Raw genomic sequence first — 72,089 nt, 5'->3', positions numbered from 1 at the left:
AGGACCATTCTTTTACTTTTATGTTGAGTCAGTTCACCTATTTCTCTCCACCTCAAGAAGCAAACACTTGTGTGAACTTTGCATTGATTCCTACATACTTGCATATTGCACTTATTATATTACTTTACATTGACAATATCCATGAGATATACATGTTATAAGTTGAAAGCAACCGCTGAAACTTAATCTTCCTTTGTGTTGCTTCAATGCCTTTACTTTGAATTATTGCTTTATGAGTTAACTCTTATGCAAGACTTATTCTTGTCTTGAAGTACTATTCATGAAAAGTCTTTGCTATATGATTCAGTTGTTTACTCATGTCATATACATTGTTTTGATCGCTGCATTCACTACATATGCTTACAATAGTATGATCAAGGTTATGATGACATGTCACTCCAGAAATTATCTTTGTTTATCGTTTACATGCTCGGGACGAGCAGAAACTAAGCTTGGGGATGCTGATACGTCTCCGACGTATCGATAATTTCTTATGTTCCATGCCACATTATTGATGATATCTACATGTTTTATCCACACTTTATGTCATATTCGTGCATTTTCTGGAACTAACCTATTAACAAGATGCCGAAGTGCCGATTCTTGTTTCTGCTGTTTTTGGTTTCAGAAATCCTAGTAAGGAAATATTCTCGGAATTGGACGAAATCAACGCCCAGGGTCCTATTTTGCCACGAAGCTTCCAGAAGACCGAAGAGTCAACGAAGTGGGGCCACGAGGTGGCCAGGAGGGTAGGCGGCACGGCCCCACCCTTGGCCACGCCGACCTGTCTCCTGGGCCCCTCGCAACGCCCCCTGACCTACCCTTCCGCCTACAAATATCCTTCGTCGCGAAACCCCCAGTACCGAGAGCCACGATACGGAAAACCTTCCAGAGACGCTGCCGCCGCCAATCCCATCTCGGGGGATTCAGGAGATCGCCTCTAGCACCCTGCCGGAGAGGGGAATCATCTCCCGGAGGACTCTACGCCGCCATGGTCGCCTCCGGAGTGATGTGTGAGTAGTCTACCTCTGGACTATGGGTCCATAGCAGTAGCTAGATGGTTGTCTTCTCCTCATTGTGCTTAATTGTCGGGTCTTGTGAGCTGCCGAACATGATCAAGATCATCTATCTGTAATTCTATATGTTGTGTTTGTTGGGATCCGATGAATAGAGAATACTATGTTATGTTGATTATCAATTTATATCTATGTGTTGTTTATGATCTTGCATGCTCTCCGTTATTAGTAGATGCTCTGGCCAAGTTGATGCTAGTAACTCCAAGAGGGAGTATTTATGCTCGATAGTGGGTTCATGTCTCCGTGAATCTGGGGGAGTGACAGAAACCTCTAAGGTTATGGATGTGCTGTTGCCACTAGGGATAAAACATTGATGCTATGTCCGAGGATGTAGTTATTGATTACATTACGCGCAATACTTAATGCAATTGTCTGTTGTTAGCAACTTAATACTGGAAGGGGTTCGGACGATAACCTGAAGGTGGACTTTTTAGGCATAGATGCATGCTGGATAGCGGTCTATGTACTTTGTCGTAATGCCCAATTAAATCTCACTATACTCATCATAATATGTATGTGCATGGTCATGCCCTCTCTGTTTGTCAATTGCCCAACTGTAATTTGTTCACCCAACATGCTGTTTATCTTATGGGAGAGACACCTCTAGTGAACTGTGGACCCCGGTCCAATTCTCTATACTGAAATACAATCTACTGCAATTGTTCTACTGTTCTCTGCAAACAATCATCATCCACACTATACATCTGATCCTTTGTTACAGCAAGCCGGTGAGATTGACAACCTCGTTGTTTCGTTGGGGCAAAGTACTTGGTTTGTGTTGTACAGGTTCCACGTTGGCGCCGGAATCCCTGGTGTTGCGCCGCACTACATCTCGCCGCCATCAACCTTCAACATGCTTCTTGGCTCCTACTGGTTCGATAAACCTTGGTTTCATACTGAGGGAAAACTTGCCGCTGTACGCATCACACCTTCCTCTTGGGGTTCCCAACGGACGCGTGCTGTACGCGTATCAGACCACGTACATGGTTTCAACGTATCAGGATGCTGGCACTAAATCCTCCTAGATGCCATGTTCTTTCGATGCCATTCAATGATCAATATCGCGACATTTCGGGGTGATCCTCACCTTTTCAATCCGTTGCACCACCACAACTTTGATGGGACCTCAGGTGCGGTGCCGTTACCGAGGGGTGGGGCCCTAGGAGAGGTCCATGGCAACCTCCACCTACACATATGTCGGCACCATGGGCACATCGACCATGGAACATACATCGCTGCAATTACCATGATGTCGAGGTGGGAAATTTCAAGACGGTTCGAAGGTATCGAGAAGGCGTCGAAGAACAACGGTCCATTGCAACGGGGCAGCTTGCTTCTGCATGGATAGGGTTTTGGTCGCATGAGGATATCCACGTTAGGACCATGCATGTGTGTGGCTGCTCCAGGATGTTCACACTGGAAGGGGATAATGATTTTTATTTATTTATGTTGTCATGCCTTGTGCGCATGATGACTTTGCGCCTGGCAATCGGTGCTTTGCAGCAGTATTACAAGTGGGGGTGGAAACACACGGTGATTTTTTGTGAGTACTGAGTACTTCCTTCATTCATTAATACATGGCCACATTGTCTTGCATGTGAAAGGTTGACTAATGATTTAGTCAACTAAATACAAGTTATATGTTATTTAAAAATGTACTATTGGAAAATCCGTTGACATTTGCATCCGATAATATAGTTTTGAATGACATGCAACTCATATTTGGCTGACCCAATTATTAATTAATGTTTGCCTTCAAAAACAAAGTGGCCTTGTACTTAAGAATAGAGGGAGTGGCTTCAATCATCTAATACGAGTAAACTTTGTAAAAAATGGCTCTCCCTCTCCACCTCGCTCTCCCTCTCCACCTCGTTAGCCGGCGACCATGAAGCTCCTCTCCTCCGGCGACCATGGATGTGCTCCTCCTTTGGGACTTCTCCCCCGGACGGGCATTGGCTACTCAGGTGCGTCGACGTTTCAAATCCTCGGTTCACTTCACTCCCTCCCCTCATGCAAAGGAGTTCTTCTTGGTGGTTTCGTTTCTGGAAGCCTCTTTCTCTCTGTCTGAAGATGCAGTAGCGATTGTCTTAGAATGCTGTCTGGGTGGATCTGCTGCTGGTTTTCGGGTGATTCGTCTGGCTGAAAGAAAATTTAGATTCTCAGTGGCATCCAATAAGGTTGGACATTTCATTTACTCCCTCAGAGAAAGAGTGTGGCCAGATTTTCATTGCTTATTTTCTCTCTTTCGAGGAGATGGTTTTGCACCTTGTTTTCTTCCCACAAGGAATGGATCTGATAAGTCTGTGGGTTCAGATTGGTCTCCCAAACCGTATGTTGCAAAAACTTGCATGAAATGGGTTCCACGTAAAGCTTCCCTTACAGTGAAGACTCCGCTTGAGGTTCTCAGTGTTAATGCTTTTGATGGATCTTCCTCTTCTGAATTGGCAAAGTTTGGTTTTACTGCGCCAGTTGGTTCTCCGCTGAAAAAGTGTGCACATTCTCCTGTTGAACCCTTAAGTTCATCTCAAGATGATCCTCAATCGAATGAACAGCAGTTCATGGTTGGTAGCATGAATTGCTCTTTTTGGGAAGGTTCCTTGGATCAAGGACACAATAATTCCGGGATTATTTCCAGGACTTTTATTGGGCATAATTTTAGGAAGCCTAATTACTGGCATGATCGCTTCAAGACAGACCCGAAATTTTCGCCTCTCAATCTTAATTGCATTCTTGATCAGAGACAGGCGGGATATTCGGATTTCGAAATTGAACGAACTACCGGGATTTGGGGCCTTCCCTCCTCGGATATTATTCGTAATTTGCTTGCTGGGCCGCAACCCATGTCACATGGGGCTCTGGACCCTGTGTCTGCACTGTCTATGTTGGGGTCACTTAAAGAAAAACTGTGTCTCAGAGATTAGGTGCCGCTGCTGTTTTAGTCTGGGCCATATGGGCCGTAGCTGCCCTAGTCGGTGCAGGAAATGCCCTGGGCCTGAGCATGTTGCCGATCAATGCCCAAACAGAAAGATTTGGAGAATTAAAGGGCTTTCCTCGCAGGTGGGCTCTGGGATTATTGCAGAATCTCGTCTTCCTTCAGAGAGAGATCCCCTGCCAAGCCTGGACCAAGAGTTGACGGTTAATGTTTTATTTTCGGAAGATTATCAGAAGGTTAATGTGGTTAACGGATTTGCCATTCCCCCTTCCGAGACTGCCTGCCAGCAGGGGAATTATATGTGCAAGGAGGTCGCTGCTCTCTCCTTTTCCCCTGTTTCCCCCCTCTCGTCGAGTGCTCCGCTACCACCTCCCCTCCCACAATCGCCGACCGCCCCCACCATCACCTCCGCCCCGCTGCCCATCTCGCCTCCACCAGCAACGCCGCCCCCACCTTCGCCTCCGCCGTCTCCCTCGGTGGACGAGGGAATGGCGAACTTCCCGGTGCTGCCTTTCCGCTTCGTCCCCGGCCCCGTCACCATCGAGCCCAACCCTGAAGATTGAATGCAGAGGAGTCTGCTGATCGTTGGTGATCCGCCGCTTCAGCATGAGGAGTACGCGATCATCGTCGTCATCCCGAAACTGGAAGACATTGACAAGGAAGATGCTCTGGCAGAGGTTTGTACTATCTTGAATCGTGACCATCATGCCCCAGTGACTGGCAGAGTTTATAGTATTGGAGTGGGGTTGGTTAGATTTGAATCTGCTGCTATTAGAGATCACCTGATAGAGACTGGGCCACATACCATGGATAGAGATGAGATTCATATGTTTTCTGTGATTCGCCATGATGAAGGTTTGAATATGCGCTTGCCTGTGTTCGAGAGAGAAGCCTGGGTGCTCATGCTGAACTTCCCACTAGATTACCAAACCAATTACTATATCAACAAAGCAGTATCTCTCTTTGGCAAGTTAGAATTATGGCATAATCCGCGTGTGGACATGACTAGGGTGTTGGTTAAAGTGTTGATCAAATCTTTGAGTCTGGTTCCTTTTAGTCTGGTGGTCACAAGGGCTGCGAATTTGTTTGGGGTGCTTGGCAGATCCTGGTATGTTCCTGTATATGTGCTGCACGGTCGTTCTGTTAACCCTCAAGTGATTGGAACTGAAGATCCTTTGCCTCCCATGAATGCAACACCCCATCCTTACTCTCTGCCCTATCTGAACCTGGCGCAGCAGCATGCTCTTGACATGCAGGTCTGGCAGCAACAGAACGCAGACGCTGCATGGGAAGCTCCACAAGGTATGCAAGCAGATAATGGAGAATGGGGAGAATGGCCTTATGAGGGGGAAAACTGGCGCACCATCACTGGTTATGCAGGTAGCTCGATGATGGATGGAGTGGTGCCTGATGGAAATATCTCTGATGACCCTAATACTTGGTCACCATCTCTATCTGATATGGAAGAGGCTGCTGATGATGTGGTGCATGGCAGACAGAGTGGTGAGCTGCAGTTTATCAGAGCTGGTGGGGATAATCTGCTGTTGGAAGTTGAGGCCTTGCAAGGGTTACAGTACTCTTCTTATGAGGTGGGAGAAAGTTCCTCAAGGCTCAGCTCTATGATCATAGTTCCTTCTGTTGATTCTGATGCCACTGATTCCTTTGTTGTTACTGCAATGTCTAATCTGCTGCCTTTTGGAGTAGAAAAATTTAAACAGCTGATTGCTTTCCTCAGTAACAACATCTACAGTAAAGTTCAGTTTCTTTCTGATGGTGAGAGTGACCCTGTCTTGCCCCTGGCGACTATGGAGGATCAGGTTCTGCATGTCTTGTCTGATTTTAGTGTTGATCTCAGAGACAGGCTGTTTGGTGCTTCTGTCATCAGCCTAGAGTTTGGTACCTCTGTTTTGGACAAAGCTGCTTCTTTCGCTCTGTCTAACCTGTTTCACCCAGAATCTGGTTCATGGTCAGAGGCCTTCAAGTACTTGTCTCTTGGTGAGGAGGGGAAGCTATGTTGGGCGCCAATTAACCTGGAGCACGATTCAAATGTGAGCTGGGCCGTGGACCAATCTGCTGTCATCTCTGCTGGGCCTTCTGCTGGGCCGAGGCGTCCAGGAAGGCCACGCAAATCCAAGGAAGTGCCCAAGGTCAAGTCTTCGGTCAGGTACTGCACCCGCAACAACAATGAAGGTTACTGTCACCAAGTGCTGGCTGATACTCGTCGTCCTCGCAAAACAGACAAGGCGGTTGCCCCTGAAGTGTTGCAGATTGAAGAGATGCAACATATTGGCGTAGAAGACTGTCAGATTGACCCTGCAGAGCTCACCGCTGAACGCCTCATGCAGGAGAAGAAGGCTTCAAAATAATGGACTGCTGTCTGTCTTTTTTATGCTTTCAGTTTACTTTTATGTTGATGAATTCTGGTTATGGTGTGCTTATGTTCTCGTTGCTTGTGAACCTTTATGAGGCTTCTTTTGTGAGTGATACTAAGTATGAATCGTGGATCTTTAATAATAATCGTTTGTGGTATGTATTGAGTTGGAATATCCGTGGGATTAATGATCCTGTTAAATGGCCGATTGTGCGAAACAAGCTAGAAGAAAGCAATGCATCTATTGTTTGTTTACAGGAAACAAAAAAAAGTGATTTTGATCACAGCTTCATCAGAAATTTTGCTCCTAAACGTTTTGACCACTTTGTTTTTGTGCCATCTGAGGGAGCTTCTGGTGGTCTCCTAATTCTTTGGGTTGGAAGTCTTTTCTCTGGTCATGTTTTGATGGAAGAAAGCTTTGGTCTTGTGGTGAATTTTACTTCTCTCTTATCTGCCGAAGTGTTTAATATTGTTAATGTTTATGGTCCTTGTGAAGGTGTGGCTAGAGAGAATTTTGTTGCATGGTTATTTGCTCTAGACATATCTGATGATGCTCTATGGCTTATTCTCGGAGATTTCAACTTCTATCGTTTTGTGGAGAATCGTAATCGTGATGGAGCAAATATGACTGATATTGCCACTTTTAATGAGATAATTAGCTACCTTGGTCTCATTGAACTGCCGATTAAGGGGAGGTCCTTCACTTGGAGCAATATGCAATCAGACCCTCTTTTAGTCCAATTAGACTGGTTTTTTACCTCTAATGCTTGGACACTTAAATTCCCTAACACTATGGTCAAACCCCTCTCTAGGCCCACTTCAGATCACACACCTTGTGGTGTGTCTATTGGTTCTTCTATCCCCAAAGCTCAGGTTTTCAGATTTGAGACTTACTGGACTAGATTGCCAGGTTTTATTGAGGTGGTGAAAACCATTTGGGATATTAACTGTCCAGGGGATGGAGCAAAGAGCTTATCAGCTAAATTAAAATTATTAAGGAAAGGTCTGAGGAAATGGAGTTCTAGCTTCCAGGTTCTAGATGCTCTAATCAAAAACTGTAATGCAGTAATCCTTCAATTGGATTCTTATGAGGAACAGAGGCAGTTCTAAATCTCAGAGTGGAATTTTCGCAACATTGTCAAAAAGAAACTACAACACCTGCTTCTTTGTAAGCAAGAATATTGGAAGAAGAGATGCACGGCACGTTGGGCCCGTTTGGGAGACGAGAATACTTCCTTTTTTCACTCAATGGCAACCATTAGATACAGAAAAAATACTATAGCCTCCCTGGCTAGAGAGGATCGCTCATTAGCTGTTGATCATCAAGAAAAAGCTGGACTTCTTTGGCATGTTTACAAGGAAAGACTTGGGATTTCTCTGCCCATTTTGGAGGATTTTGATTTCTCACAATTCGTTTCGCCAGTGTCTGGTTTGGAGGATTTATCCAAGCCCTTCTCGACTGATGAAATTGACCAAGTGGTTGCTCATATGCCTTCAGACAAGTCCCCTGGTCCAGATGGGTTTTCTGGACATTTCCTTAAGGTTTGTTGGCCGATTGTTAAATACGATTTTTATCGTCTTTGCGAGGAATTTTGGGCTGATACTGTCAATCTTCAGAGCATAAATGACTCTTTTATTACTCTGATTCCCAAAACTCTCTCCCCTGAGGGACCAAATGATTATAGGCCCATTTCCTTGCTTAATATCTGTCTCAAACTGATCACTAAAATTCTAGCAAACAGGCTACAAGAATTTTTTTTACAATTGGTACATGTTAACCAATATGGCTTTCTGCATTCAAGGAATATCCAAGATTGTGTAGGCTGGGCATATGAATATATTCACCAATGCAAACAGGGGAAGAATGAAACAGTAATCCCAAAATTGGACTTTGCCAAAGCATTCGATACTGTTGAACATTAAGCCATTTTGAAAGTCTTCACAGCTTTTGGGTGTGATCAAAGATAGATTTCATGGTTAAAAATGCTAATGTCAAGTGGAACCTCAAAGATTCTTCTCAATGGGGTTCCAGGCAAGAAATTCAATTGTCGAAGAGGTGTTCGTCAGGGTGACCCTCTTTCCCCACTCTTATTTGTGGGAGTTTCAGAATTGCTACAGGCTATGGTCAATGGCTTATTTCAGGCAGGGGGTCTGATTGCTCCGCTCAATATACCTAATAGTGACTTTCCAATTGTTCAGTATGCGGATGACACATTGCTAATCCTTCAAGCTTGCCCATTTCAGCTCACTGCCTTGAAAGAAATTCTTGAAAAGTTTGCAAAGGCAACTGGTCTACGAGTTAATTACTCTAAATCTTGCCTAATCCCTATTAATGTTGCAGATGATAAACTCCAGTCTCTAGCAAATACCTTTGGGTGCACTGTGGGTCAGTTACCTTTCACTTACTTGGGTTTGCCCCTAGGTGTGACCAAACCAACCATACAGGACCTCTCTCCATTGGTTGGGTTAGTGGAAAGGAGACTCAATGCCAGTGCACGATTTCTTGGATATGGTGGAAGACTTGAATTTGTGAGATCTGTCCTTTCTACACTGCCTACTTTCTATATGTGCTCTCTCAAAATTCAGAAAGCTGTTATTAATATGTGTAACAGAGCTCAAAGACACTGTTTGTGGGCCAAGGAGGAAGACTCAACCTCGATGAATGCTCTAGCAGCTTGGAGCAAAGTGTGTAGACCTAAAAAGCAAGGTGGGCTAGGAGTTAAGAACCTTGAAATCCAGAATAAGGCTCTTTTGATGAAACAACTTCACAAATTCTATTCTCATGCTGATACACCATGGGTTAAACTAGTTTGGTCACTTTATGGAGATCATGTGCCTCATACAAAAATGGGCAAAGGTTCCTTTTGGTGGAGGGACATTTTCAGTCTAGTGGGAGACTATCGCAGCATTACCAGAAGTAAAATTGGAAATGGTACCACAGTTCTTTTCTGGAAAGATTTTTGGCAGGAGGGGAACCATATGTGTGATAGATTCCCACGATTATTCTCTTTTGCTCTTGACGAAGACATCTCTGTGGCGGCTCTACTCTCTGCCGAGGACCTTACGTCCAAATTCTACCTCCCCCTCTCTGTTGAAGCTTTTCAGGAGTTGCAGGTAATCCAGCTAATCACTAATGACAACCCTCTCATCCCGGATAACCATGATCAAAGAATCTTCGTTTGGGGAGAGAAGTATACTTCGGCCAGATATTATCGCTTTCTTTTTGAAAGAGTACCTAAACATGATATTATGACTGTTATTTGGTCATCTAAAACCCTTCCTAAAATCAAGGTGTTTCTCTGGCTGCTTATGCTTGATAGACTTAACACAAGAGATATTATGAGCCGCAAGAATTGGATCATTGACTCCGGAACAGATTGCTCTCTATGTCACACTGCCAACCTGGAGACAAGATCCCACCTATTTTTTGAATGTGATTTTGCCCGATCATGCTGGAATGAAATCAATATTCATTGGCCAAATAATAGACCTATGGAACAAGGATTCTGGGAAGTTAAAAATAATTTTCTAGGACCTTGTTTCGTGGAGGTTTTTGCTTGTGCTACTTGGAACATCTGGAAAGCCCGAAATGATTTCATTTTCCAGGCAATCCCTTTCTCCTTGGGCAGGTGGAAGGTGGGTTTTCAAAGTGACCTGTGGTTACACCACTTCAGAGTCAAACATACAGTTGTTCAGCCTCTCCTTGACTGGATCCTAGTATCTGCTAGTTAGTTCTTTCTTATGGCGTCTCTAGTTGTTTTTCAACCACCTTGATGTAATCTCTTCCTCTTTTGGGCATTTTTGCCCTTGTACATTTTGTAAATTTGTTTATATATATAAAAAAAAAGCTACACCATAGGGGATTCCCCTACGGTACAGGTGTCGAAAAAAAAAGAATAGAGGGAGTACTGATTTTGGGGATGATGATCATAGGTTTGACTTTCATCGATTTTACATGATAATCAGTTGTTGAAGGCATTGTCTGTAGATTGCTCGGACTCTATCCAGGTGAAACCTATGAACAAGTAAGATTGGGGGTTTCTTGAAGACATTGCTCCTAGAGAGCCTCTTTTTGCACTCCGGGTGCTATCAATGGTGAGGCGATGTTCCTGCTACTGCGAGGCGATGTTCGCTTCCGCGGGCCTGTTTTTCTTTTTCTTTTTTATTATTATTTCTTGGCCATCCTTCGCTTGTGTGCATGAGTGCATCCTTCATGTCTCGATCAACAATTGATATTATGTTGTTGCAGAGGAGGGTGTAATTATTATTAGATTGATATTAATATATTTTCTTTATCGAAAAAATGTATACGTTTTGTATCTGCACACTATATAGTACGACAAATCAAGTACAATATGGTATGGTACTGCAGAATGTGCGAGCTTCGCCTGAGTCCCGTTCTCAACTACCTACAATGATACGGTCTAGTGAGTTCTAAAATATGGAATTTTCATCAACAAGTTAGCCAATTAGGACGTGCTTCCATTAACGCTATTGGAAGTCACATTAGATATTTTTTTGATTAATATTGAGGAGCGCAACAATAAATATGTAAAGCCGTATCTATTTTTTCACATGGTGTATAAGTTTCATTGATAGATTAGATTGCATTTCATACATCACATTTCTAACCACCCATTGTTGGTGACTATATATGTTCACAAAAGCATCGTATAGCTAGCTTGAAGGTCATCCATTTCTCATGAGGCTCAACTATACAACTCTAGCTAGGATTAGGAGGAACGATTTGTTGTCCTCCGCCATCTCATTTCGTACCTAGTCCACGGAAAAAATTTCTAGGGATGAGAGGTGCCAGGAATTCATGTAGTTGTTACTCAATTGAAAAGTGATATTAAGAAGGGAAACACCGAAGCTAGTTGAAGAGCCTATGTACAATATTTTTGAATTTTACTACGACACATCAGCCTTCAGCTTCGAGAACATGCAAAAGGGACCCGACGGGAGATTCTTGCACTAAGGACATGCTGCAACCAGAGCGGCCCCCTTGAGATCGTGGTTGGTGCTCGCTCTCGAGTAAGCGCCAACAGTGGAGACGGTGGATCGGCCTCGGGCAGGTATCTTTGGACCTTCGTCTCCGGTGTAGCGCCCCTACCATGCCTCGTCTCCACGATCACAGAGATGACCGCGCTGTTTATGGAAGGATGCAGCAGATCGAGTGTCGCCAGGTTGAAGCGAGGCATGCCATAGACGTGAACCGTTTGTGGCTCTGAATGCCCTTGCCTTGATCTGGTGTGTTACTGTGTGCCTGTCCCGGTGCTAACTGTGATCAGCCGATGAAGTTGTGCACGTGTAACATATAGGTAGGCTCAACAAAGACCACTATGAAGTGTTTTCCTCCCCCGCACGACCTAACCCTCCCCGCGTGGCGGTGCCGCGCCGCACTTGGGAGGCTGCCTGTTATATTGTGATCCAAATTCCAAGAAGAAGCTAACTTCTGACGAGTGGAGCGAGACCCGTCGCCGGTAGGCTTGGACCGAGCGAAGCGAGTCTGAAGTTAGCCCACACCGAGGCCCAGCAGGTGCACCTGGGGGGTGCGAGGGGCGAAGCCCCCGCGGTACGGATCGTTGCCACCGTCTCTATATATTCCCTGTAAGCCGCCGCTAGGGTTTTTGTCGCATCATTGTACACCCACGGCGTTTGTAAAACTTCACTATTTCGGTGGTGTTTACAAACGCCGTGGTTTTTCCCTTGTGTGTTGCAAGGGTTTTCCATGTTAAAATCTCGTGTCCCCTGCAGTGTTTTACTTTTCGTTCTTCGTTTATTGTGCATCTCGATTATAACACTGCCGGCGGCCATCTCCCCGTCCCCTCCTCAAGTCCCCTCTCCCGCCACCGTCGCCCTGTGCGCTGCTGGGCAAAGCCCCGGTGGCGTGGCAGCGGTGGCCTTTACCTCTGCCGGCGACGGGAGGAATCTGTTGCGGCCTCTACCAGTTCCTTCAACTTCATCGACGGCGACGGTGGGGCAGCAACGGTCAGGGGCGGTGCGCCATGGTGGCGGTTCGGCCGGGTTTGACGGCTGGTCTCCGATCTGGGCGATGGGCCTAGGGGGGGCTCGTGTGTCCGCCCTCGATCCTCCTTGCGGCTTCGGCATTTTTCCTGGGATTCTCTCGCGTCTTGAGGTGGTCTGGGGCAGCAACTCCGGGTATGGCGGTGGTGATCATCTTCTTCGTCGGAGGCGGACGACCAGATTGGGGCTGATCGTGGGGATCTTTTGATCTCATGTCCAGTCCCAACAACGAGTTGGGGAGCGTAACTGCCGGTGAAAACCGTGCTCTGACCTTGGTCATGGCGGATGATGGCAACGTCACGCGCCGTTATCTTCTTGAAGGCATCGTCGTCGCAGTCTACGGCTTTTCTTACTCGTGCTGTGTAATATCCCAGGTAATGGGGTTACAAAAATAGAGGAAACAGATGTGTGCATTGCATTCATGCATAGAAAATCTGGGGAATTTTCGCGCTTAAAAGTAAAACAGCCACAGTAACTGAAGTTTCACTTGATCTTGGTGGAACTGAAGTAGCGCATCAAGTCAAGCGCTATAAACCTCAATGTGACTTTGCTAAAACCTTGTTTTGGGTAGAGATGATTTGATCTAAGGGGTTAGATCAAATGGAACTAATAAACAACACAACAACACTTTACTCAATGATCAATTGCTTGATCTTATAAAAGATCATAACATGGAATTCCTTGCCATAACATATGAACCTACAATTAATTGGAAATCAAGTAACAATAATTGGAGAAACTATTCTTCACTTATCTTCTCCATTTCTTAAACTGATCCTTGATCCTACCATGAACCTCATGGTATTCATTATACATCCATATATTCCAACCATCACTTTAAGGAGAAACCCTAGGATATTATTCCAGACCATCCCTAGAGAGAGAACCCAATTATATTAAACATAAATATTGATGATCACATCATTCTCTATGGAGCCTAACCTTAGGTTAGTATTAAAGACCTTTCCAAATGAGAGAGACCAATCATACAAATCATAGCTTTACCTAATAAAGGATAAGTGACAACCATTGAACCAAAGTATTAGGTTGCAAAATTGATAAGGTGAGGAAGAGAATAATCCAACTAAGTTAACCAAGTGGAATCTTAGCCCAGATACCTAAGAAAATATTAGGAGTACACCATAAACCCTAGAATAAACCATTCCTATATGAGAGAACTCAAGCTATGGAGTTACACTCAATATAGTTGAGGCAACACCTGGATTTGGGGGAGAGAACTATCCATATAACCAGATGATTATATCATCATTGATTAAGTAGAACCCTAACATAATATCTCAGGCATTCTCCTGGGATATAAACTTTAGAGGCAACCATAGTAGTCCCATTCAAGAAGGTAAATTAGAAGTACTATACCCTAGTTGATCAAGACAATGCTTGATCATGTAAGTGAGAAACCTATTTAATGAGAGATACCTTAGGAAGCCAAACCTTGATCATTATAAATTGAGTAATGATCATAAACCCTAAGAATATGAGGTAGAGACCCTAAGAACAAGTTGATCATGTCTAATCCATGATAATGCTCTTGAGGTATATGAGGACAAGTTAAACCTTAACAAGATTAGTAGATATTATTCACCACATGAAATCATAGGGAGATCACTAGTAAGCAACATAGGCTTATATCCCAATCTTAACTTGTGAATAACTTGGGATCATAAGTAAAATCTTACCCCATTTACATTCCACCTATTCTTCACTTAAGAACCACAAGAAAACCTTTAGAGTCAAACTCTATACTTTATATGGTGAGAAACCATCCATCTATATGACCAAAGTTAACTATAAAAAGAACTATAACCAATGTAGTTACTTTCATGATAAATTGGGAATAATAATAGAAGTTAATGGTAGAAGATAAAACCAATTCTCAAATCCTTAGTAACTAGAGAAGCACATAAGATATGAAGCAAGTAACCATATTACCATGGTTAGGGGAGATTAAACCCTAGCCAATGCAAAATGGTGTCATCCCATTCTACAACCTAAAATGATATCTCAACCCTAGTTTATGTATCACTATGGTGATCATAATATAAAACCAGGCCATAATTGAGATCCAAACCAATTGTCATTAGGTAAATATCATTGGAACCCTAATGGTTCATTAATTAAATCCAATGTTTCAATTATATAACATAAGAGCCACCTAATGCTAAGTTCTATAATTAAACCATATGTCTAGTGATCAACCATTTATCTTTGTAAACAAGATAAACCATGATGGAAACAATCCCTACTGAGATACTTTCAAATGTAGTGATAGTATTAACCTTAACAAGGGGGTTATACTAGAAATGATAAAACATTAATAAATATGTGCTCACATAAAATCATATGCAAATGATTAATTCCCTAAATAGAAAACAAGACATAACCAAAACTTCTGAAATACTTTGAGAAGAAAGTAGTAACTCTTAGATTTCTAAATTGAATGGAATTCATAACAAAAAGGAAAATGAAGTGAAAATATCAATTCATGTCTAATTGCTATTTTGAATAAGACACCAACATGCAATATAATCTAATACCAAATAATTATTTCAAATGAAATAGTGGTGAAATAGTAATTGCATTACATCTTCATTGAATTAACATAATTGAGACACCTGAAATTAAAATTTGGATTAAAAGCAGAATACAAAATAGGAAATATAAAGAAAAACAGAAAATAAATAAGAGAAAAGGAGAGAAGCTTACCTGGACCTGGCCAGCCGAAGGAGCCCAGCAGCAGCCTGGCCGTGGCAGCCCAGGAGCAGCCCATGGTCCATCTCCAAACCATAGCCCAAACCAGCCCGATGCCCCTTCGTAAAAAAATACCGATGAGGAGCTCATCCTCATCCTCTCGACGCGCATGGACGCCAGCACAGAGGCGTGCTCCTCTTCTTCGCTCGCTGTCGCCTTCTCCTTCCCCGACGTCGTGAGGAGGACCGCACTCGAGCCGTATAAAAGCCCAGCGAAGCACAGCAGCTCGGGATTTCTTCCTCCTCTCCAATTCTCTCCAATGGCCGAAACCCTAGCCGCAGACATCCGTTCACCGCCGGTGATAGAGGAAGCCTCAGGCCTCGCCGTGGATGCCATCGCGTCCGCCATCCTCGACTTGCCCAACCTGCCTAAGGAATTGAGCCATCGCCCTCGAAATCGACGCCGTCGAGCTCGTCTTCCCCAACGCCGGGAATGACAAATTCCGGCGATGCCGACCATTCCTTGCCTCGCCGACAAGCGCGTTGTGCTCCTGGTGAGCCACTGACCTCCCCTGCATGCTCGCTAAGCTCGTTTGCACGCCGTAGCTTCGCCGTATCGAGCAACCCGTATGTACTGCCGCTGTTCCTCGCCGCCGGGCACGCTCCGGTGACCATACAGCAAGTGGCCCGGGCCAAAAACACAGGTGGGTCCCACTTTCCAGTTAAAGGGTCGGCCCATTTAGTATGTGGGGTCCACCATATAGCAAGTGGGCCGGCCCAACAAGATAGTGGGCCGGGCCAAAAACACAGATGGGTCCCACTTTCCAGTTAAAAGGCCAGCCCATTTAGTATGTGGGGTCCACCATATAGCAAGTGGGCCGGCCCAACAAGGTAGTGGGCCGGGCCAAAAACACAGGTGGGTCCCACCTTCCTGTTAAAGGGCCGGCCCATTTACCATGTGGGACCACCATATAGCAAATAGGCTGGCCCAACAAGATAGTGGGCCGGCCCAATAAGCATGTGGATCCCACTATCGTGTAACCGGGCCGGCCTACTAAAGAAGTGGGCTGGCCCAAAATGAAAGTGGGTCCCACACTACTGTAAGTGGGCCGGCCCAATCTGTTGTAGTGCCCTACTTGTTTGACTAGTCAACTTGCATTACATTTCATGAGCCTAAAATCTGATATCAATGATACACACAATTACATACACAAATAAAACAGGTAGGAAAATTACAAGGCAATTAATGTGCCCAAACAAAAAAATTACATAGAATCATTGAGGACTTCTATTAGCATCATCAATAACACGTTGACATTTGGCAATCGCCTTGATTGAATCTTGTGTACTCTTTGTCAACATATCAGCTACAGATCTTAAAGCAGCAATACCATGTCTTTTATAAAGTACAGCCTTGAGATATTCTTGTTTGATGAAAGCAATGGTCTAGGTTGACGGCTATGAGAAGATGCATCGGAAGAAATATCGAGAACTTTTTGTGGGCCTCACTTCTAATGAAGATTGCTTCATCACAAGCGCATTACGATAATAATACAAAAAGAGTTAAACGATGAACTATGCAAGCATGTCTTATGCAATGTAGATATAAGATGTTAACAAGGTGCCTGATGATGGCAATGTATGGAACTTGTACTAAGCACAAACTTACATCATAATGTTGCACGTGGTCGCTACTGAGATCCTTTTTTGGCGACTATCTTCTAATGATGACTGCTTCATTAAAAGCGCATTGGTAACATTGCAAACATAGTTACAACAATTAACTATTCAAACATGTATTACGCAATGTAGAGATCAGATAACGACATGTAGCGAGAAATAAGCACAAGATAAGATAAGATGCATGTACTAAGCACATACTGGCTCGCTGCAGGTCCTTCTCTTGCGTGCACTAGTCGTGGTCAACATGCCTGTCATTTTAGGTTCAACCATCAAGTGAAATGCTAATCCTCCTGCTCCATTGTCCTTAATCTGTGTTTAGATATCACATTTAAGACCAAGTCAGCTGGTTTCAAATAACAAAAAACTTGAGCTGCCAAATGAATAAGCCAATATTTACCAGATATCAGATTAAAACCAACTAGATGTTGCTTTGCATGAGATACGAATTTCAGACATTCAGATTTAGAGTAGGGTAATGCCAAGGTTTTCCACATAAAGTAAACTGGCATTAAGAATGACCAAATGTCAGGTTCAAATCACCTTCGCAGTTTCTCCAAGACAAGCATATCAAATAGGCAGAAACATAGTAAAGCATGAATGGCATTGCTATGGCAGGGTTCCAAGTGTTAATCTCTTGCATAAGGAACAATGCATATAGGTTATAGATAATAACGGAAGTAAACTGCCAAAATTACCAACCAAGAACTCAGATTCCAACCTTCCCTAGCGTCCCCGCTGTTAATGTTGGATGTTCTAATAAGTGGTTCGCATGATCAATCCCTAGGAAAAATAACATTGACAAGTCAGTCTACGATAATACAAAGACCAGACATGCACGCAGCAATAACTATATAAGCTAAAGACGAGGTATAAGAGCAAGCAGATTGGAAATGCACATAGCATGATTATAAAAGCAGTGTGAGAATAGCAGACACGAGAAAACAGCTAGCAGCTAGCGGTGAGCTAATGACGTGGTATAAGAACAAGCAGATTGGAAATGCCCATAGCATGACTATAAAAGCAGTGCGATAATAGCATGCAGTACAAAAACAGTAGGCAGCAAATGAATGGGTATAAGGCTATAAATATGTGGATGCACACAGGTGTCAGTAGAATGAACAGGATGGTAGCGACCGGATAATGCTTTTGTACTGTACAATATTTAAACAAACTTCATGCGAAGCAACACATCAAGAAAGTTAACGGCATATGAGATCTGCAAATAACTACACAAAACATGGCTAAAGAAACACCGCGATCTAACGGGCCAGCGTACTAACCAAGCTGCGGCGGGGTGGACGGGGGCGGCAACTTGCATTCCAGTGGCGGCGAACGCGGAAGACGATGAATCGACCCTGTTTCAGTAGAAGCGGGCGTTAGTGAAGCAGATCTGGTTGGCTGGCAAGGGATTCGGTGAAGTTGATACAGCCGCACTACAACACGACTAGACGTAAAGCAACAGATAGCTTGCAACGATGGCAAGATGTGTATCTACCGTCAATGCCCCACACGTCCCCACGTCTAATACTTTTTTTCCCTCTTGGGATCTACCATGTCCTTTAACTCGCCCCCACATCCCCGGCCTATCCATCTCAACTCCCGATTCCGTTCTCCCAAGTCCACCTTAACCCTAGCCGCAATGCACCACGAACGAGATCGTTTCAGCAAATCAGGCCGTCGAACAGCCATCGATCTCCCTTCCTCTCCGGCTGCCATGCCTCGACCCTCCTGACGTTCTGTTGGTCTCGCTGCTCGACGACCATGCTAGGCGGCGGCCACGCGCTGGAGGCGGCAGCGGGGGAGGGATGGGACAAGGAGAAGCGGCCGGGCAGCGAGGCAGAGCACCGGGGAAAGGCAGACCAAGTGAAATCCAGGTACGAGTTGTGTTTTCCCCTTTTAGATTGATGTCTCCAAGTTCATCTTCTGCAACCGCGCGGCAGATACAGGTGAAATTTGTCCTGCACGCCGCTGTTCAACCATTAGGCTGCTCTTAGCCTCTCTCACCAATCTCGTAGATCGCATGTAAGTTACGCCCTCTCCCTGTCTCTTGTTTCCGGTCAGATCGGATGCTAGTTTTGATCTGAAAAGATGAAATAATGTGTGACATATCGCAACCACGAATGATTTATCTTGTGACCGCTGGTTGTTACTTGGAGCAATTGTCTTTCAGTGTTGGATAGTGTTTTTCGCTGCAGTTCTAGTATTTTAGTTGGATTTAATAACAGAGTATTACAAGGCTCTTCTCCGTACCCCATCACAATAATATCTCGCACTTTGAAACTGAAAACAACCATGCAGTAAGTGTTGTCCATTGGTTAGTTCTGTGGCAACCACTTCTTACCTTTGTACTGGTGATTGCACTCTTTATTCTTCACGAGTTAACATACTCTACTTTGTATGCAGGTACCTTCAGTGGTAACTAGTAAGGTTATATGTTTTTTAATTCGCTGATCAGCCCATCTGCAGAAGTAAAGGGGAGCTTTCCTAATCTCTGTTTTTATTTTGCTGATTTACAATATAACATCAGCACATCACGGTGCGTGCAACTGGTACTTCGCACTTACAAAGGGCAACTTAGTTATTGATACTGCATGTCCACTCGGATGGTCAGTCTGACAATATATATGACTTGTAGTGAGTAATAATATCTATATTCAAACTTTAGAACTCTAATGATTTTGTAGAACTTGTAGTGGAGCTGGAGCGGTAGATCTGATCACGGTAGGAGCTTCATGAAACCTGAAATTACATGATTTGCTCTGGAAAACATACAACTGAAGGAGGACCTTCAAAGATTTTACCCGTGATATCCAATCACTTAAACTGATGCTAATATGTTTCGTAGCTTGATGACTTGAACTTTGTAGGTTACAGTCATTTGTTGATGAAGAAGAGCTGGAAACTATGCATCAGCATATTATTGTTTTACAAGATCAGGTATCCACTTTCATGACATGTCGGGTAGGTTCATCCACACCGGGTTCATCTATAACTACTTTTAGCCACATCGAAGCACGTGTAAGATTTCAGGTCAGGCTTTTGTGCTGTAAATCTGTGATTAATTAATCCTATTGCCAGACTGGCATGTTATAAAAACGTGTGTTGCACGTACACACTACCTAGTGATTACAAGTACATAAATTTTGTTATATCAATAATTTGCTCACGTTCATCCTTTTATTAGCTTCACTTGATGTGAATGATATTAATGTCTTTGACATTAATTTAATTCTGATTACATTTTTTCTTAAAACTAATCTATTTTTATTCTAGTTTTGTTTCCGGATGATGGGCATGAGAAAATCAATCCTTGCCTTTTGTTTTTCTAACAGACATGCACTAAAGTATTCTTGAAGAGTCTATCAAACAGAGACAAGGAAGTTGCTCTTGCTACAATTGTAAGCTGTGGTCCAAAAATAAACTCGGTGCTGAAATTACAAACCAGGTATGGCTGTACATGTCAATGCCACACTTGTCAAAATTGAAGATTTGGTACCGAAATGAAAATCTTCACAGAAGGAAAAAAATTGCATGGCCTTCAACCTTTGTACGTGACTATTTTACCGTCTCGCTACTTGCATCATCTGATGTTTCTTCCACTGTTGTGTTAACAATTTGGCCTTTGTCCTTGTAGATTCAAAAGATAAATGGATGATGATATGGGTGACAACAAGTTGAATGGAAGGAGAACAATGTTGTTGTTGTTGGATAATCTACTCTGGATCTCTGCATCTTTAGTTATCTCGTAGGAGGGGATTGATGTTGTAAACATACTTTCTCGTGGATGACGTTCCTCTTGTAATGCTACTATTTTAATTCAATATATAATATGTTTCTATTATCTATACATAGTGATATTAAGTTTCTTACTTCACGTATGCCTTGAAAGCACAACATGGACCCAATTCAAATAATTTCGGAATTTATTTATTATTATGGATGGTATATGTGAGCCACACCTTTCAGATATTAAATGCAGATATTTAATTGATAAAATTAATATTATGAGCATCATGAATTCAATCCGGTACTACAAGCACCAACGTATGTAAGTGTTGCGCACCCTTAGTTCTATATGTTGCTGCCTAGCAACGCCCACGTTACCAACAGACCTATATGCGTTGCATTGTACCTTTGCAACACCAAAAAACGCAACGCATCATTATCCGTTGGTAGAGGCGCTAGCAACGCCTATATTGGCATTTAGATACAGATATTTACGTTGCAGTAGGAGGGGTCTTCTTGTAGTGCCGCTGCGCCGAAGTAGTCGGTGGCGAGGTCGGCGGTGAAGCAGATCCGTCGGTGGCGAGGTCGGCTGTGAAGCAGATCCGTCGGTGGCGAGGTCGGTGGTGAAGTAGATCCGTCGGTGACGAGGGCGGCGGGGGAGCGGATCAGGTGGGTGGACAGCCAACACGATCAAGGCTACGCCGTGGAGGAGTATGCCGGCAGCGAAGCAGATCTAGTACTGTAGAGAGTCAGAGCTTTGGCGTGTGAGAGTATTTTTGAGCTAATGGGGCGAATGGTTGGTGGGTGGGTGTGGGCCTGTGGGGAGGGTTCGGGATCTAGGCAAGATATTTCATTGTTACCGAATGAGCCCTCCATGGTCGGTGGGTTGTAGCTTCCGGACCAGGGTTAAAAGGGTAAAACTGGTCACGGGATTTTCGAATGGATGCGGCGGGATGATTTGGCGCGCGACCGAAATTTTCAGTTTCAAGCTACGAGCAGAACGACAAAAATAATGTTCTTCCCCAGGGAGCTCTCATTTCTTCCTCTTCTCTTTCTCTCTCGAGTCTCTCCCACTCCCCCGGCTCCTCTCCCCCTTCTCTCCGGCGGCCTCGCCGGCCGGAGACGAGGCCAACTTCTCTCTGTATATTGTACACCCTCCGAACTAAATTAATTGATTCAACTTTCCTTAGACGTGTATGTATCTAGAGTAAAAACATGTGTGGATACATCCATATTTAGATAAGCAAAGTTGAGTCAGCTAATTTGGATCCGAGGGGTTAGTGTTGTTGTAAGCTTAGATCCAGTGTTTCCCATGAGCAGAATGGCGCAATGGAGTCGGGGATCTCGTCATCGGCTTCAGATCTGGCCTATGGTGAATCTGGCGGATCTTGCCGGCCAAACCCCGATCTGGTGCCATCAATGTGATGGCGCTAACGGTGAGGCTTGCTTTGGTCAGTGCTTCAGATCTGGTCAATGGGGAAGTCAAGCTGCTAAAGTTCACAAGCTCGGGGCATACGACGGCGTCATCCGTCTTGCCCGTGCACATCTTGGCCTTTCAGCGGCCCTTCTCAGAGCCAATATGCCGTTGTCTTGAGGCCCTTCTTCTCCTTCGTCACGGCGACTACCGGCGACACCGTCCCAAGTGGTGCGTCCCAGCGACGGAGTTCTTTGGAAAGGATGCGGAGCGAGAGATCGATGTGCGGTCGAGAAGGACTCGATTGATTTTCTTCTATATGTTTTGGGGTCCTTTTTGTAAAGTTGCAGGTTCTATTAGTTATTGTCTAGTACTTTTGGTCCTCTATGTAATTTTTTGGACTAGTTTCCATTGGCACTGATAAACTTGAATTTTGACAAGTTCACAGGGAAAAAAATCCTTTGCACATATGGCCTATCATGTATAAACATTCTTGAGATTTAAACTATATGTAATGTGCCATGCATTAACCCTAAACCATATATATGTAACTAACCCTAGCTGATCAAACAACCCAACTTAATTAAAACAAATAACCCTAAACTATACGCATGCACTTTATGCGCATAGGCGCGGGTGCCTCTAATAATGTGTGTGCGCACTCGATCGATGATCCCTAAACCTTATACAACCCTGAAACCCTAATCCCTAATCCCTAAACCCTAAACACCCTAAACAATAAACCCTATACCCTAAACCCTAACCCTAACCCTAAACCCTAATTAAACCCTATATATAGGCCAACGACACTTAATTGTGCATCAAGCAGGCCAGGGGTGCCTCGCGGTCCTCTAATTAAATTAAATGTGCCATGCATTAACCCTAAACCATATATATGTAACTAACCATAGCTAATCAACCCTACTTAATGAAAACACATAACCCTAAAGTATACTAGCTATAACCCGATCTAATAAAAACATGCTCTATATATAGCAGCTAGCTAGCAAACCTTAGATTAACACCAATTAATATATACATGGCCTATATCGATCATGTTGTATAACATATCCCTGAGATTCATTAATTAATTATATAATTATCGTGATAAATTAATTAACTCTAATTTTGACAAGTTCTCTCGAATGAAAACACATTTGATTAAGTTGCCTCATAATATATATATAATTAGTGTGCATGCATGGCCTACCATGCATTCGTGCATATATTTTAATGTATATTTGAACATATTCTTGGGGATTTCAATCTCTCTCTCTCGATCATCTATATATCGTTGGTGGCAAAAAAAACACACATATATATGCATGCAATTTATGCGTAAAGGCGCGGGTGCCTCTAATAATGTGTGTGCGCACTCGATCGATGATCCCTAAACCTTAAACAAACCTAAAACCTTAAATCTCTAATCCCTAATCCCTAAACCTAAACACCCTAAACACTAAACCCTAAACCCTAGACCCTAAACCCTAACCCTAACCCTAACCCTAAACCCTAGCTAACCCTAAACCCTAATTAAACCCTATGTATAGGCCAACGACACTTTAATTGTGCATCGAGCAGGCCAGGGGTGCCTCGCGGTCCTCTAATTAAATTAAATGTGCCATGCATTAACCCTAAACCATATATATGTAACTAACCCTAGCTAATCAACCCTACTTAATTAAAACACATAACCCTAAACTATACTAACTAGCTATAACCCGATCTAATAAAAACATGCTCTATATATAGCAGCTAGCTAGCAAACCGTAGATTAACACCAATTAAAATATACATGGCCTATATCGATCATGTTGTATAACATATCCCTGAGATTCATTAATTAATTATATAATTATCGTGATAAATTAATTAACTTGAATTTTGACAAGCTCTCTCGAATGAAAACACATTTGATTAAGTTGCCTCATAATATATATATAATTAGTGTGCATGCATAGCCTACAATGCATTCGTGCATATATTTTAATGTATATTTGAACATATTCTTGGGGATTTCAATCTCTCTCTCGATCATCTATATATCGTTGGTGGCCCAACAACACAGATATATACGGATGGCCTTTATGCGTAAAGGCGCTGGGTGCCTCGATCTAATAATGTGTGTGCGCACTCGATCGATGATCCCTAAACCTTAAACAACCCTAAAACCCTAAATCCCTAATCCCTAATCCCTAAACCCTAAACACCCTAAACACTAAACCCTAGACCCTAAACCCTAACCCTAACCCTAACCATCTGCCCTAGCTAACCCTAAACCCTAATTAAACCCTATGTATAGGCCAACGACACTTAATTGTGCATCGAGCAGCCCAGGGGTGCCTCGCGGTCCTCTAATTAAATTAATTAAATGCGCCATGCATTAACCCTAAACAATATATGTAAATAACCCTAGCTAATCAACCCTACTTAATTAAAACACATAACCCTAAACTATACTAGATATAACCCGATCTAATAAAAACATGCTCTATATATAGCAGCTAGCTAGCAAACCGTAGATTGACGCCAATTAAAATATACATGGCCTATATCGATCATGTTGTATAACATATCCCGGAGATTCATTAATTAATTATATAATTATCGTGATAAATTAATTAACTTGAATTTTGACAAGTTCTCTCGAATGAAAACACATTTGATTAAGTTGCCTCATAATATATATATATAATTAGTGTGCATGCATGGCCTACAATGCATTCGTGCATATATTTTAATGTATATTTGAACATATATATTCTTGGGGATTTCAATCTCGATCTCTCTCTCTCGATCATCTATATATCGTTGGTGGCCCAAAAAACACACATATATACGCATGCACTTTATGCGTAAAGGCGCACGCGGGTGCCTCTAATAATGTGTGTGCGCACTCGATCGATGATCCCTAAACCTTAAACAACCCCTAAAACCTTAAATCCCTAATCCCTAATAATCCCTAATCCCTAAACCCTAAACACCCTAAACACTAAACCCTAAACCCTAACCCTAACCCTAACCCTAACCCTAACCCTAAACCCTAGCTAACCCTAAACCCTAAACCCTAGACCCTAAACCCTAGACCCTAAACCCTAACCCTAACCCTAACCCTAACCCTAAACCCTAGCTAACCCTAAAACCCTAATTAAACCCTATGTATAGGCCAACGACACTTAATTGTACGTGCATCGAGCAGGCCAGGGGGTGCCTCGCGGTCCTCTAATTAAATTAAATGTGCCATGCATTAACCCTAAACCATATATATGTAACTAACCCTAGCTAGCTAATCAACCCTACTTAATTAAAACACATAACCCTAAACTATACTAGCTAGCTATAACCCGATCTAATAAAAACATGCTCTATATGTACGTAGCAGCTAGCTAGCAAACCGTAGATTAACACCAATTAAAATATACATGGCCTATATCGATCATGTTGTATAACATATCCCTGAGATTCATTAATTAATTATATAATTATCGTGATAAATTAATTAACTTGAATTTTGACAAGTTCTCTCGAATGAAAACACATTTGATTAAGTTGCCTCATAATATGTATATATATAATTAGTGTGCATGCATGGCCTACAATGCATTCGTGCATATATTTTAATGTATATTTGAACATATTCTTGGGGATTTCAATCTCTCTCTCGATCATCTATATATCGTTGGTGGCCCAAAAACACACATATATACGCATGCACTTTATGCGTAAAGGCGCGGGTGCCTCGATCTAATAATGTGTGTGCGCACTCGATCGATGATCCCTAAACCTTAAACAACCCTAAAACCCTAAATCCCTAATCCCTAATCCCTAAACCCTAAACACCCTAAACACTAAAACCTAGACCCTAGACCCTAAACCCTAACCCTAACCCTAACCCTAACCATCTGCCCTAGCTAACCCTAAACCCTAATTAAACCCTATGTATAGGCCAACGACACTTAATTAATTAAATTAATTAAATGCGCCATGCATTAACCCTAAACCATATATATGTAACTAACCCTAGCTAATCAACCCTACTTAATTAAAACACATAACCCTAAACTATACTAGATATAACCCGATCTAATAAAAACATGCTCTATATATAGCAGCTAGCTAGCTAGCAAACCGTAGATTAACACCAATTAAAATATACATGGCCTATATCGATCATGTTGTATAACATATCCCTGACATTCATTAATTAATTATATAATTATTGTGATAAATTAATTAACTTGAATTTTGACAAGTTCTCTCGAATGAAAACACATTTGATTAAGTTGCCTCATAATATATATATATAATTAGTGTGCGCACTCGATCGATGATCCCTAAACCTTAAACAACCCTAAAACTCCCCTAAACCCTAAACACCCTAAACACTAAACCCTAGACCCTAAACACCCTAAACACTAAACCCTAAACCCTAGACCCTAAACACCGTAAACACTAAACCCTAAACCCTAAACCCTAAACACTAATTAAACCCTAAACCCTAGACCCTAAACACCCTAAACTAAACCCTAGACCCTAGCTAAACACCCTAAACCCTAAACCCTAGCTAACCCTAAACCCTAATTAAACCCTATATATAGGCCAACGACACTTAATTGTGCATCAAGCAGGCCAGGGGTGCCTAGCTCGCGGTCCTCTAGTTAAATTAAATGTGCCATGCATTAACCCTAAACCATATATATAACTAACCCCTAGCTAATCAAACCCTAGTTCATTAAAACACATAACCCTAAACTATACTAGCTAGCTATAACCCGATCTAATAAAAACATGCTCGATCTATATATAGCAGCTAGCTAGCAAATTAAACGGTAGATTAACACCAATTAATATATACGACATGGCCTATATCGATCATATGTTGTATAACATCTCCCTGAGATTCATTAATTAATTATATAATTATCGATGATAAATTAATTAACTTGAATTTTGACAAGTTCTCTCGAATGAAAACACGTTTGATTAAGTTTCCTCATAATATATATATATATATAATTAGTGTGCATGCATGGCCTACCATGCATGCATTCGTGCATATATTTTAATATATATTTGATCGAACATATTCTTGGGGATTCCAATCTCTCTCTCTCGATCATCTATATATCGTTGTTGGCCAAAAAAACACACACATATATATACACATGCACTTTATGCGCAAAGGCGCGTGTGCCTCTAATAATGTGTGTGTGCGCACTCGATCGATAATCCATAAACCTTAAACCCTAATTAAATAAACCCTAATCCCTAATCCCTAAACCCCTAAACACCATAAACATTAAACCCTAGACCCTAGACCCTAAACCCTAACCTCCTAACCCTAAACCCTAAACCCTAATTAAACCCTATATATAGGCCAATGACACTTAATTGTGCATCAAGCAGGCCAGGGGTGCCTTAGCTCGCGGTCCTCTAATTAAATTAAATGGGCCATGCATATATATATGTGTTTAATTTGGGGATTTCAATCGCTCTCTCGTATGTAGATCTCTCTCTAACTCTCTCTCTCTCTGTCTCTCTCTCTCTCTCGTTAATTGGTGGCCAACAACACACACATGCACTTTGTGCGCAAAGGCATGCGCCTCTAATAATGTGTCTTGTGATCGATCAATCTAGTTTTGATTAATCATAGCACACAAATAAAGAAGTTGTATTTGAATCCACACAACCTAATCTAAAACACATAACCCCTAACATGGCCTAATTAATTAACCCCTTCTCTCTACCTAATTAGTGGAAATTGCACAAAATCAAAAGGGGTCCCTCACTAATTGTGTATATCTGCTAGATTGTGATAAACTTTTGCCCCATATATATTTGGTGGATGGGTGCATCTTGGCATGTAAAACAATTAGTGTTTGCAAATGGCGTTGTCAAAATTTATGTACAAATGATTTCTTTCCATCCAAAGTGCATAAAATGGGAGTTTTAATGAAGAAAGTACAAATAAAACAGCTCAACATGCTTCCACACCCCGATTTCCACACGAAGTAGAGCATATTTAAAGGATAATTCCAGAGTTTTACTATTTTTCAAGCAACTTTGCTAATTTTCCCCCACTCACATGACTTTATGTCGATTTAACGAAAATATGGCGAATTTAAACTACATGGGCGGGATAGTTTGAATTGTGCGCGCGGCAAAGGGAACCGCCTATTCCTCAACCTTGTGCACGGCAAATTACACACGCAACTCCATTAAACGCCACCTACCGACCTTAATTATCACCCCGGCGGCCCGGCCGCATGACCCCCCACCCACCCCTACACAACTTATCCCCGTCCGTGCGAAGAGCTTCCCCTCCCCGTCCCGTCCGTGCGAAGAAGAAGCTTCCCCTCCCCGTCGTTCTTCTCGAGATGCACCGGCGGTCAAGTTGATCCACGGTAGGGCTGCTATCTCTAGCTCAATCATGTATCGGGCAAGACGGCCTAACGATTTATATTTTCTTGATGCTGCTAAAAAATTCGTCGGTATGCTCGAACTAATTGGCACTTTATAGTTTTCCGCTCGATTTGTCATCGATCAATTTGTTCATTTGCGTGGGCATATAGAGTCGATTCTGCACTCGATCCGTTAATTTGCTGAAATGCCATGGCAGAGTTTTGTACACGATCTGTTTGCTAAAATGTCGATGGGCATTTTTTGTTTTGTACTCGACATGATTGCTGAAATGCATAATCATGTAGTATAGTTTTGTACTCGATGGATATACATTTCCTACTTCGCCTTAAATTAATCACCAACCACTGTATCTCATAATTAAACAGATGGACAGAACTTGGATACTGCATGGACACTTATGTCCCCCTTCATATATAAATGGTGTTCAACCCTTTATGGGGTTTATTAGAGCTCATGAAGGTCACAACCTGGACGTGCATTGCCCGCGCTGCACATGTATGAATGGTGAGAAGAGGCCTCACCCTGTAGTGGCAGATCATTTACACATTTTTGGGATGGACCGCACATATGTTAGGCGGGTTTAGCATGGTGAACCATATAATGATCCTTTAGCGGGGAGAAGCAGATCTTGCTCACACCGTATGTGTCTGGCATATGTAGTTAATTATTTATATTGATGCTGCCGCTGTTTCAATCAATAGTTTGCATTCTTTGTGCAAGGTTACGTACTCAAATTTAACTTGTTGAGTATGGATGGACGGGAAGGAGAGAAAAAGCGCTTGCTTCAGGAAACGGGTTTCAGCTACGGGACATGTCTTGTGCAGGATGAGAAGGTAAATATGTAAAACGGCATTTGTTCAGGTTGCATCCCTTAGATGTTTGTCTAATCGGTTGATGTACTAATTGCAGAAGCATAGAGTTGAAGAGGTCTCTCAGTTTGATGGGAGATTTGAAGATGAATCTCAGTTTGATGCACCGGTGGATGGTACTAATGACGAGCCTTTCATAGACGAAGGTCCTGCACCTGAGATTATCCAGCCTACAGAAGGAGGCCGTGGACCGAGTACACAACTTTGCGTTGAAGTGGATGCACGCCCGGAGATCATCAGGGGCGTCCGGGTAGTCGCCAGACCACCCAGCCCTGTTGCACTGTGGATGGTGCGATGACGAGCCTCTCATAGACGAAGGTCCTGCACCCGAGATTATCCAGCCCTCTGAGAAGGAGGCTGTGGACCGAGTACACAGCTTTGCGTTGAAGAGGATGCACACCCGGAGATCATCAGGGGCGTCCCGGTAGTCTCAGGACCACCCAGCCCTGATGCAAAATGTTGAGCTACTTTATGATTCGTAGTCTTATGTTCTGGTGCTGTAGTATGTTATGATTTGTACGCCTTTGGCGCTAGATTAAGCATTCAGTGGATGATCGCGGTGCAAAATTCGACACCCACACAATCAGTTCATCGTATGAGTAGTAGCACAATTACTTCTACATCGATTCCTGCCAGCGCATTAGTTGGTAGCATGAAACACTTTCAGGTACTCCCCTCTGATTCATATTAATTGACTCAATTCTGTCTAGATATGGATGTATCTAGATACATTTGTTAACTAGACTAACAAACTTGAGTCAGTTAATATGAATCCGTGTAAACCGCCCAGTCCTCGAGCAGCTAGTTTATTGACTCTGGACTCCAAGCCTCTCGCGGCAAGCCATCGACGAAGCTTTGACCAGATCTTGGCCCGCAATTTTTTGTGTGTGGCGAATAGCAAAGCTTTGACCAGTTCCTCTCGGGATGCAGCACACCGGTGAGCTTGCACGGTTGCCATGAGCACTTTCCGGCGGAACTTCCTCTTCAGCGCCCTCAAGCCACTGCTGCGAGACAGCACGCAGTGCCTCGAGGTGGACGGAATTCTGGATCTCAGGGCGGGGGGTCCGCATCATCCGGGAACGATCTCCAGCGGGTTAACGAGGACATGCATGGCGGCCAGGGGATTTGTTTTTTTTTTGGTTTGAGCTTGGGATTTGGGGTTTTTCGGATAGGGGAGGAGGAACCGAGGAAGAGGAAGGAACAGCCGCGTGCTTGGCGCGTGGCGGTGTGCTTGAATTTCGAATTTTTGTGAAATGTTTCATTTCCCCGCTACAATTCGGGGGTTTCTTGACGCACCAATGCGTCCCGCCGGGCAGCTTCAAGTGAATTTGGGGTGCCACGCTATGGGCCCTAGTTTCAGTGAGACATGTAATGACTATAGTCACATCAGTAAGTTCACTGTGTAATAAAATATGTTACCCCTCCCCTTTATGTAGCACCCCTTCTCCCCCGATCGAGTGCCGATTGCCGATGGATGCAAGCCGCTAGCTCGATCCCCTCCTTTCGCCTCCACCGTCCAGGCATCCAGCTTGGAGGGGCAAGCTGCATCTAGACCAAGCGGATTAGGTAGGACTAGTAATGTTCGAGATCGGTTCTTTTTTCCTCTCCTCGATATCTTGCGCATCTCTTTCCTATTCTGGGCGAAGGGGTGTCTTTCTGGTCACCCTCGAGCTGGGAGTGATTGATGGGGGTGGGGGCGGGGGCTACCTTTGCTTGGATTGGGGTGTTCTTCCTTTATTTGTCGACATTTGCAACCTTTGTAGTTTCTGTTGATCCTCACTGTATCTTTTGTCAGCTTGTACAGGAAAGGTAAGACCTCGGCGGTGGGGGCAATGGAGCGTAAGGCCACCACGCATGTGGGCAGTTGGCTGAGCCTGAGCTGCGTCCCCAGCCCCGCGAAGCAGGTACTCCGTTTGCTTATCCACTCTTTACCTTTTAAGTGTCTCTCTGCATCCTCAATCTGTTCCTGTTCTGGAATATGCATAAAGTAGCACATGTCTTCAGGTGTTTGTGCGTAAAGCCTCTGTGACACCATGCTCTATATTCTCTGTATCAGGTTGGTACCTCCGGTGTTCCGTGCGAGGCTATGGGGAACGAGAATAGCGCCCCACTGCTGCAGGAGCATGGCCCGATCTGCAGCACAAGAAGCGAAATGCCTTTGCCCGAGCTGGGCAGGGACCGCCCAGGGGTAATTTTTTTTAACCAACTTACCATGATGTAGTCTGAATCGATACTCCCTCGGATCCAAATTAATTGACTCAACTATACGTAGATACGGATGTATCTAGATGTGTTTTAGCTCTAGATACTATCGCCTCCATCCCAAAGCTTTGGGCTTATATTATTTTTAGAAAGTCAAACTATACCATGTTTGACTAAGCTTTTACCAAAAATCGGTAACATGCAAAATACAAAATTAATATCATTAAATAGATAATAAAATATTTTTTCCTACGGGAGCTACACGGTATTATATTTGTTGATAGAATGTTCTAAAATTTTGGTCAAACTTTGCTTGTTTTGATTTCTCAAAAATAAATAAGGCTTAAGCTTTTGGATGGTGGTAGTACATTCATATCTAGACAAAGCTGAGTTAACTAGTTTTTTGTCTGTCCATAGCTAGTGTTCACGCTGCAAAAGGCTAAGAGCATCCACTATATGCATCAGTCTATCTCATACAGTAATTCAATATCACTGCTGAGGTCTGCCTTTTGTTTTGCTATTCATATGCAGACTGAAACTTTAGGGCCTTTACTCAAAAGGAAGATCAAAACTGCGGCTGATCAGGCTGCCAGTATGTTGATGCCGCCCCCATCTTCTAAATGCCTCTACAAGCACAAGGCCACGCACCAGCTGGGTGGTGATCTTTTAATGAATATGGTATATTTTCTTAATCCACAAAACATGCCTTGATTTTTCTCTGTTTATTGTCGGTTTTTTCTATGCTTGCCAAAAGTTTACAACAACAACAACAACCAAGCCTTTCAGTCCCAAACAAGTTGGGGTAGGCTAGAGTTGAAACCCATAAGATCTCGAAGCCAAAAGTTTAGAAACACCAAATTCGTTTGCTTACAATCATCATACAGTAATGTTCATCTACTCCAGTTCCCCTAACCCAACAAAAAATTATGTTAATTACGATTTTTAGATTAAAAGAGCACCATTAGGCGCTGTTAATTACGACTTTGAGATTAAAATGTAATTTGCAATTGTTAATTACAATTTTGAGACAAATGGATAGTTTAACCTCGATCTCTTCTGCTCTCCATTTATCCCAACCGAACAAAAATTTAACCATTCCATTCCTCTGAAATGGAACCATTCCATTCCATTCCACGCTGTTTCAGAACCGAACACACCCTTGCATTGTTGTGAACTGTTGTCCATACACGGCCATACCCTTCCACTTACATCCAGCACTATATGCATCAGTCTGTCTCAGAGTCATTCAATATCACTGCTGAGATCTGTTCCCATTCTTATGCAGGCTGAAACTGCTGCGCCTTTACTCAAGTGGATGCAAAATGAGGCTAATGAGGCTGCTGTGAGGACGATGGTGCCGGCACCATCTTCCGAAAACCTCTACAAGCACGAGGCCATGGGCCAGCTGGGTGGTGACCTTTTAATGAATCTGGTATATTTTCTTAATCCACATACATGATTTCATTATTATCTGTTTAATTACTGTTGGCTTTGTCTAATGCTTACCAAAAGTTCAGAAACACTGCGTTTGCTTACAATCATCATACACTAATTTTTCACTTTTCAGTCTGTCTCATCCAGTATATAAACTGTTGATTTCCATTGGCTTGTTTTGTAATCATTTGCATTGTTGTCGACTGTTCTCTATGCACAACCCTATTCTTCCACTTACACCCGCACTATTTGCATCAGTCTATCTCATAGATTTATTAAATATCAATGATGAGTTCTGTTGCTATTCATATGCAGGATGAAACTTCTGTGCCTCTACTCAAATGGATAAAAAATGATCCTGATGAGGCTGCTGTGAAGACGATGGTGCCGCCACCATCTTCGAAAACCTCCTCAAGCACAAGGCCACGGGCCATTTGGGTGGTACCCTTTTCGATGGCAGGTATATTTTCTTAATCCTCATACATGATTTGATTTTTGTCTGTTTATTGCCGGCTTTGTCTAATGCTTACCAATAGTTCAGAAACACACACACACCTATTCTTACACTTACATCCAGCACTATATGCATCAGTGTCTCATAGATTCATTTTATATATCACTGCTGATGTCTGTTGCTCTTCAATTTTCATATGCAGACTGAAACTGCTAACCCTTCATTGGTCAAAAGGATTGCAACTGCTGCTGATGAGGCATCTGCAGAGGCTGCCACCAAATTCTTATCAGCCCCACCTTACGGATGCTTATATAAGCTCAAGTCCAAGGACCAGCCGGGTCAGTAACCATCCAAGGGTTCGGGTATATTTTCTTAAGCCACATATACATGCCATGATTTATGTCTGATATTATCACCGGCTCTGTCTAATGCTTTTTGGAATTCGGAAACACCAAATTAGCATGCTTATATTCATCATACACTAATTTTTCACTGTTCAGGTTGTAACGTAGTGTTATGCACTCGCTTGTCAACATTTGCATTGCTCTGAACTATGCACTTTACACAACCTAATTCTTCCACTTACATTCAGCGCTACGCACCAGTAGTACCTCCCATGTTTCCTTCACCATCCCGATGCCGAGCTTGCGGGAATATGGCGGGCCCATGTACATACCCCGCATATAACACCTCCTATGGCTCTATCTACCTTTCTAGTAGCTCCTTCACGAGTTACGGTATGTATTCTCAGTGGTTTAGCATGAATTGGCATATAGTAAAGTCTTGTTTTTAGTCTTCCTGCTTCTTACATTTGTATCAATTTTCACATGCAGACTGTACCTTGTGAACTTCGTCCAATGATTAACCAGATGTGTCCGCATGAAGGGTCTTTCACTATGCATGGCAATGGCAAATTGATGAACACCTACATGGTCTATGAGGTGTATATCTACAAGACGCAGGCCATCACATATTTATATGGACATGATTGGAGAAAGTTTGCTTTTGACTATGGTCTGAAGAAGGGCGACGAGCTGAGGATCAGAAACTCAAACGGGCAGATATACGTAACTTCTTACAGAGTTGGAGACACTTCCAAATATATAATATGTAACTTTTTTCTACTCATATCTTTTGATAACTGTTCTGAGCAGTTATTCTAAACCATTCCCTCTGTTCTAGCTTGCTGGGTTTAACATGATCAAAGCTGCAGATCCCCTGATGGAACATGAGCGGATGTCACAAAGGGCAACCACACCAGCACCGGCACCGGCTTCCCACTCTCCTGCATCAGCATCGGTTCCTGTACCAGCTCCGTTTACTGCATCTACCCAGCAGTCCCCTACATCAGCATTGGTTCCTGTAGAGGCCCCATATACTACACCTGCCCAGCAGGCTCTGCATCGGCCTTTGGTTCCTCTAGCTGCACCGTTTCTGCACCTCGCCCAACAGTCTCCTGCATCAGCACCGGTTCCTCTAGAGGCACCGTTCTGCACCTGCCCGGCAGTCTCTTGCATCAGCACCAGCTCGTGTACCAGCCCAGGCTCCTGCACCTGCCCCAGCCAGATCACCGAGGTCTCAGCTCATTGCTGTGGCCACCCGTGTGGTGACCAGGACGCATCTGAAGGCTATGTTCGTGAGTATATGACAGCATAACTGCTCTTATCTTGATGTCTTCTCTGCTCAAAGTCTCACATGGTTCAGTGCATTGGTGCCATTGACTAATTTTTGGTGGTATCTCTTGCTTTGAATCAGAAATTGCCTAAAAGTATCTCCAAGGATCTCAATGCTGGCCGAAGGGGCAAGATATCCCTCGTCATGGAGAGTGAAGGTCTCACCGTGGAGGGACGGTACTCCGTCGGTCCACAGAGATGGCCGCTTGGCTGTTACTTCCAGGTGGAAAAAGTTCATTGACGGTGCCAAACTTCGCATTGGATCAAAGTTGAAGGTCAAGATCTTTCGATGCCACTGTGACATGCTGGTCATAAAGTTCGCGGTTGTCTAGTTCTGTTGCCCCATGAGCCCTTAGCAAATGCATTTGTAGTTATACTTATATAAGGTTATCTTATCTGAACTGCTAATTAATTGTATGGGTGGTAAAACTCTGGCAAGCTTTTGCTCTTAGCAAGTATGTATGTATGATCAGCTATTATGATAACTAATGTTTGTGTTCATCTTAATTTGCATTTCCGTTTTAGAAAAAAACTTAATTTCTATTTTGGCTGACCTGTTAGAGAACTATCAGATTGAACCCACAACATGATTCAAATAGATTCATTACACCGAGCCACATGTCTTGACCTTGCTATACACTACTTCCATTAATCAGTGCAAGAAGGCTTACCTGAGCTGCCTGAACCATGGCAGATTCGAATCCACCTTATCTATCTAGAAATACAACCTTTGCGAAAGAGGATTTGCGGTATGGGGAGGCTGACATTGGGGACCCATGAGCCAGCGGCGTCGTCAACGTTTTAAAGGTGGCGGAGATCGAAAGAAAAAATAAGCCAAAAATCAGTTGGTAAACAAATTCAAGAAAAGAAACATTTACCTTTACGAGAGGATGACATGCGGGACCCATGAGGCAGTAGCATCCTCAACTATTTCAAGGCGGCAGGGGATCAAAAGAAAAAAGGAAATAGCCAGAAATTAATTAGGGTCAAAAATAAATCCATCAAAGGAAACTTTTATTGTTCATAGAGGATGACATGTGGGACCGACTTGCAAGCTGCGTCGTCATCGTTTCAAAGGGGGCAGGGGATCAAAAGAAAAAGGCAAATAGCCAGAAATTAGGGGAAAAAAATAAATCCAACAAAGGAAACTTTTATTGTTCATAGAGGATGACATGCGGGACCCATGAGCCAGCAGCTTCCTCAACTTTTCAAAGTCGGCATGAGATTGAAAGAAAAAGGAAAGTGACATAATATCAGGAGCCAAAAATAATCCAAGAAAAGAAACTTTATTGTACATAGAGGATGACATGCGGGTCCCATTTTGTAGCAGCGGTCTCAACGCTTCCAAGGCGGCACAGGACCGAAAGAAAAATGAAGTAGCCAGAAATCAGGGTGTGAAAAAAATCCAAGAAAAGAAAGATTTCAATTGGGCTGTATCTGGACATCTGGGCCTTCGAACTATCCTGCTGGGCCTTTTGACTCGTACAATTTCAGCCCACTCCAAAACAGGAAAGGTCGGATTTTTCTCAAAAAAAAAACAGGAAAGTCCTATGCTTCGCAAAAACAAAAAATAAGGAGATTCAACATATAAGTTTGTTTATGTAGATATAAAGATTTAATTTATCCGTTTGCAATAGCTCAGAGCGAAATACAACGTTTATTGTCTGCAAAATAAAATATCACATGTTTCTTGTATGGGGAGGCTGACATCGGGGACCCATGAGCCAGCAGCGTCGTCAACGTTTCAAAGGCGGCAGGGGACCGAAAATAAAAAAAAGCCAAAAATCAGTTGGTAAAAAAATACAAGAAAAGAAAACATTTATCGTTCTGAGAGGATGACATGTGGGACCCATGAGGCAGCAGCATCCTCAACGTTTCAAAGTCGGCATGAGATCGAAAGAAAAAGCCAAGTGACATAATATCAGGAGCCAAAAATAATCCAAGAAAAGAAACTTTATTGTACATAGAGGATGACATGCGGGTCCCTTGAGCCAACAGCTTACTCAACGTTTCAAAGGGGGCAGGGGATCAAAAGAAAAATGAGGCACCAGCATTCTCAACAATTCCAAGGCGGCGGGGATCAAAAGAAAAAAGGAAATAGCCAGAAATTTATTAGGGGTCAAAAATAAATCCACCAAAGGAAACTTTTCTTGTTCATAGAGGATGACATGTGGGACCGACCTGCCAACGACGTCCTCATCGTTTCAAAGGGGGCAGGGGATCAAAAGAAAAAGGCAAATAGCCAGAAATTAGGGGTCAAAAATAACTCCAAGAAAGGAAACTTTTATTGTTCGTAGAGGATGACATGCGGGACCCATGAGCTAGCAGCTTACTCAACGTTTCAAAGGTGGCATGAGATCGAAAGAAAAAGGCAAGTGACCAAATATCAGGAGCCAAAAATAATCCAAGATTTATTGTACATAGAGGATGACATGTGGGTCCCATTTTGCGGCGACGGTCTCAATGTTTGTAATGCGGCTTGAGATCAAAAGAAAAAGAAAGTAGCTAGTAATTAGGGGGTGAAAAAATCCAAGAAAAAGAAAGTTGATGGACATAGAGGATGACATGCGGGTCCCTTGAGCCAACAGCTTACTCAACGTTTCAAAGGGGCAGGGGATCAAAATAAAAAGGCAAGCCAAAAATCAGAGGGTGAAAAAAAATCCAACAAAGGAAACTTTTATAGCACATAGAGGATGACATGCGGGTCCCATGAGCCAGCAGGTTCCTCAACGTTTCAAACGTGGCATGAGATCGAAAGAAAAAGGCAAGTGAAAAAATATGAGGAGCCAAAAATAATTCAAGAAAAGAAACTTTTATAGCACATAGAGGATGACATGCGGGTCCCATGAGCCAGCAGGTTCCTCAACATTTCAAACGTGGCATGAGATCGAAAGAAAAAGGCAAGTGCCCAAATATGAGGTGCCAAAAAAAACTCCAAGAAAAGAAAGTTGATTGCTCATAGAGGATGACATGCGGGTCCCATTTAGCTGCAGCGGTCTCAACGTTTGAGAGGCGGCAGGGGATCGAAAGAAAAAGGCAAGTGACCAAATATCAGGAGCCAAAAATAATTCAAGAAAAGAAAGTTTTATAGTCCATAGAGGATGACATGCGGGTCCCATTTAGCAGCAGCGGTATCACCGTTTGAGAGGCGGCAGGGGATCGAAAGAAAAAGGCAAGTGACCAAATATGAGGTGCCAAAAAAATCCAAGAAAAGAAAGTTTTATAGTACATAGAGGATGACATGCGGGTCCCATTTAGCAGCAGCGGTATCACCGTTTGAGAGGCGGCAGGGGATCGAAAGAAAAAGGCAAGTGACCAAATACGAGGTGCCAAAAAAAATCCAAGAAAAGAAAGTTTTATAGTACATAGAGGATGACATGCGGGTCCCATTTAGCAGCAGCGGTATCACCGTTTGAGAGGCGGCAGGGGATCGAAAAAAAAGGCAAGTGACCAAATATGAGGTGCCAAAAAAAACTCCAAGAAAAGAAAGTTGATTGCACATAGAGGATGACATGCGGGTCCCATTTAGCAGCAGCGGTCTCAACGTTTCCAAGGTGGCAAGGGATCAAAAGAAAAAGGAAGTAGCCAGAAATCAGGGGGTCAAAAAAAATCCAAGAATAGAAAGAATTTTGGTTCATAGAGGATGACATGCGGGACCCATGATCCTGCATCGTAAACGGCTCGATCGGAGAACGTTGAACGAGATGGCACGATCGAGAAAAAAAACAATGCCAGAGAGGCTGCCATCTGGGCCCTACATCCCTCGGCGGTGCGGATTTGCGTTGACTCGGCCGGCGAACCCGAGATTTCGAGATGCACCACGTCCCGGGCCACCATACGCGACGTTTTGGCCGCTTTCGTCGGGCTAGGTGGCCTCAAAAACGAGAAAAAAAAAGTTTTGACATGCACCACGGAGGGACCCAAAATCGTCGGCCATGGTACACCAGCAACCACGGCGCGACTTCAACTTCGTCGGCCATGGCAACTTTTCTTGTAGTGTAAGGAAGAGTGATAGGAATAATATATGTCTACTTACATGGTAGAGTTGTTACTCATATATGATTCACCTGAGATTCGTTATGTGATGGAATAGAACATCATAAACATTTAGGAAGAGAAAAATAAGAAGTCAGGTGCTAAACAAATAGTGCAAGCATTGTGTTCCAAAACAATAAGAAGTGTGTCAAGCACATCATAACCATAGTCTTATGATAGTATAAGCACTTGGAAGTATAGGAGCTATATCCTAATAAATAGGTGTTTAGAGTAGACATGACAGAACTTAGAGATACCATGTGAGGTAGTCCTCAACAAAATGGAAGTTAAGTTAGTACTTCCAAAGAAAATTAGGTTAATCTTAACTATCCTAGACCACTTTGTTTCAAGTTTATCTCATTGCAATTGTGCAATTCAGGTAAATGTCAAGAAAAATAGTAGAATACCAACTATATGTGCTAAGTATCACGATATAACCTATATTATGTGGTGTTATATACTACACATCAGAGCCTGATGTTTAGAGAAGTCTTACTCAACTATCATATTCAGGCTTATGATGGTGTGTATTATAAGCACAAAGCTGAATCTTCTTGGATTTTATTTGGATTTTCATTGTTTGACTAGATCCATACATGAAGTTTGGCGTTGATATGCAAATGCATGTTGCAACATCAAGTCTTTACTTGATGCTATAGATCTAGAGGGTAATAGTATTCGTGTGAGGAAGCGACGAATTTTGGAATTCCGAAGACAAGATGAAGGTTCATCAAATAAAAGAAACAAAGTTGTGGGAAGCAACCACAATATTCAGTAGAAAGTACCAATCAAAACTCATGCTTTGCCTCCACAAAGGAGTACTTTAGTACAGGAGAAGCATGAAGGTGAGAAATCTGGTGATTATGGTGAAGCTCAAGCAGATCCATAGTTAATATAGAAGAGGGAATGCATGGGAAATCACTTAGGATACTATATTCATAGTGTCAGTTAGTGGTTTTCTTGCAAAATAAACCCTGAATGAAGGAAGATGATATATGAAATCATAGCTGATATAAGAAGACCATAATTGGTATCAGAAGACCACAGTTGTGGTATAGGAACAATACTGCGAGATAAAGTAGAAGATGTCTCGTTCCGTTGATCAGAACCTAAAATAGAATCCATTTTTAGATAACAAATAGCCACAATTGGTATCAAGTAGTCCACCATTGGATTATTTGTACCAAGAAGTTGTGAACAAATAAAATTTTGCTAGCCAAATAACAATGACCTATAATCATTTAGTCGAAGGATTCACATTGGATGTCCACCATTGAGTGGATACATCACAAATATTCTTCGTGAGACCTTAGAAGATTACAAACCATAAACTAGAACCAGACCAATGTTCTAATCATAAGTCCAATAGTTGGAAGAAAAGGAGTTGAAGAACATAAGAAAACTCCAAGGGGTAGAGTAAAGATTGAGTTGGAAGTACAATAACTCAATACTTTGAGCAAGATAGTTGATGAAGGTCTGAACTGAGAGGAAGTTCGATCTTATTTTCATAAGATTGTTGAACACTACTTTCAGAAGGATGTCAGACCAGAAGCCGAGATTTATACCTCGAGGAAGCAAGAAGTGGATTATAACTTGAGAAAGTGAGTAGTATTTACTCAAAAGTATGAAAGCTCAAGTAAGTTAATCATAAAGAAGTTGGACGAAGAAAATACCATAGACCAAATACAACTCAAGAAGGCCAAAGACCGAATGAGATTGACCATACCAGAACCATAGACTAATAGAATGATTCCTTTTATGGAACCTAAATAACCCAAAATAGTTATAGGTATCAACTATAAACCATGGTTGGATGGACTAAATGAGTCTAATCAATTCTTAGGAAAATAAATCATCATGACCATTCCATGTTAAGTACCTTACTTAGTACCATTATTGCAGTTTTTGGTAGTAAGGGAAAACAAAGACCTATTTACCAATTAGGAGTATGTTATCAAACTAGCCTCCAGTTAAGACTAGCAGCATCAGAAGAAGTCCCAATCATTGAATCTTCAATGGGAAAAGAAACAAGATTATGATATTGAAAGAAATCATGGAATTGAAGTAAAGAACCAAGGTTCAGAGACAAACCCGAATGGATTCCAGGAAGAATCTGGACAAGGGATGTATTCAATTATATCCAGTGAGATCACTACGGAATTCTAGAAAAGTTTAAGTCTGCATAAGTCAGAACCACACTTCGGAAACGTGAGAGATTTCAAACTTCGAGGACGAAGTTTAGTTTAAGGGGTAGAGACTGTAATATCCCAGGTAATGGGGTTACAAAAATAGAGGAAACAGATGTGTGCATTGCATTCATGCATAGAAAATCTGGGGAATTTTCGCGCTTAAAAGTAAAACAGCCACAGTAACTGAAGTTTCACTTGATCTTGGTGGAACTGAAGTAGCTCATCAAGTCAAGCGCTATAAACCTCAATGTGACTTTGCTAAAACCTTGTTTTGGGTAGAGATGATTTGATCTAAGGGGTTAGATCAAATGGAACTAATAAACAACACAACAACACTTTACTCAATGATCAATTGCTTGATCTTATAAAAGATCATAACATGGAATTCCTTGCCATAACATATGAACCTACAATTAATTGGAAATCAAGTAACAATAATTGGAGAAACTATTCTTCACTTATCTTCTCCATTTCTTAAACTGATCCTTGATCCTACCATGAACCTCATGGTATTCATTATACATCCATATATTCCAACCATCACTTTAAGGAGAAACCCTAGGATATTATTCCAGACCATCCCTAGAGAGAGAACCCAATTATATTAAACATAAATATTGATGATCACATCATTCTCTATGGAGCCTAACCTAATAAAGGATAAGTGACAACCATTGAACCAAAGTATTAGGTTGCAAACCATTTCCAAATGAGAGAGACCAATCATACAAATCATAGCTTTACCTAATAAAGGATAAGTGACAACCATTGAACCAAAGTATTAGGTTGCAAACCATTTCCATTTGGAGTGGTGAGATAACCTAAGGTCACATGAAAATAATACTATATCCATGAATTGATAAGGTGAGGAAGAGAATAATCCAACTAAGTTAACCAAGTGGAATCTTAGCCCAGATACCTAAGAAAATATTAGGAGTACACCATAAACCCTAGAATAAACCATTCCTATATGAGAGAACTCAAGCTATGGAGTTACACTCAATATAGTTGAGGCAACACCTGGATTTGGGGGAGAGAACTATCCATATAACCAGATGATTATATCATCATTGATTAAGTAGAACCCTAACATAATATCTCAGGCATTCTCCTGGGATATAAACTTTAGAGGCAACCATAGTAGTCCCATTCAAGAAGGTAAATTAGAAGTACTATACCCTAGTTGATCAAGACAATGCTTGATCATGTAAGTGAGAAACCTATTTAATGAGAGATACCTTAGGAAGCCAAACCTTGATCATTATAAATTGAGTAATGATCATAAACCCTAAGAATATGAGGTAGAGACCCTAAGAACAAGTTGATCATGTCTAATCCATGGTCATGCTCTTGAGGTATATGAGGACAAGTTAAACCTTAATAAGATTAGTAGATATTATTCACCACATGAAATCATAGGGAGATCACTAGTAAGCAACATAGGCTTATATCCCAATCTTAACTTGTGAATAACTTGGGATCATAAGTAAAATCTTACCCCATTTACATTCCACCTATTCTTCACTTAAGAACCACAAGAAAACCTTTAGAGTCAAACTCTATACTTTATATGGTGAGAAACCATCCATCTATATGACCAAAGTTAACTATAAAAAGAACTATAACCAATGTAGTTACTTTCATGATAAATTGGGAATAATAATAGAAGTTAATTGGTAGAAGATAAAACCAATTCTCAAATCCTTAGTAACTAGAGAAGCACATAAGATATGAAGCAAGTAACCATATTACCATGGTTAGGGGAGATTAAACCCTAGCCAATGCAAAATGGTGTCATCCCATATCTACAACCTAAAATGATATCTCAACCCTAGTTTATGTATCACTATGGTGATCATAATATAAAACCAGGCCATAATTGAGATCCAAACCAATTGTCATTAGGTAAATATCATTGGAACCCTAATGGTTCATTAATTAAATCCAATGTTTCAATTATATAACATAAGAGCCACCTAATGCTAAGTTCTATAATTAAACCATATGTGTAGTGATCAACCATTTATCTTTGTAAACAAGATAAACCATGATGGAAACAATCCCTACTGAGATACTTTCAAATGTAGTGATAGTATTAACCTTAACAAGGGGGTTATACTAGAAATGATAAAACATTAATAAATATGTGCTCACATAAAATCATATGCAAATGATTAATTCCCTAAATAGAAAACAAGACATAACCAAAACTTCTGAAATACTTTGAGAAGAAAGTAGTAACTCTTAGATTTCTAAATTGAATGGAATTCATAACAAAAAGGAAAATGAAGTGAAAATATCAATTCATGTCTAATTGCTATTTTGAATAAGACACCAACATGCAATATAATCTAATACCAAATAATTATTTCAAATGAAATAGTGGTGAAATAGTAATTGCATTACATCTTCATTGAATTAACATAATTGAGACACATGAAATTAAAATTTGGATTAAAAGCAGAATACAAAATAGGAAATATAAAGAAAAACAGAAAATAAATAAGAGAAAAGGAGAGAAGCTTACCTGGACCTGGCCAGCCGAAGGAGCCCAGCAGCAGCCTGGCCGTGGCAGCCCAGGAGCAGCCCATGGTCCATCTCCAAACCATAGCCCAAACCAGCCCGATACCCCTTCGTAAAAAAAAATACCGATGAGGAGCTCATCCTCATCCTCTCGACGCGCATGGACGCCAGCACAGAGGCGTGCTCCTCTTCTTCGCTCGCTGTCGCCTTCTCCTTCCCCGACGTCGTGACGAGGACCGCACTCGAGCCGTATAAAAGCCCTGCGAAGCACAACAGCTCGGGATTTCTTCCTCCTCTCCAATTTTCTCCAATGGCCGAAACCCTAGCCGCAGACATCCGTTCACCGCCGGCGATAGAGGAAGCCTCAGGCCTCGCCGTGGATGCCAACGCGTCCGCCATCCTCGACTTGCCCAACCTGCCTAAGGAATTGAGCCATCGCCCTCGAAATCGACGCCGTCGAGCTCGTCTTCCCCAACGCCGGGAATGACGAATTCCGGCGATGCCGACTGACAAGGTATCAACTTGTCAATGCCTATGGATTGTAGGCTAGGGTTTAGTTGGAAGTAGAGGGCAAGTAGATCTCGAAGGTTTCAGCCGAAAAGTACTCGACGATTGTGAAAACTAGGGTTTGTAGACAATGATTCGATGATTTCTGCGTCCCTCGACTCCACCTTATATAGGAGGCGGAGCCGAGGGATTCGTGCTGTACAAGTTACAAAGTCCGGGAAGGTTTCTAACTCATCCCGCAAGATTACAAATAAGACTTCCTATTACAACTCTAGCTTTCCTTAATACTATCTTGGGCTTCCGAATCTTCTTATTCTTCGGGTAGTGGGCCTTCAGTAAACCCCGGGTACTATCTTCGGCAGGCCCATTTGGGATGCCTATGTCAGTAGCCCCCGAGATTTTGCTTGAATCGTAGGGTCAAGGAAAATCTCCACTGTTTATTTTTATTCGATAGCTTCGACTTTTCTATATTTCTTCTCATAAACATCTATATTGTACAGGGATAATGGTAATTGGGGCTAGTTCATCTGACGGATCAGGTACTAGTTAACTGCTCTAGTGGCAATCCGCAAAAACCTACTTCAAGATCACGTCCCTGGACATGACCTCGGGATACCGGTGTAAACTTCGACAGGTGCCGCTTAAGGTCTTACCATTCTGTCGAGTCCCAGTAAAATTTATCGGGTACCTAACGCGTCCGTTAGGATTTTTCTTCGTATCTATTGATACGGATAAAAGTAGCAGAGCGCAGTCTTCGGCGATGCCACGCCCAGCAGAACGGATTTGGGGTCTTACCTTCGCAAATTTGCGGCATTCAGAAATTGATCGCAACTTTGGCGTTCTGAGAATATATTGTCGAGTGCTTTTTCGGCTGTTGGAATGGCACATTTTATCGAGTCAAAGATGACTTATATTGCTCTCCCGATGGGAGTATATGTAGAGTTAATTATAACTCGAAATATACTCTTTTGCTCTTCTATCTTTCTTTTTTTCTCTTTCTTTCTTTCTTTTTTACAATTTCATCGGGCACGCGAGCAGCTTTCCCGATGGGAGTAGCCCCCGAGGCTACAGCCAAGGATTTGTACTTGGGTGTAGGCTCCACGCCTTATGCCGATATATTTTCTTTTATCTCCCGAAGTTTTATAATTTTTCGGGTGCGCGAACAGCGCTCCCGATGGGAGTAGCCCCCGAGGCTATGAACAAATATTTATATTTGGTCATAGGCTCACGCCATTTCCATCTTGTCCTTCTGGATCCTTTCCTTTTTTCCAAAGTAGCCCCCGAGCATTTGATCAAAAACTTGTATTTGATCAAAGGCTCTACATTATTTTTCCGTGTCGCCTGATACGTCCAAAACGTATCTACTTTCCCGAACACTTTTGCTATTGTTTTGCCTCTAATTTGTGTATTTTGGATGCAACTAACACGGACTAACGCTGTTTTCAGCAGAATCGTACAGTGTCTCGTTTTTGTGCAGAAATCCAACTTTCGGGAAAATCCTCGGAATTTATGCAGAAGGCCCTATTTTCCCAGAATAATGACGGAGCCAGAAGGACAATTAAGGTGGAGGCCCGAGGGCCCCACACCATAGGGCGGCGCGGCCCAGGGGGGCCCGCGCGGCCCTGTGGTGTGGCCCCCTCGGCCGGCCTCCGACGCCCTCGTTCGGACTATTTATCGGCCTCGACCTAAAAACGCACGGAGAGAAGTCGAAGTCGCCAGAAACCCTCCAGAACGCCGCCACATCGCGAAACTCCGTCGCGGGAGCCAGAAGTCTCCGTTCTGGCACTCCGCCGGGACGGGGAATTGGAGGAGATCATCGCCGCCATCACCGCCAACGCCTCTACATCAACCAGCCATGTTTCCCCCATCCATGTGTGAGTAATTCCCCCGCTGTAGGCCGAAGGGGATGGTAGGGATTGGATGAGATTGGTCATGTAATAGCATAAGATTGTTAGGGCATAGTGCCTAGTGTCCGTAATTGGTACTTTGATGATATTGTTGCAACTTGTTATGCTTAATGCTTGTCACTAGGGCCCGAGTGCCATGATCTCAGATCTGAACATGTTATTGCTTCATCAAGATATTCATTGTTTATGGTCTTACCTATAAGTTGTATACACATGTCGCTGTCCGGAACCAATGGCCCCGAAGTGACAAGAATTGGGACAACCGGAGGGGATGGTAGCGATATGAGGATCACATGTGTTCACGGAGTGTTAATGCTTTGCTCCGGTACTCTATTAAAAGGAGTACCTTAATATCCAGTAGTTTCCCTTGAGGCCCGGCTGCCACCGGCTGGTAGGACAAAAGATGTTGTGCAAGTTTCTCATTCCGAGCACGCACGACTATATATGGAACACATGCCTATTGATTGCTTTGTACTTAGACACCGTTTTATCATTATCTGCAAATGCCCTGCTATGATTGTTACATGAGTTTCTCTCATCCATGCAACGCCCGTCATCCGTCCCCGTGCCTACAGTATTTTAATCCTGCTGTTTACTAAAATCACTACTGTCTCTCGTTACTCTGCTTGTTATTTCACTACCTACTGCCATAAAATCACATTATCGATAAACTCTTGCGAGCAAGTCTGTTTCAGTGTGCAGCTGAATTGACAACTCCATTGTTAAGGCTTCCAAGTGTTCTTTGTCTCCCCTTGTGTCGAATCAATAAATTGGGTTTTACTTCCCTCGAAGACTGTTGCGATCCCCTATACTTGTGGGTCATCAAGACTATTTTAAGCGCCGTTCTTGCAGTGAGCATAGCTTTATTTGGAAGTTCACTTGGATTAATATTGTTCGCTGCAAATTCTCCATCATGGGTAAACCTCGCGATACTAAGATCGCAATATTACCATCCACTACAAGAAAAGGTACAATTCTGAATACCTCCGCTACACTTGATTCACCATCTGTGATTGATAAACTTGTTTCACCGCCGCGTGCTTCACATGCGGGTACTTCTGCTGAATCTGAACACTCTCATAATATTGATAATATTTCTACTGTGCTTGATGATAGTGGTTCATTGGGATCTTTTCTAGATGCTACGATTGCTAGGTCTAGACAAATTGAAAATACTGAAACTCCTAATGCTACTACACCTGTTAGTTCACCTGAACTTGATTATTTTAGTGATGATCCTGATGAAGATTATGTGGAGCTTAATGATGATTTTATTGAAAAATGCAATGCTACTATTGATGCAAGAAAAATTAAAAAGTTGCTTGCAGAACATGCTGTTAGATATAAACTGTCTCCTGATCCTAAGTTTGCCACATCTCCTATAAACATTAAGGATAAAGATTATGATTTTTCTCTTGATCTCTCTCATATAGCTATTGTTGAGAAAACGCCCTTTTGTGGTACTGAAAAAGAAAGTGCTGTTGAACACATGACTGAGTTATCTACTCTAAGTAGCTTGTTTTCTGATGATGTCAAGATGCATACTTACTTTGTTGCTAAAATCTTTCCATTCTCATTAAAGGATGACACTAAAACTTGGTATAATAATTTGCCACCTAATTCTATTAAAAGTCCGAAAGAATTGCTTGATGTTTTCTTCCGTAAATACTTTCCTGCTAGTGCTCAACATATTGCTTTGCAGAGAATTTATAATTTTGACCAGGGAGATGAAGAGAAATTGCCTGAGGCTTGGGCGAGATTTTGCTCTCTTATTAGAGCTCGGCCTGATCATGATCTGGAAAAGCATGATTTACTTGATATATTTTATAGTGGACTAACCATTGAGTCTAGGGCATACCTAGATAGTTGTGCTGGTTGTGTTTTCAGGAAAAGAACTCAGGGCAATGACTGAAGAATTATTGGCTAAAATAAGCCGGAATCATGATGATTGGACTACGCCTGAACCAACTCCAACACCAATATTGAAGAAGAGGGGTTTAATTAAATTGAATGATGAAGATATGAGGGAAGCCAAGAAGTCTCTCAAGGAGAAAGGTATTAAATCTGAAGATGTGAAGAATCTACCTCCTATAGAAGATGTATGTGAGATAATTCCCCCTTCATCCATGATTGAGGTAAACTCCCTTCAACGCTTTACTAGGGAAGATATTCCGTATTCAAAACCTCCTGCACAATGCTTAGATGAGTTTGATAATTATATTGTTAAGCAAGAAAATTTTAATATGAGAGTAGAGAATCATTTAATGGAAAATTCTCGAGCTATTAGTGAATTGCATGGTATTGTGGAGAGAACCTCAAATGATGTTAAGATGCTTGTTAAACATTTTCATATGGTTCAAACTCAAATTGATCAACTCACTAAAGTGCAAAATGACTTGTTAGGGAATAATTCTAAAGAAAAACATGCTTATGAAGTAACAACTAGAGGTGGTGTCTCTACCCAGGATCCTCTATATCCTGAAGGGCATCCCAAAATAATTGAACAAGATTCTCAACACATTGAACCTAGCGCTCATTCTAGGAAGAAAAAGAAGAAGAAGCATAAAAATGTTGTAGAATCCTCTGAACCTGTTAATGATCCTAATAGTATTTCTATTTCTGATGCTGAAACTGAAAGTGGTAATGAACATGATAATAATAAAGATAATGATAAGAATGATACTCCTGATAAAGAAGAGGTTGAAGAAGAACCTGAAAAGCATGCTAAAAATAAAAAGTACACTAAAGAAGATTTTATTGCTGAGAAACATGGTAATGAAAGAGAACCTTGGGTGCAAAAGCAAATGCCTTTTCCTGCTAAGAAACTAAAATCAAAGGAAGAAGAACACTATAATAAATTTTGTGATTGGATGAAACCTTTATTCTTGCAAATCCCTTTGACTGATGCTATTAAATTGCCACCTTATTCAAAGTATATGAAAGATATTGTTACTAACAAAAGGAAAATCCCCAATGAGGAAATTTCCACTATGCTTGCTAATTACTCTTTCAATGGCAAAATTCCAAAGAAGTTGGGCGACCCAGGTATACCTACTATTCCTTGTTCTATTAAGAATAATTATGTTAAGACTGCTCTATGTGACTTGGGAGCCGGTGTTAGTGTTATGCCTTTTTCTCTTTATAAGAGACTTTATTTAGATAAGTTGATACCTACTGATATATCTTTGCAAATGGCTGATAAATCTACTGCTATTCCTGTTGGTATATGTGAGAATGTTCCTGTTCAAGTTACTACTAACTGCTTGATACTAACTGATTTTGTTGTGTTGGAAATGCCTGAAGATGATAATATGTCTATTATTCTTGGGAGACCTTTTCTTAACACCGCAGGGGCTGTTATTGATTGCAATAAAGGAAAGGTTACTTTCAATGTTGATGATAGGGAGCATACCGTTTATTTTCCCAAGATGATTGATAAAGTATGTGGAGTCAATACTATTTTTATTGTGAGAACTATCAAAGTTGGAACTATTGATTGTCCTATATATGAGCCTGAAGAAGAATATCAAACTCTCGTGATTGGATCCATATCAATACAATTCAAGGTAACATGATTGATTTGAGTTTTATTTCTTCTTATGCTATGTAAATTTATTTGGTGGCAAGACTTGATCAACCTTGTTAACAAATACTTTTTATATGCATAGAGGAGGTAAACAACATCTCTTTCTTCCTCCACTTGCTCTAGTTGCTGTAGCACTTTTAATTTGCAAAGTTCCTTAGTTAATTGGAGATTTCAAAATTTTTCCTAGCCAGTAATAATAAATTAAATACCCAGAAATGTGCATTTTTCAAAGTTTTCAAAAATTCACAAAAATTATACCGTTGGTCCTATTTTTCGACGAGGCACCTTGGAGCACCAGAGGATGACCTGTGGGGCACCAGAGGGTGCCACACCACAGGCCAGCGCGGCCAAGGAGGTGGGCGCGCCACCATGTGGTGTGGGCCCCTCCTTGCCCCACTTTGCCATCTCTTTCTCCCAGCACCTTCTCTCTCCCGAAAAAACTCGTACCAGGTTCCTCTCACTCGCGTTTTTGCTCAAGAACTCCAGATTTCTCGATCTCTTTGCTCAGCCCAGATTTCTGTCTGAAATTTGGCACATTTGCTCTTCGGTATGTGACTCCTCCACCCATCCAAGTAGAATTTTGTTTGGTTGAGTATATTTGCTGCTGTAGGTAACATGTTTAGTGAGCTTGCATGCTTGTTCTAAGTGGTAGAAACTAGTTTTGATGCATGATTAGTACTCTAGCAAGTTCCTATGGTAGTTTCCCTCAATTATATGTCACCAAATCAAATTTTTATATTGTTTGTTGAAATTTCAGAAAATGGAGTGGAATAGATATCACTTGAACCAACAAGAATTGGAAGTCCAACAAGTTATGCGAGTCAATCGTGAAGAGGGAGTATACCCCTCTTACTACCCATGCGTGGACTTTATGAGAAGTGCGGGGATTTTACAAGATGTTCAAACTCTAATCTCTCGTGCAGGGCTGAGTGATTTTGTTGAAGGAGAGCCAAGACAATATGCAAAATTAACTATGTCTGTTGTGCAGGACTTTAAATTCAATTGGTCGCGATCTAACCCCACGGTTCAGTATAAGATTTATAATAAAGCTGTCAACTTGCCATTTAGTGATTTTTGTACAGCAATTAGAGTACCACAATGGGGATCGTGCGAGAAGATAAGGGGATCGCCTCAAGAACTCTTAAACCTCTTCAAGATGATTTGCTATGGAAGGAGTTTCTCAGAGGATAGTGGTAAAATCACTAGCATTCAGCTCCCGGCTATCCGCTACTTTGCCTATTTTATTACTAAATGCGTTCTTGCTAAGAAGATTGGAGGTAAACTATCTATCCCGGATTTAGCTTTTCTAGCTGTGGCACTGCAAGGAAGTAGGACTTATAATTTGGGGGCATTGATAGCTTATAGGCTTACTACTAACCGTGAGAAAGGTGGAATTTGTGGAGGTCTCATCGCCTCTCGTTTACTAGCTTTTCATAATGTAGAACCTCATCATTTTGATATTCCATTCCCCATAGAAAAACTTGACATAGCCTCTATGATTAAACATGAATTCGTTTCTGATTCCTCCAACTTGGGTAACCTGTTTTACAAGATGACATTCTATAAGAAAACTTGGAGATTAACTAAGAAAACTGAAAAACTAGTAAAATTGCCTGCGCCTGTTCTATTTAACCTTGATTCCAGGAATGATTGGTCAGTCACCGAAGGTGCGCTGAGTGCACACATAGAAGGAGGAGGCCATCATGCAAGAGACGACACGGAGGTCGAGGAACACCTCGACTCATCATCCGATGCAGCAAGTTCCTCGCATCAACATGTTGGGCATATGGAGCCTCCACGCTTTTCTTCTGCATCGGTACCTTATTATGACTACTCCATGTATGATTCATCGGCATGGAACCCAGACCCTCGATGGGGTTGATCTCCACTTAGGCCAAAAGCCTAAGCTTGGGGGGAGGTATACCGGCATCACTCATTCTTTGCATATTATGGTTGCTGGATACTTGTACATATTTGTTTTGTTCGTTTGAGTGGTTTTCTAATGAGAGGGAGATGATATTTGGGGAAGTGCTGCCTGAAAACAGATTCTGGACTGTTATTAGAAAAATTCGTGCGCACAGCCAGAACGTTATTTTGAGCTGCCAATTTTTGTGCAGGTTCCCCAGGTTGTTATCTAACTTTCATTAGTTGAACACTTTTCGATCTGAGCAACGTAAGATTTTTGTAAAAATCGATTTCTGTACTGTTGTCAGGTTTTGGCAGATTTCTGTCATCTCGCTTTTCTGTGTTTCTTTTAGTTTGCTATTTCTTGTTCTTGCTTTGTTTCTTTCTTAAAACACAAAAAGACCAAAAATATTTCTGTTGTTTCTCTTCACCATTTGTTTGCTTTGGTTTCTTGCATTTGTTTCGCTTTATTTGCTATTGCTAGTTTGCTATAAGAAAACCCAAAAAGATTTTGCTTTGTTTGTTTGTTTCCTCTTGTTCTTGTTCTCAAATTCGAAAACACCAAAAATATTTGCTGTTCTTCTTTGGTTTTGTAAAGTTCTTTATGAGTTCAATGGTCTTCGGTGGCTGGAGCGTGGTTTTCATTTCATATTATCCAAGCTACACAAGTGAAAGGCAATAATGACGATCTACGACAATCTGATTGTGGTGAGAGGCTGGTATGAACTCTATTTGTTTTCATTTTTGTACATATACTCATCCATGTGAGCATGCTTAGTTAGTTCATGTGAGGTATATGTTATTTGAGAAAGTCTAGTAGTTTATGATCTCTCATGTTTAGCTCCAATCTATTAATATGAGTAGCATGTCATGGATGTTTGCTTGCATTGTTTTATTCATAAGTAAGTATGGCATTGTGGTATCCTCCTCTGAATAATTCATTTATATCGACTTGGCACATGCTCACGCATGCATATGACTGAACAAAAAGTCAATTAAGCCTTGATGATCTATATTGCTTCAGAGTTCTTGTATCACTTTTATGCTTCCGTTAATTTATTTTGCCGCAAGCATGATTATGACAGTTACTGCTCTCTTGATTTGTCGCTCCCTAGTCTATTGCTAGCCTCCACCTGTACTGAGCGGGAACGCTGCTCGTGCTTCCAAATACCTGAAAACCAAGTTGTTCCAAAAGTGTCCACCATAAATACTTATGCATGGCATTTTCAAACCATTCCAAGTAAATTCTCATGCGCTACCTTTAAAACCTTCAAAATGCTTCTCAATTTGTGTTTATGTTTCATAGCTCATGAGGAAGTATGTGGTGTTTAGCTTTCAACCTTGTCATTTACTTTTGACGGACTCTCATATGGACTAGTGGCACATCCGCTTATCCAATAACTTTGCAAAAAGAGCTGGCAATGGGATTCCCAGTCCCAAATTAATTAACTTAAATAGACACTCCTCCATGGTTTGTGATTGTTGGACGGCACCCGAAGGATTCGGTTAGCCATGGCTTGTGTAAGCAAAGGTTGGGGGGAGTGTCATCATCATAATAAAAATAAAATAAAAAGGCACTCCTTCATGGTATGAGATTGTTGGCAGGCACCCGAGGATTCGGTTAGCCATGGTTTGTGAAAGAAAGGTTGGAAGGAGTGCCACCCAAAAATAAAAATTCATGGGAGCCGCTCTTGAAAGTCCGGTTGGCGAGGTAGTTGGTGTACCCATTACCATTCGTTGACAACAACAAACACCTCTCAAAATGATTTTACTCTTGATTATAAAAATGAAAAGCTCTAGCGCATGTTAATCCCTGCTTCCCTCTGCGAAGGGTAAATCTTTTACTTTTATGTTGTGTCTCCATTATCTCTTTGAGCACTATCTTGAGAGCACAACTGTCATTCTTAGTATAATATGCTTGTCTCAAAATATGATTGATTGTGGTATAACTTTGATGCTTTTATCTTTTGACAATCACTACTTCTAGTCTTTCTATGAACTCCAGAGGTGCCCGGGCATTTATGTTTTGCCAATCAAACACAGGCAAGCGAGATACCACTTTATCATACTCTCTTATGAACATTGCAATCCTGCTTATATACATGATTCATGATGCTTATTATTAATTGTTGGTACCTCTTCATGATTGACATAGCTTTTAGATGATCTTATTTGCATGTATCTCATTATGAATTGCTTAAGTATTAGCCATAGCATGAGAATATATACATCATATGAGCAAATGTGTTCGTGAAAGTTCTTTTATCGCTCAGTTGTTAACTGAATTGCTTGAGGACAAGCAATAAGCTAAGCTTGGGGGAGTTGATACGTCCAAAACGTATCTACTTTCCCGAACACTTTTGCTATTGTTTTGCCTCTAATTTGTGTATTTTGGATGCAACTAACACGGACTAACGCTGTTTTCAGCAGAACTGTTCTGGTGTCTCGTTTTTGTGCAGAAATCCAACTTTCGAGAAAATCCTCGGAATTTATGCAGAAGGCCCTATTTTCCCAGAATAATGACGGAGCCAGAAGGACAATTAAGGTGGAGGCCCGAGGGCCCCACACCATAGGGCGGCGCGGCCCAGGGGGGCCCGCGCGGCCCTGTGGTGTGGCCCCCTCAGCCGGCCTCCGACGCCCTCCTTCGGACTATTTATCGGCCTCGACCTAAAAACGCACGGAGAGAAGTCGAAGTCGCCAGAAACCCTCCAGAACGCCGCCACATCGCGAAACTCCGTCGCGGGAGCCAGAAGTCTCCGTTCTGGCACTCCGCCGGGACGGGGAATTGGAGGAGATCATCGCCGCCATCACCGCCAACGCCTCTACATCAACCAGCCATGTTTCCCCCATCCATGTGTGAGTAATTCCCCCGCTGTAGGCCGAAGGGGATGGTAGGGATTGGATGAGATTGGTCATGTAATAGCATAAGATTGTTAGGGCATAGTGCCTAGTGTCCGTAATTGGTACTTTGATGATATTGTTGCAACTTGTTATGCTTAATGCTTGTCACTAGGGCCCGAGTGCCATGATCTCAGATCTGAACATGTTATTGCTTCATCAAGATATTCATTGTTTATGGTCTTACCTATAAGTTGTATACACATGTCGCTGTCCGGAACCAATGGCCCCGAAGTGACAAGAATTGGGACAACCGGAGGGGATGGTAGCGATATGAGGATCACATGTGTTGACGGAGTGTTAATGCTTTGCTCCGGTACTCTATTAAAAGGAGTACCTTAATATCCAGTAGTTTCCCTTGAGGCCCGGCTGCCACCGGCTGGTAGGACAAAAGATGTTGTGCAAGTTTCTCATTGCGAGCACGCACGACTATATATGGAACACATGCCTATTGATTGCTTTGTACTTAGACACCGTTTTATCATTATCTGCAAATGCCCTGCTATGATTGTTACATGAGTTTCTCTCATCCATGCAACGCCCGTCATCCGTCCCCGTGCCTACAGTATTTTAATCCTGCTGTTTACTAAAATCACTATTGCTGTCTCTGTTACTCTCTTTCGTTATTTCACTATCTGCTACGCCATAAAGCATTATCTTGATAAACTCTTGCGAGCAAGTCTGTTTCCAGGTGCAGCTGAATTGACAACTCCGCTGTTAAGGCTTCCAAGTGTTCTTTGTCTCCCCTTGTGTCGAATCAATAAATTGGGTTTTACTTCCCTCGAAGACTGTTGCGATCCCCTATACTTGTGGGTCATCATCGCCTTTTATGAAGCTGTTGAGTCGAATTTTTTCTTCTGGCAAGATGACGTTGTTGCTGACGACAGCCACGATTGCTTGTCAAAAATTTGCGACAAGTCTTTTCTCGCTGCCATGCGGGCCCAATTAATCCACTATCTTGACACGTCGTGCAAGTGGGGGACACACGTCCTCCGCTTTTTCTGGCGCACGCACCGTAACTTCCCCAACGTTGAATTACTTTTTTACCCTTGTTGCCACGTGGCTATCATCTGTCACACATTTTCCTTATCCAACGGTTCGTCATTTCACCGCACCCCTATATAAGTTCGTCTTCTTCCTCCTTGGGCACTTCCGCTCGCGCCGTCCTCCTTCTCTCAGCTGCAAATTTCTCCTGCGATCCACAGCCTCCTAAGCTCCTTGCCTCCCAGCTGCGAATCCTGCGCCATTGTTGATGCCACCTCGTCGATTGACAAGGCACAGCACGCCGGAGTCCTCCATGGCCGCCGTGGATCTTGGGGCGGCGGAGTGGGAAAGATCGAAAATTTCCACTCAAGACGTCAACATGCTGAGGAAGCTGGGGATCAGCAAGAAACCCAAGTCATTGTGCTTCCCCAGTGAGGAAAGCTACCCAACCCCTCCAATGGGGTACCGGGTAAGTTTTGTCGACCACCTCATCCGCGGTCTTTCCGCCCCCATTCATCCTTTTCTCCGTGGACTTCTTTTTATCTACGGTCAGCAACTCCACCACCTCACGCCAAATTCAATCCTCCATATCTCTATTTTCATCACTCTGTGCGAGGCCTTCCTTGGCGTCCAGCCTAACTGGGCGCTATGGAAGCGCATTTTCTTCTGCCGCCGGAATGGCTCGCCCAATGTCGCCTATAATATAGACGGCGTTGTGATTTCTGTTCGGCCCACTGTCGACTACTTCGACGTCAAGCTTCCTGACTCAGTTCAAGGATGGCGTAAGAAGTGGTTGTACATTCAGGAGGAGAATCATGGATGTGCGGAGGACAACATCCCTCCTTTTGATGGCGCCGAAAAAATCTTTCGCCGCCGCTCCTGGGACGCGGAGGCCACCGAAGAAGAAAGGGCGTCGACAGAAAGCTTGATGGCTCGTATCCACGAGTTGCAAAATACTCGCGGCAAAGAGTTATCGAGTGTCCAAATTACTGCATACTTTCTTAGGACTAGAGTGCAGCCGCTTCAGGCTCGCAAATATCCTCTATGGAAATATGCTGGCGACGAGGACGTGGATCGGCTGTCGGTGAATTTGGAGGTCAAGGATTTAGAAAGACTTGTCCGAAAAATTTCATCTCCCAGCAAAAAAGATGATGTCCCTTCTTCTTGCCGTGTGACACCATTCAGCGCCGCCAATCCACTTCCCGAGGTAATCTTTGTCTACTGTCTTGTTGTTGCTTTGCTATCTTTTTTGTAACTTCATTTCTGACATCTCTCCCTGCTTTATTTTGCACAGAATCATCCAGACCTTGTCTCGCTTCCTCCTCTTCCTGAAGGTGGAGAAGTCGAAGAAAGGGCCACCGTCACTGATGACAATCAAGAAGCTCCGTCTTTTGTGAATGAACCCGTGGATTCTCGAAAATCTACGGGATCTTCCGAAGGCGCGTCTGCACAATCTCCTCCTCCCGCTGTTTCTCCAAAAGGCAAAAGGAAGAGGAATGATGTCGAAGATTCCGGCACCTCCAAAGCCGAAGAAGTTGATCCTTCACGACAGAAGGCAGCTTATGATCCATATCTCGAATCCCTCGTCAGCTCGTGAGTCACTTTTATTTCCCCTTATTTCTGTACTCGAAATTTTTGTCTTATCCTGCTTTTTATGCTGTCGATTTTTAACCACGGCGATGATGAGGAAGAAGTACCAACTTGTGACGTGGCTCCTCAGACGAGCACGTCACATACTTTACTTGCCTCGGATACGCTAGTTGAAGGAGAAGAATCCTCGCCTCCTCAACAAAACGTCGTCACCACTACTCCGCCATCGAGCCCCCTTGCTCCTTCACCAAAAAGGACAAGGATCGAAACGATCATTGAGCCTGCCCCTCAATTGGGTAGCTCTTCTACTCCGCTCTTGGATGATGTAAGTTTTTTAACTTTCTTGCCAATATCTATATTTCCTCTATTTGCTTTTTTACACCTTCACTCTTTTTCCATACCGATGTTTCTCTTTCTTTGTTCTTTGTTGACAGCCCATGATCAAAGAGCTTATTCGCATCGGATCCCAATTCATTGGGTACCGTGAGTATGCCAGCAGAACTGAAGGTAATAACTTTTTTGCTGTCGTTGTTTCTGACTTCTTGCTCCTGTTTTTTGTCGCAATTTTGACCTTTCTTTTCTATTTCGACAGAGAAACTTGCAGAGGCCAACAAGCTCGCCGACACTCTTGCTCAAAAACTGGAGCAAAGTGAAGCGGCCCGCAAGAAAGCCGAACTTGTTGCTAGCGAAGCCAAAGCAGAGGCTAATGAAGCCAAGGCAAAAGCTGCTAGTGTCGAGGAACTGCAGAAGAAACTTGAAGATGTTGAAACTGCTTTAAACGAGCACAAAGCCGCACAGGCCACTCGTGAGCAGGGGATCCTCAAGCGCCTGAAATCGCAAAATCGGCGCTTTCAAGGTAATGTTATCGATCCCTTCTATTTTTTATGGGACCTGCTTTTTTCTTGCTTTTGACCGATGTTTATTCCCTGTTGCAGGCCAAACAAACCAAGAGTTTGAGCTAGAGAATCCCGACAATGATCCTCTCCTGGACACACTTTCTTATTTGGAGCTTCATGGATCCGAAATTCGTGAAGGCGTGATGAATGCTGACGCAGGATTGTCAAAACTATTCCCCTACTTCTTCCCGAAGAAAGAGGAGCCCAAGACTTTCCTTGCGCTTGCCCAGAGCTTCAATCCATCAGAAGACCTTCGGCTGAAAATGCGCCAGAAGAACATGAAAATTGCTGTCGAGAGCACTGTTGCCTTGGTCGTTGAAAGCCAACAAACTGTTGACTGGATGAAAGTTGGCGACACCGAGCAGATAGAGCAAGCAAAATGGCGGTCTTTGATCAAGGCAGCCAAGCCCAATACGAAGAAAATTCTGGCCTATCTCGGGATCAAGCCATCTTCAACTCCTAGTTCATCGAGGCCGGAGGTCTAGTTGCATGCCTCTTTGTTTTTTTGCTTTCTCTGTCTCTTTTGCCCTTGTCGCCAATCTAGCTGTGGCGACAATTATCCTAGTAGTCCTTTTGGAGAAACTTCTTTTGTAATGTCTATGTAAATTTTTCTAGAAATTAATGAAATTCCTTCTGGCACTATCATTGATCCTGGCGCTTTCTTTTCCAGTTAATATTTGATAACTATTCAACCAATCCTTGCACTGCTGATGCTTCACCTGCTTCTTCCTTCTCGAAGAAAATGCTAGTTGATAACGACCCCCTTGAAGGTTCTTCGAGCAAACATTTCTCGGAGGATTTGCAAGAACTTCGACAACAACTTCAATCCATGAAGAAACAAACTCTGGCAATGATGGAACAATCTCGGAAAGCCTCCGAAAAAGAAAAACTTGCTCTCCAACAAGCCAAAGAGGCTATGGCTGCCAAGGATACTGCTGTATTGGAAGCAAAGGGAGCCACTACCCGAGAAAATAGCATGCTCGAGCTAATGTTGGAGGCTAGCACAGATATGTTAGGTATGTTTTTCCAAACTCACAATGCTTCCTCTTTATTTTGCCGTGCCCCCTTTCAAATTTCTTGCCTTGTTGCTTAATAGGCTCGGTTCTTGATGCTGCCGCCGAAGATCGAAGAGTGAACGAGAGAACAAATCTTCTCGTCAATCTTTCCCTTAACCATGGCTGTTTATTCTGGGCCTTCCCTGAACGAACCCAGCAAATTGTCAGGTTTCAGGATCGTGCTTGCCAAGTGCGCGAATTTCTCAATTTTTGCACGACAACATTAACCCTTGTTTACAAGACTTTGTTTCCTCGAAATGAAGTTCCCAAAACTCTTCCTGAATTGCTGGAGGTATTCAGAGATGCTCCCCGCATTCATAATTTTGTGCGAGCTCAATTAACTGCGGGAGCGAGGTTCGCCATGATTATGATAAATATTTGCCATCCAAAATTAGACCTGACGAAGATTGTTGCTGATTGCCTGGCCAAGAAATCGCGGCGAAAAAATGATATGGACACAATCAATGAGATGGTAACTCCTGTGGCCGAGTCGGCGATAGATGAGCTTCTTCGGATGGACTCAGAATTCTTCGACAAGGGGTCCTATGCTGAACATAAAACAACCAGAGGCTTGTCCATAGATAGTATTTTAGGCTTTGACTGATTTGTACTGTATTGGACAACATTATGTCTGTATATTTTTTGATTTCCGAAGAAATTTTTTGTATATTGTAAAGTGCTCTATATTGTTGGAGCCCCGAGCCTTCTGGCTAGAGTTTATACTGTTTCTTCCATCTCGAAGATTTTTCCTCTTGCCGTAAGGAGATATCTTTATTTTTTCACCGAATAGGTTGCAAGCCTCCGAGTATCTTAATGTCGAAGTTCTATATTTTTGTTGCGAGGTTTCTTGGACCAAAGCAATAAGATTTTTGACGTGTACACTATATTTATAATTTGTTAGCTTCCGATATTTGGCGAGGTATTTAGTGTACCAAGGCGAAATATTTTGGTAAGTCTAATTTGTCTATATTGTACGTATTTTGAGACTTGAAGGCGTTGAGCTCCCGAGCGTGTCGAAGAATAAGAAATATATCTCCACTATCTTTATTATATTGCAGCACCGCGAGCCCGCCTCATTAAAAACCTTTCCGGCCCCACTCGGTGCCCCGAAAAGGAAAAGAGTGCGTTGATACGTCTCCGACGTATCGATAATTTCTTATGTTCCATGCCACATTATTGATGTTATCTACATGTTTTATGCACACTTTATATCATATTCGTGCATTTTCTGGAACTAACCTATTAACAAGATGCTGAACTGCCAGTTGTTGTTTTCTGCTGTTTTTGGTTTCAGAAATCCTAGTAAGGAAATATTCTCGGAATTGGACGAAATCAAAGCCCAGGGGCCTATTTTTCCACGAAGCTTCCAGAAGTCCGAAGACGAAACGAAGAGGGGCCACGAGGCAGCCAGAGCATAGGGCGGCGCGGCCCCTGCCCTGGCCGCGCGGCCCTATGGTCTGGGCCCCTCGCGCCGCCTCTTGACTTACCCTTCCGCCTACTTAAAGCCTCCGTGACGAAACCCCCAGTACTGAGAGCCACGATACGGAAAACCTTACTGAGACGCCGCCGCCGCCGATCCCATCTCGGGGGATCCAGGAGATCGCCTCCGGCACCCTGCCGGAGAGGGGAATCATCTCCCGGAGGACTCTACGCCGCCATGGTCGCCTCCGGTGTGATGTGTGAGTAGTCTACCCCTGGACTATGGGTCCATAGCAGTAGCTAGATGGTTGTCTTCTCCCCATTGTGCTATCATTGTCGGATCTTGTGAGCTGCCTAACATGATCAAGATCATCTATCTGTAATTCTATATGTTGCGTTTGTTGGGATCCGATGAATAGAGAATACTTGTTATGTTGATTATCAAAGTTATATCTATGTGTTGTTTATGATCTTGCATGCTTTCCGTTACTAGTAGATGCTCTGGCCAAGTAGATGCTTGTAACTCCAAGAGGGAGTACTTATGCTCGATAGTGGGTTCATGCCTGCATTGACACCTGGGACAAAGGGATGTAAAGTTCTAAGGCTGTGTTGTGCTGTTGCCACTAGGGATAAAACATTGATGCTATGTCTAAGGATGTAGTTGTTGATTACATTACGCGCCATACTTAATGCAATTGTCTGTTGCTTGCAACTTAATACTGGAGGGGGTTCGGATGATAACCTGAAGGTGGACTTTTTAGGCATAGATGCAGTTGGATGGCGGTCTATGTACTTTGTCGTAATGCCCAATTAAATCTCACTATACTCATCATGATATGTATGTGCATGGTCATGCCCTCTTTATTTGTCAATTGCCCAACTATAATTTGTTCACCCAACATGCTGTTTATCTTATGGGAGAGACACCTCTAGTGAAATGTGGACCCCGGTCCAATTCTCTTTCTTGAAATACAATCTCTTGCAATCTTGTTTTCTTGTTTTCTGCCAACAATCATCTTCCACACCCAACGCTTAAGCCTTTGTTACAGCAAGCCGGTGAGATTGACAACCTCACTGTTTCGTTGGGGCAAAGTACTTTGGTTGTGTTGTGCAGGTTCCACGTTGGCGCCGGAATCTCTGGTGTTGCGCCGCACTACATCCCGCCGCCATCAACCTTCAACGTGCTTCTTGGCTCCTCCTGGTTCGATAAACCTTGGTTTCTTTACGAGGAAAACTTGCTGCTGTGCGCATCATACCTTCCTCTTGGGGTTCCCAACGAACGTGTGAGTTACACGCCATCAAGCTCTTTTTACGGCGCCATTGCCGGGAGATCAAGACACGCTGCAAGGGGAGTCTCCACTTCTCAATCTCTTTACTTTGTTTTTGTCTTGCTTAGTTTTATTTACTACTTTGTTTGCTGCACTAAATCAAAATACAAAAAAATTAGTTGCTAGTTTTACTTTATTTGCTATCTTGTTTGCTATAACAAAAACACAAAAAAATTAGTTACTTGCATTTACCTTATCTAGTTTGTTTTATTTACTGTTGCTAAAATGGCCAACGCTGAAAATACTAAGTTGTGTGACTTCACAACCACAAATAATAATGATTTCTTATGCACACCTATTGCTCCACCTGCTACTACAGCAGAATTCTTTGAAATTAAACCTGCTTTACTGAATCTTGTTATGCGAGAGCAATTTTCTGGTGTTAGTTCTGATGATGCTGCTGCCCATCTTAACAATTTTGTTGAACTATGTGAAATGCAAAAATATAAAGATGTAGATGGTGATATTATTAAACTAAAATTGTTCCCTTTCTCATTAAGAGGAAGAGCTAAAGATTGGTTGCTATCTCTGCCTAAGAATAGTATTGATTCATGGACTAAATGCAAGGATGCTTTTATTGGTAGATATTATCCCCCTGCTAAAATTATATCTTTGAGGAGTAGCATAATGAATTTTAAACAATTAGATACTGAACATGTTGCTCAAGCTTGGGAAAGAATGAAATCTCTGGTTAAAAATTGCCCAACCCATGGACTGACTACTTGGATGATCATCCAAACCTTCTATGCAGGACTAAATTTTTCTTCACGGAATTTATTTGATTCAGCTGCTGGAGGTACCTTTATGTCCATCACTCTTGGTGAAGAAACAAAGCTTCTTGATAACATGATGATCAACTACTCTGAATGGCACACGGAAAGAGCTCCACAAGGTAAGAAGGTAAATTCGCCAAGAAACCTCTTCCTTGAGTGATAAGATTGATGCTATTATGTCTATGCTTGTGAATGATAGGACTAATATTGATCCTAATAATGTTCCATTAGCTTCATTGGTTGCACAAGAAGAACATGTTGATGTAAACTTCATTAAAAATAATAATTTCAACAACAATGCTTACCGGAACAATTCTAGTAACAACTATAGGCCATATCCTTATAATAATGGCAACGGCTATGGTAATTCTTATGGGAATTCTTACAACAATAATAGGAACACACCCCCTGGACTTGAAGCCATGCTTAAAGAATTTATTAGTACACAAACTGCTTTTAACAAATCTGTTGAAGAAAAGCTTGGGAAAATTGATATACTTGCTTCTAAAGTCGATAGTCTTGCTGCTGATGTTGATCTTTTGAAATCGAAAGTTATGCCTAATGAGAATCATCATAATAAGATTGTTACTACAGCAAATGCCATCCAAGTTAGAATTAATGAGAATATAAGATTAATGGCTGAACTGCGTGCTAGGTGGGATAGAGAAGAAAATGAAAAACTAGCTAAAGAGAAGAATATAGCTAAAGTTTGGACTATTACCACCACTTGTAATGCTAATGCTACACATGTTGCTGCACCTCCTACTAATACTAATAAAAGAATTGGTGTTAGCAATGTTTCCACTTCTAATACAAAGCGCGAAAAACTGCCTGAAACTGCTAAAACTGCTGAAACTGCCTGTGATAAAGCTGCTGAAATTTTTTCCAACATTGGGGATGATGATCCCATTGCTTTAGATTATAATGGTTTGAATTTTGATGATTGCCACATCTCTGAAGTTATAAAGTTCTTGCAAAAACTTGCTAAAAGTCCTAATGCTAGTGCTATAAATTTGGCTTTCACACATCATATTACAAATGCTCTCATTAAAGCTAGAGAAGAGAAACTAGAGCGCAAAGCCTCTATTCCTAAAAAGCTAGAGGATGGTTCGGAGCCCATCATTAAGATGAAGGTTAAAGATTTTGATTGTAATGCTTTATGTGATCTTGGTGCAAGTATTTCTGTTATGCCTAAGAAAATTTATAATATGCTTGACTTGCCACCGCTGAAAAAATGTTATTTGGATGTTAATCTTGCTGATCATTCTACAAAGAAACCTTTGGGTAAAGTTGATAATGTTCGCATTACCATTAACAATAACCTTGTTCCCGTTTATTTTGTTTTCTTGGATATTGAATGCAATGCATCTTGTCCCATTATATTGGGAAGACCTTTTCTTCGAACTGTTGGTGCTATCATTGATATGAAGGAAGGTAATATAAAATATCAATTTCCTCTCAAGAAAGGTATGGAACACTTCCCTAGAAAAAGAATGAAGGTACCTTTTGATTCTATTATGAGAACAAATTATGATGTTGACACTTCGTCTCTTGATAATACTTGATACACACTTTCTGCGCCTAGCTGAAAGGCGTTAAAGAAAAGCGCTTATGGGAGACAACCCATTGTTTTTACCTACAGTACTTTGTTTTTATTTTGTGTCTTGGAAGTTGTTTACTACTGTAGCAACCTCTCCTTATCTTAGTTTTGTGTTTTGTTGTGCCAAGTTAAGCCGTTGATAGAAAAGTAAGTACTAGATTTGGATTACTGCGCAGTTCCAGATTTCTTTGCTGTCACGAATCTGGGTCCACCTCCCTGTAGGTAGCTCAGAAAATTAAGCCAATTTACGTGCATGATCCTCAGATATGTACGCAACTTTCATTCAATTTGAGCATTTTCATTTGAGCAAGTCTGGTGCCATTTTAAAATTCGTCAATACGAACTGTTCTGTTTTGACAGATTCTGCCTTTTATTTCGCATTGCCTCTTTTGCTATGTTGGATGAATTTCTTTGATCCACTAATGTCCAGTAGCATTATGCAAAGTCCAGAAGTGTTAAGAATGATTGTGCCACCTCTGAATATGTCAATTTATATTGTGCACTAACCCTCTAATGAGTTGTTTCGAGTTTGGTGTGGAGGAAGTTTTCAAGGATCAAGAGACGAGTATGACGCAACATGATCAAGGAGAGTGAAAGCTCTAAGCTTGGGGATGCCCCGGTGGTGCACCCCTGCATATATCAAGAAGACTCAAGCGTCTAAGCTTGGGGATGCCCAAGGCATCCCCTTCTTCATCGACAACATTATCAGGTTCCTCCCCTGAAACTATATTTTTATTCCATCACATCTTATGTGCTTTTTCTTAGAGCGTCGGTTTGTTTTTGTTTTTTGTTTTGTTTGAATAAAATGGATCCTAGCATTCACTTTATGGGAGAGAGACACGCTCCGCTGTAGCATATGGACAAGTATGTCCTTGGTTTCTACTCATAGTATTCATGGCGAAGTTTCTCCTTCGTTAAATTGTTATATGGTTGGAATTGGAAAATGATACATGTAGTAATTGCTATAAATGTCTTGGGTAATGTGATACTTGGCAATTGTTGTGCTCATGTTTAAGCTCTTGCATCATATGCTTTGCACTCATTAATGAAGAAATACATAGAGCATGCTAAAAATTTGGTTTGCATATTTGGTTTCTCTAAGGTCTAGATAATTTCTAGTATTGAGTTTGAACAACAAGGAAGACGGTGTAGAGTCTTATAATGTTTTCAATATGTCTTTTATGTGAGTTTTGCTGCACCGGTTCATCCTTGTGTTTGTTTCAAATAAACCTTGCTAGCCTAAACCTTGTATCGAGAGGGAATACTTCTCATGCATCCAAAATACTTGAGCCAACCACTATGCCATTTGTGTCCACCATACCTACCTACTACATGGTATTTTCTGCCATTCCAAAGTAAATTGCTTGAGTGCTACCTTTAAAATTCCATCATTCACCTTTGCAATATATAGCTCATGGGACAAATAGCTTAAAAACTATTGTGGTATTGAATATGTAATTATGCACTTTATCTCTTATTAAGTTGCTTATTGTGCGATAACCATGTTCACTGGGGACGCCATCAACTATTCATTGTTGAATTTCATGTGAGTTTCTATGCATGTCCGTCTTGTCTGAAGTAAGAGAGATCTACCACCCTATGGTTAAGCATGCATAATGTTAGAGAAGAACATTGGGCCGCTAACTAAAGCCATGATCCATGGTGGAAGTTTCAGTTTTGGACATATATCCTCAATCTCAAATGAGAAAATTATTAATTGTTGTTACATGCTTATGCATAAAAGAGGAGTCCATTATCTGTTGTCTATGTTGTCCCGGTATGGATGTCTAAGTTGAAGAATAATCAATAGCGAGAAATCCAATGCGAGCTTTCTCCTTAGACCTTTGTACAGGCGGCATAGAGGTACCCCTTTGTGACACTTGGTTAAAACAGTGCATTGTGATGATCCGGTAGTCCAAGCTAATTAGGACAAGGTGCGGGCACTATTAGTACACTATGCATGAGGCTTGCAACTTATAAGATATAATTTACATGATGCATATGCTTTATTACTACCGTTGACAAAATTGTTTCATGTTTTCAAAATCAAAGCTCTAGCACAAATATAGCAATCGATGCTTTTCCTCTATGGAGGACCATTCTTTTACTTTCAATGTTGAGTCGGTTCACCTATTTCTCTCCACCTCAAGAAGCAAACACTTGTGTGAACTGTGCATTGATTCCTACATATTTGCTTATTGCACTTATTATATTACTCTATGTTGACAATATCCATGAGATATACATGTTACAAGTTGAAAGCAACCGCTGAAACTTAATCTTCTTTTGTGTTGTTTCAATACCTTTACTTTGAATTATTGCTTTATGAGTTAACTCTTATGCAAGACTTATTGATGCTTGTCTTGAAGTGCTATTCATGAAAAGTCTTTGCTATATGATTCACTTGTTTACTCATGTCATATACATTGTTTTGATCGCTGCATTCACTACATATGCTTTACAAATAGTATGATCAAGATTATGATGGCATGTCACTCCAGAAATTATACGTGTTATCGTTTTACTGCTTCGGGACGAGCGTAACTAAGCTTGGGATGCTGATACGTCTCGACGTATCGATAATTTCTTATGTTCCATGCCACATTATTGATGTTATCTACATGTTTTATGCACACTTTATATCATATTCGTGCATTTTGGAACTAACCTATTAACAAGATGCCGAAGTGCCGATTCTTTGTTTTCTGCTGTTTTTGGTTTCAGAAATCCTAGTAAGGAAATATTCTCGGAATTGGACGAAATCAAAGCCCAGGGGCCTATTTTTCCACGAAGCTTCCAGAAGTCCGAAGACGAAATGAAGAGGGGCCACGAGGCAGCCAGAGCATAGGGCGGCGCGGCCCCTGCCCTGGCCGCGCGGCCCTATGGTCTGGGCCCCTCGCGCCGCCTCTTAACTTACCCTTCCGCCTACTTAAAGCCTCCGTGACGAAACCCCCAGTACCGAGAGCCACGATACGGAAAACCTTACTGAGACGCCGCCGCCGCCGATCCCATCTCGGGGGATCCAGGAGATCGCCTCCGGCACCCTGCCTGAGAGGGGAATCATCTCCCGGAGGACTCTACGCCGCCATGGTCGCCTCCGGTGTGATGTGTGAGTAGTCTACCCCTGGACTATGGGTCCATAGCAGTAGCTAGATGGTTGTCTTCTCCCCATTGTGCTATCATTGTCGGTTCTTGTGAGCTGCCTAACATGATCAAGATCATCTATCTGTAATTCTATATGTTGCGTTTGTTGGGATCCGATGAATAGAGAATACTTGTTATGTTGATTATCAAAGTTATATCTATGTGTTGTTTATGATCTTGCATGCTTTCCGTTACTAGTAGATGCTCTGGCCAAGTAGATGCTTGTAACTCCAAGAGGGAGTACTTATGCTCGATAGTGGGTTCATGCCTGCATTGACACCTGGGACAGTGACAGAAAGTTCTAAGGTTGTGTTGTGCTGTTGCCACTAGGGATAAAACATTGATGCTATGTCTAAGGATGTAGTTGTTGATTACATTACGCACCATACTTAATGCAATTGTCTGTTGCTTTGCAACTTAATACTGGAGGGGGTTCGGATGATAACCTGAAGGTGGACTTTTTAGGCATAGATGCAGTTGGATGGCGGTCTATGTACTTTGTCGTAATGCCCAATTAAATCTCACTATACTCATCATGATATGTATGTGCATGGTCATGCCCTCTTTATTTGTCAATTGCCCAACTGTAATTTGTTCACCCAACATGCTGTCTATCTTATGGGAGAGACACCTCTAGTGAACTGTGGACCCCGGTCCAATTCTCTTTACTGAAATACAATCTACTGCAATACTGTTTTACTGTTTTCTGCAAACAATCATCTTCCACACAATACGGTTAATCCTTTGTTACAGCAAGCTGGTGAGATTGACAACCTCACTGTTTCGTTGGGGCAAAGTACTTTGGTTGTGTTGTGCAGGTTCCACGTTGGCGCCGGAATCTCTGGTGTTGCGCCGCACTACATCCCGCCGCCATCAACCTTCAACGTGCTTCTTGGCTCCTCCTGGTTCGATAAACCTTGGTTTCTTTCTGAGGGAAAACTTGCTGCTGTGCGCATCATACCTTCCTCTTGGGGTTCCCAACGAACGTGTGAGTTACACGCCATCATGCGTCTGAAAACTCGCGGGCGTTTCAGTACATTGTATTTTTACAGAGAAGGACTATATTTCGACTCTAGGCGTAGAACCGCCTGAGCTGTGCTACGTTCCAGGGGTTTTTCTCTGGAGCCCCTGTCTTCTTGTCCTTGATCCTGTATGCGCCTCCATCGATGACTTCCGTGACAACGTAAGGCCCCAACCATGGTGATTCGAGCTTCTCAGTTCTTTTTTGATTTAACCGCAAGACCAAATCCCCAACTTGAAAAGATCTTGGTCTTAACCGTCGACTGTGGTAGTTTTTGAGGTCTTGCTGGTATTTGGTGACTCGTGAAAGTACTTCATCGCGAGCTTCGTCGAGTGCGTCCATATCATCTTCCCGAGCTTTTTGTGATATTTCTTCGTCATACTCTGTTACCCTTGGAGAATCATGCTCTATTTCAATTGGTAGTACTGCTTCGGCTCCGTGGACGAGAAAAAACGGAGTTTCTTGTGTCGCCGTATTTGGTGTTGTTCGGATGCTCCACAAAACACTTGGCAATTCCTCTGGCCACGTATGTCGAGCTTTTTCAAGCGGTCCTAGCAGGCGCTTTTTGAGGCCGTTGCAGATGATACCATTGGCTTTCTCGACTTGTCCGTTAGTTTGCGGGTGCCCAACTGACGCAAAGTGCAATTTAATGCCTACTTCTGCGCAGTATTCCTTGAATTCCTTGGATGTGAAGTTTGAACCGTTGTCTGTAACAATGCTATGAGGCACGCCAAACCGAAAAATGAGGCCTTTCACAAACTTTATTGCCGACGCTGCATCTGGTGAATTTATTGGCTTCACTTCTACCCACTTGGTGAATTTGTCGACATCTGGTGAGGTTTTGCGGCAAACCTTTGACACGCGGTGCAGGTTCGTACTATTTCCTTGGCATCCTCGATTGCTGTCAACCAATAGAATCCTGCCCGAAAAACCTTGGCTGCAATAGCTCGACTACTTGCGTGGTGGCCACATATTCCTTCGTGTACATCTTTCAGAATTATTCTTCCTTCTTCGGGTGTTATACACCTTTGCAGGACGCCTGAAATACTTCGCTTGTATAATTCCCCTTTGATCACTGTGAAAGCTTTGGATCGTCGAATAAGTCGCCTTGCCTCAACTGGATCGTCGGGTATTTCTTTCCTGAGGATATATGATATATATGCTTGCATCCAAGGAACTTCTACCATCATCACAAGCTCTTGGTCCTCTTCGTCCTCCGTGGTTTCTTTGAGGGGCGCCAAAGTTTTCTCTTCTTTTGCTTTTTTCTGCACCTTTTTCGGCTTCGTGGATCTCTCCGCTATTTCTTCCCAAAATACTCCTGGTGGGATTGGGAGGCACTGCGACCCGATGTTTGCAAGAACGTCGGCTTCATCATTGCTCGCCCATCGATGTGATTTACCTCGCATCCATCAAACAGCTTCTCTAGCTCATTGTACACCTCCTTGTATGCCATCATGCTGTCGTTGACTGCGTCACATTGGTTCATAACCTGCTGAGCCACCAATTGTGAGTCGCCAAAGATTTTTAGTCGAGTTGCACCGCAAGCTTTCGCCATCTTCATCTCGTGTATGAGGGCTTCATATTCTGCTTCATTGTTGGATGCATTAGGGAACGTCATCCGAAGGACGTATTTCAATTTGTCGCCTTCGGGTGATATAAGTACTACTCCTGCGCCGGCTCCTTCTGCTCTCTTGGACCCATCAAAGTTCATGGTCCAAGTTCTCGACAAATCTGGGGGTCCCGTGTTTTGTAGCTCCATCCATTCTGCAATGAAATCTGGCAGAACTTGCGACTTGATTGCCTTTCTTTTTTCATACGTGATGTCCCGAGGGGAAAGTTCTATTCCCCAAAGGGAGACATGCCCTGTAGCTTCTGGATTGTTTAGTATATTTGAGAGAGGTGCTTCATTGACTACTATTATCGGGTGTGCCGAAAAATAGTGGCGCAACTTCCTTGCCGTTGCAATTACTCCATATGCTAGTTTAAGTGCTACGGGTACCGCTGTTTGGAAGGCGATAAAACTTCACTGATGAAATATACTGGCCTTTGCACTCCATGGAGTTTTCCTTCTTCTTCTCTTTCAACAACTAGCACCGTGCTAACCACTTGTGGCGTGGCTGCAATATACAGCAGGAGAGGTTCCTTTTCCTTCGGCGCCACCAAGATTGGTGGTGTCGAGATTGTGCGCTTCAAATCCTCGAAAGCTCTGTCGGCCTCTTCGTTCCACTGGAATTTCTCTCCTTGCTTTATCAGAGCGTAAAATGGTAACGCTTTTTCTCCCAGCCTGGCGACGAACCTGCTCAAAGCTGCGACTCGCCCAGTTAGCTATTGTATTTCTTTCAACTTTGTTGGTTTCCTCATTGTTACGATAGCTTGTATTTTGTCGGGATTTGCTTCAATTCCTCTTGCTGAAACTAGAAACCCCAGAAGTTCTCCTGCTGGGACGCCGAAAGAACACTTCGTCGGGTTCAGTTTGAGGCAGAACTTGTCGAGGTTGTCAAAGGTTTCCTTGAGATCCTCGATCAGCGTTGCCCCCTTTTTTGATGTTATGACGACATCGTCGATGTACACTTGCACGTTTTTCACAATCTGTGTCGCCAAACACTTCTGCATCATCCTCTGATATGTTGCTCCCGCGTTTTTTAGACCAAAGGGCATTGTTCTGTAGCAAAACACGCCGTAAGGTGTTATGAACGTTGTTTTGGCCTCATCATCTTCTTTTAGTCTGATCTGGTTATAACCAGAGTATGCATCCAAAAAGGAAAGATGTTCACATCCTGCCGTGGAGTCGATGATTTGATCGATCCTTGGGAGGGGGAAGTGATCCTTAGGACAATGTTTATTGAGACACGTAAAGTCGACGCACATGCGAAGGACTGTCGTGTGTTTCTTCGGCACCATCACTGGGTTAGCTACCCATGTGGCTTCTGTAGATATCTCTTTGATAAAACCAGCATCCTTGAGTCGATCTATTTCTGATAGCATAGCTCTGCGGTTTGGTTCCGAAAAACGCCGCAAGGGTTGTTAGATTGGTCTCGCGAGAGGATCCAAGTTGAGGTGGTGCTCGGCAAGTTCCCTGGGTACTCCTGGCATGTCAGCTGGACACCATGCGAAGATTTTCCAGTGCTCACGGAGGAACTTGACGAGCGCGCTTTCCTATGCGAGATCCATATTTGTTGCAATGGACGTCGTCTTTTTCGGGTCTGTCGGGTGAATCTGTACCTCCTTAGAGTTTTTCTCGGTATTGAAAGTTGATTCTTTATATGGCCTTCCAACGTCTGGCAGCACGTCGTAGTCAGTCATACTCCTTGACGCCAAATACTCAGCTTGCATCCCGAAAGTTTCTGATATCCGATGAAAATCCTTGTCGCACTTATCGGCTAAGGCGAAACTTCCTTTGACTGTGATAGGTCCCTTTGGTCCAGGCATCCTCCACAACAAGTAGGTATAGTGTGGCACCGCCATAAATCTAGCATATGCTGGTCGTCCCAACAGAGCGTGGTACTACGACGGAAAATCCACAACTTCAAATTCTAGCCTCTCGATTCTATAATTCTCTCGGGTTCCAAACTGAACGTCGAGATTGATCTTCCCCAATGGATAACTTGGTTTCTCCGGTGTGATACCATGGAACCTCGTGTCTATTGGCTTCAAGTTTGCTAGGGATATGTTCATCTTCCTCAATGTATCTGCATACATAAGGTTTAAGCTGCTGCCACCGTCTATGAACACTCGAG

The sequence above is a fragment of the Lolium perenne genome, chromosome 5 (assembly GCF_019359855.2).
Source record: "Lolium perenne isolate Kyuss_39 chromosome 5, Kyuss_2.0, whole genome shotgun sequence".
Lineage (NCBI taxonomy): Eukaryota > Viridiplantae > Streptophyta > Magnoliopsida > Poales > Poaceae > Lolium > Lolium perenne.
The sequence above is the reverse complement of the archived record's forward strand: the minus strand, read 5'-3'. Positions refer to the sequence as shown.